At 45.6% G+C, this 70,625-nt stretch overlaps 2 protein-coding genes and 1 long non-coding RNA gene across 5 annotated transcripts; 1 reads left to right on the forward strand and 2 right to left on the reverse strand.

Moving 5' to 3' along the window:
- Window positions 1-14,989: 14,989 nt before the first annotated feature.
- Window positions 14,990-19,845, reverse strand: CCDC51 (coiled-coil domain containing 51). Of its 3 annotated transcripts, none has more exons than XM_035546695.2 (5): window positions 19,778-19,845; window positions 18,350-18,609; window positions 17,874-18,220; window positions 17,399-17,563; window positions 14,990-15,843 (listed from the first exon to the last, which is right to left on the reverse strand). In XM_035546695.2, exons 3-5 carry the CDS (start codon window positions 18,189-18,191, stop codon window positions 15,067-15,069), a joined length of 1,260 nt encoding a protein of 419 aa, XP_035402588.1. In that variant the 5' UTR covers window positions 18,192-18,220; window positions 18,350-18,609; window positions 19,778-19,845; the 3' UTR covers window positions 14,990-15,066. The 3 variants fall into 3 exon arrangements, with proteins under 3 accessions (XP_035402588.1, XP_035402589.1, XP_035402590.1); XM_035546696.2 differs by lacking the exon at window positions 19,778-19,845 and adding an exon at window positions 19,649-19,746; XM_035546697.2 differs by lacking the exon at window positions 17,874-18,220.
- Window positions 19,768-24,156, forward strand: LOC118248088 (uncharacterized). The gene is made up of 4 exons (XR_004778662.2): window positions 19,768-19,902; window positions 19,982-20,037; window positions 21,612-21,699; window positions 23,982-24,156. It is a non-coding gene; the product is annotated as an uncharacterized LOC118248088 (long non-coding RNA).
- A 6,400-nt stretch (window positions 24,157-30,556) lies between these two features.
- On the reverse strand, window positions 30,557-41,823 carry CCDC174 (coiled-coil domain containing 174). The gene is made up of 11 exons (XM_035546694.2): window positions 41,720-41,823; window positions 41,149-41,253; window positions 40,149-40,249; window positions 39,163-39,221; window positions 37,879-38,059; window positions 35,887-35,982; window positions 34,328-34,464; window positions 33,838-33,932; window positions 33,448-33,595; window positions 32,278-32,424; window positions 30,557-31,639 (listed from the first exon to the last, which is right to left on the reverse strand). The coding sequence occupies exons 1-11, from the start codon at window positions 41,759-41,761 to the stop codon at window positions 30,771-30,773; spliced, it is 1,980 nt and encodes a 659-aa protein (XP_035402587.1). The 5' UTR covers window positions 41,762-41,823; the 3' UTR covers window positions 30,557-30,770.
- Window positions 41,824-70,625: the final 28,802 nt, after the last annotated feature.

A 70,625-nucleotide genomic window follows, 5' to 3' on the forward strand; every position in this document is an offset into this window, starting at 1 on the left:
AGAAAATTCCCCTGCAATTTTGGTAAGGTTATTTGCAGTGATGCTTCTCATTGACTTTTCTAGCAGCTTTTTGGGACACCTTCACACATCAAAGCCCAAGCCACACCACGGTAGTCATTTTGACTAAAGCTACTTTAGAAATTGATTAGACTATTGATTTTCTCATAGTTTAGATAGAGACAAAGTGACCTTTACATCCCGCAAAAAAACAAAGGGAATTAACACATGTACACAATGAACCTTCATTTCAAACAAATTGTTTTGCTCCCTTAGAAGACAAGTTCTGTAACACTTTTTTCTTGCCTTGCAGGTCCCAAAAGAACAATTCTCCTTCCCCCACCTCAGCTTTCCAGCTTTCTGCCCCAAGCAGGCCAAAAGGACAACATGTTTCAAGCATATTCAGAAGACCAGCCTGAAGACAAACACCAGACAGATCTATAGGCCTACAGGTCACTAGGTGATAAGGAAATCAGTACTGAATTGTACATTATCAGTTCTACCTCAGTCTTACCCACAAGTAACGTGGTATCACAGAGGACAGTGCCTGCTGCAGAGAAACAGCTTCATAAGCACAGAAAGTTTAAGGCTTTCTCCACAGCAAAAAAAGTTTTTCAAAACGTATTCTTCATTACAGAGTGCAGTAACAAGGATGCTTTGTGTGTTTCTACTGGCTGAAATCATTTCCCTCGTGAATAACTGCACGCATGTGATTTCTACCTGCTTACAACAAAGCACGCTGCATTTTGGGCTGAGTTCCACTGTTAGGACTTGCACCTCCTGGCGCTTCCCGCACGGTGCCCTTGGGGCTGCCGGCTGCAGTCCCGGAGCTGGATGGCCAGGCGTCGGTTGTGTTTCGACGACCCAGCAGTCTCCAGAGAACACAGAGCGCTGTAATAATTACCGCAGCACCCATTAGGATTACACAGTGTTGACAGCACTAGGAGGGAGGTAATCAGATGCATGCCCAATGGCTTCCAAAACTTCAGGAGGCAACAGAGGCAAAGGAAGAGGATGCAACCTCAGAACCACAAGTGGGTAGTTCTCCTGCAACAGCTTTGCCCAGTGCAGCAGCATCCCGGGGCTCGCACGCTGCTGCTAACCACCCGCACCAGACAGCGATGCAAACCTTCGATCAGCGGCACAACACCAAACCACATTGCTACTTAACCAGAAACCTCCACGTTTCTTGGGGCCGCACGAGCAGAATGCCAGCGTACAAGATCCCCCCAGCAGGGAGCCCACCATCGTCATTATCTGGAAGGTAAATGCTATTTGGATGTTATTTGTCTGTAGCTAATGAGTTTGGCATTCATTAATCCAGTGCAAGAGCTGTTGCGATAGATGGTCTGTGGTGGTAGGATGCTGGGGATGGATTTGAATGGTTGACTCAAAGTAACATAAGCGTGCAATACAGCCATCAGCTCGCCTACATTTTCCACTCTTTACAACCTTTATTCAGAGACTTCAGCAAAGACAGCTCTCCACAGTGCAGGAAAGCCCAGTTATGGAACAAGAGTTACAGAACAGGGGTCTTTCCTGGGCCATTAAGGAAAGCTTCGCCATGCCACATCCCGACATTGGTACTGCAGTGAAACACAAGTCACCTGCAAGGCCTCTGCGTGCCATGGATAGACGGCACATTTACAAGGTTCAAGTATCCAGAACACAGCACTGTCACTGCAGCACACAGCAGCAGTTTAATGTACAGCGAGCAAGAAAGCGTGACTGTCAGCACCCCTCCAGGAGCCTGCCGAGCTCCTCGCTGCGGTTCCTGACACGGGCTTTCACCCCGCTGGCAGATGAGTTGTGCTGAGAAGGAAGGGGCCGCGGTGACTCGGGCGCTACGAGGACAGAGACTTGACTGTCCCAGGCCCAGAGGAAGCCCGACAGGCTAAAGCAGCTCTTTCATCTGCTCCAGGGCAGCTGCTGCCCCAGCCGCCCTGCCGGCACGCGCCGTCCCTGCTCCCCATCCCTGGGGCCGCGGGGAGCTGCCTTCATGGGGGTGCAGGGAAGGAGAAGCTTGCCCTGCTGCTCCTCATTCAGCAGCTCTGCACAGTCACAGTGTCACTGGAAGCAGAGCACAGCCAGGAGCTCTGGCACCGGGACCCTGGCTCCAAGAAGGAGCCCGGCACGCGGTGTCCCTGGGGGACCTGCCTGCCCTCTTGCCAACTCAAGTTTCACCCGCACTGCCGAGAGGACAAGCTGGTAGGAGGTACCCACGGCCGTTTTGTAATTGCAAACGCTCCTCTGTAGGCTGTCACAACAAGAACTTTTTCTGGTTAGGTATCCTCAAAAGAAAGAAAAAGTCTGTATCAAGAAACAAACAAACGGTTAGAGAGTTGGTGCCACTCGTTACAGTGAAAGCAGCCCCGCAGAAATCACAGACATGCAAGGAAAACGCACCTCACCTGTAGCCAGGAGAAAGCTGCGCTGACGTGCAGGACAAAAGCAAAAAGTCCTCGTGATCTTTGCCTTAAATCTCTCTTAACAGTGTCAGGCAGACATGAAGCCAAGATGCATCTCAGCTAAGCTAAGGATATAAATTCACAAACAGCTTAGTCTCCCTGGGTCCTTCAGCATTTCTGCAGTCTCATTTCAGCAACTTCTCTCAAAATGCTAAATTACCTAAAAAGAGCTGGTGAATAAACAGAGCCCCTGGTTACTGCTCCTCTGTTTCCCACAGCGGCACGCATCGCTCCCATACAATTAATTCCGCCACACGCCTGTTTTACCATTCTGTCGGGCAGAATCAATCAGTAATGGACTGCAATCTGTATGCAGGAAGTCGAACAGCATGCAAATGGGGATCAAAACATTGACTGTGGGATTCAGAAGCCCGGGAACTGCTTTTGCACTTCAGTTCTCCAGCACACACAATTTTTGGCTATGCTAAGAGGTAGGAGACAGCACAGGGTAAGTGAGAAAAGCTGACGGCTCTGGTGTGGGGAGGGCAGCAGGTGATACCAGAAGAGTTACTGAACCGTCCCCGTACGAAAATTCACTATTAGGTAATTCGCAAGCAGAACTGCTCTCTCCAGCACTTCCAGGGGGTAAGCCTGTTACAAAAAACGTGATTAAAGCTGAAAGCATTAAAGAGAGTTGTTTCAAGGCCATTAACCCCAAGCCACTCAAAACCCTACACCACCTTCAGCAAGAAGGTCATTTCTGACAAGGTGCGGCCTGGCAGGTACAGGAGCATCTCTAAGGCCCCCTTGCTCCTGCACCTCCAATTCCTGTCTGAAGGACTTGCAGCTGAGCACAGAGCCCCCACGGAGCTCTATCAGGAGCGTATTCTCCTGCATTTTCTTGGCCAGCTGTCCTCAGAGGCTGGCGCTTCTTTACAGAAATTAGAGCCCAGAAAATCCTCACACAGAGAATGGGGATGGCCACGGTAAGCAACAGAGGGATTTTGAGAGCACAAGTTCTCCAGGAGCCAGGGCCAGAGGGGGGGGATCTGGCTGCGTTCCGGTTTACGGTGACTCCACGCTGAGAGCAGGGAGGTCACAAAGTGCAAACCAGTGTGGGACAGGAGAGCTTTGGGAAGAGACTTTGAAACAAAAATCATTTTGGAATTGGCAGAAATCTTAAGCTGGAACTGCTACTTCTACATAGTAATTTTCAGAAAGATTACAGCAGGGTAAGATGTCAAATATACCCACCCTATTTATAGCATTACATGCAATTTAGCCAGGAAGCTAGTTCCATCAGCACAGACAAATGCCTGAACACAGCCAGCTTCCCCACCCGCACGGCGCCAGGCACGACTGCCCTCCTGCATGGCCGAGCTGTGGGGAAGGACGGGACCCAAGACAGACCATGATCTGCTCCTGACTGCTCCAGCAGCCATCTGAGTCCCGTCACTGCACCTCAGCTGTCAGGCACCGCTACGTTGCGCTGAGATAAGCCGACACACTTGTGCACCCAAACCCTACAGCTCCAAAGGCAGCACTGCCTTCGGATTCAGAATGAAGGAAAACTGCACGAGAATGAACAGCAATGACTTGAAATTCTCTGGACCTGCAGATACTCTCACTAGAGACAAATCCTTTTGGTTAATGATATTAATCCTCATGGCTTGCCCCAAACTTTAGGTGGGCACCTGGAGCGAGCGGTCGCACAGCTCCCAGCCCCTGGTCCCCAGCACCGAAACAGCTCAGCCAAGCCACTGCCGCCACAAAGTCACCACACCTATGGCCCCAGCCTTAAAAACACCCCGTGACACGGACAAAAGACCTTCCACATGAGATAGGACAGGAACAGATACAAGCTCCAAGATAAAATGGTAACACCCAGACACTTCAGGCGACGAACTATCATTTTCTAAATGAGAACAGCTATGGGGCTGAGAGGGTTTTGAAAGCAGAAGCCCTGGCGCAGAGCAGAGGCTGTGGAAGCTCAGCCCACAGCTCCGTGCTGTTCCACAGCTAAACTTCAAAGCCAAAAGCAACGCGAAAACTCACTCATTTGCCAGGCGCAGAAGAAGTGCTCTTTACAGTACTTGCAGTGTTTATACTTCAAGCAAATAACGAAAGTTCACATGCAATTAAAATCTGGCATCTGGGAATTTTCTTAGGATCCGTATCATTTGAAGATTCATCTCACATTTTTACTGACTTTTAAAATCTTCCTACCAGATCATGCTAACACAAAAGCTCTTTGTGCTTCATTTTCCAACCCCCTTTTCTTTTTTTTTCGGGGGTGGCAGACAGGATTTGAAAGTGAAATCCTAACCTTAAAAGCAGGCTATTAAAAAAAAAACAAAACAATTAAAGTGATTCAGTATTATAATGATTTTAATTTGTGCCAAATGGAAGAAGAAACAATCCACCTAAACTGATACGATTTGTTTTGTTTTGTTTTTTTTTGCCTTTTTTCCTTAAGCCTCGGGAGGCAGTGCTGACTTGTAGTTAACGAAAGGGAGACCTAAATTGCTTCCTGCAACCTCAAAAATAACTCAGATGTCTTAGTTAACACTTGGCTAAAAATATATATATATTAGCAGTGAAAACGAGTCCTCTGCGTTTATTACTTCAGCAGCCGGGGAGAAGCAGCGCGTTGAGGAGACGGCGCCAAGCCCCGCGGTCCTCCATCACCAGAGCGCGTGTCGGCACAGGCCGCAACGTCCTGCTCAGGGCTGCCGCTCCTCAGCGGCCGCACGTCCCGGGTATCACCGTGGCACACTCGGTCGTAGCACAAAAGCCAATCTCCTGTATGGTTCTGGAGAGAGAGAGCACCCTGAAATCCCCGCGGGTGGTGTTCGGGGGCTCCCCGGGTGTGGGATGTTGAGGGGAAGGCGGGATGGTGAGGGGAAGGCGGGCCGCTTGGCTCGCACCATGGCACCATCTCTGTAGCCCTCGAGATCGCGGCTTCCCAGCCCAACCCAGCTGCCTGACAGAACAACCCCGTCCCATCATGAGGCCTGCACATGTCTCAGATGCTTGCCCCTGAGAACAGTGTACAGGTGCTTCCTAAGAATTCCCCGCCAGCACCAAGACCAGAATGGCCAACGCTCAGAGAACACTCCTGTGGAGACATCACCACAACCATCAGACCAGCGCTGACTGAAACGACAGGACAAGGTAACGACACCGGCACAAGGAGAGACCAGCAGGCATGTTCCCACAAAGGCAAAAGCAGCAAAAGATGAATCCACCCAACAATCCCTGCAGTCAGACACTCGAGAGAGCCGCAGGTAAGCGAGCCCCAAACCCAGGGCTCCAACAGGGCACGGGGACGCTTTGCTGAAGATGCAGGTGAGCGAGAGGCACCTGTCCAAGCCCTGCTTCCCTGCTTAGCTCGTATCTAGAGGGCTAATTCCTCCCAGAAAGCAGGCAGGCTCATGTCTCCTCTGCCTGCTACCAGCCTGCAAGTTGGGATGGATCAAAGCCCTATCATCTTCCTCCAGGATGCCCTCAGACAAGGCTGGGAGGGTTCGGCTCAGAACTTGGCCGCCACAGCCAATTTGAAGTTTTTCTTGGGAAAAACCCGAGAGCTACAAACAAAACAAAACCAAAAAAATAACAGATGGATGGGCTGCCAGGGAGGAGGAGAAACTGAAGTCCTGAGGGGTTTGCTTTGAGAAGCAGGAAGGACTTGGATATAGGGGAAGATGACAGAATAAAAATAACGTGAATCTCACTGGTTCAGAGGTAGGGCTTTTACAATGGAAAATACCAAGCCTTTGTGGGAGGTGGCTGCTTCACCTCCCTCTGAACCTCCTCTCATCAAGTCACAGCGAAGCATAAAGCATTTCACCTCCTGGAGAGGACACCGTGCCTGCCCGCTGCTATCTGAGCCTCCCCAGGAAGCCAGCAGCAGTGCTGGCAGACTGCAAGCAGGACCACTTTCCTCCCGCAGCCGCAAAGAGCTGGATAGCACCCGCCACGCAGGAAACCCGCGTGGGTGCCGCTTTGTTCACAGCACACTGCTCCGGCCAGCAGCCTCTCCCAGGCACACGGGGCCACCATTGGCAGCAGCAGCAACTTCCTGGGCTCGCTCAGTCCTTGCGGTCCCTGCCGACGCTGCCAGGAAAGCCGAAGCGTGCCAGCAGCCACAGCACTTGCACGAACGACCCTGCCTAGCACAAAGACCAGCACCAAGCGAAGGCAGCAGCTCAGTGCACTCCTCTTCCCTCTGCTCTTATCTGAGACCAACCCACGGTCCTGCTGGGAACACCTCGCCGCCAGTGGGCACACACCTGAGCTGTCAGCAGATGAGGGCAGAAATGCTCTTTTCCGAAAAGCGAGCCGGGTCTAGGAGCCCGAACTCCTCGCAGCACTTAACGTGGGAGAAAGCAGCGATTAGAGCGTCAACTGCTGACAGTCTGCACCCACCTTGCTCAAGAGAGTTATGCCGGTAATTTTAATCTTATTAAATATTGTTAATCGCATTACTAACCTAACCCTTTTCACATGTCGGAAGAAATTTAAAGAAAAAAATTCCATATGTGACCACGCTATACGGTTTCTAGCCAAATCTCCGTTCCGGGCAAGTCCCCGGCGTGCAGACCCCAGAGGGGCTCCACGCAGGTGAGGAAGAGCGTGGAAGAAGCCTGCCCAGCACCGCGCCGCCCTGGTCGGGTTTCCTGCCGGGCTGCTCCTCTGGCCACAGCTTGCCTCGTTGCTTCTCCCGGGATTCTGCTGGAGGTCCCCAACCAAAGCAACCCCATTAACCCCATTGCTGCTGCAAACCGAGCACGGAATCGCACAGAACACCTCCGTCAGCGGAACGCCAGCTTCCCACGAGGCCGCACAGCGGCTCAGCACAACCCAGAGCAGCGGCTTCGGCCCGGATCGGTGCGAACGCCCCCACCCCCCCCGCCACCAACACGCACCGGGACACAACGCGGGCGCCGGGCTCGTTCCTTCTGCGTTTCAGCCCTCACACGGGGCTCCCGCAGCCTCCGTGCAAAAAGCGAGTGCAGAAACGAGCAAACCACGGCCGGCACCCGCCTCGCAGGGCGCACACACCGGGTCGGTGAAACACCGAGCCCGCCGGCTCGCAGCGCTCCGGACCGCAGCCCCTTTCTCTCGCAGGGGCGCTCGGAGCCGGCTGCCCCGACCCTCCCGACCCGGAGCAGCCCCGCGGCACGCTCCCACCGGCGGAGGCGGCTCCCGGCGGGGCCCCGTGCTCCCGGTGCTGCTCCCGGTTCACCGGGGGGGGGAAACCGGGGCGGGGGCGGCCACCCGTTACGGCGGTGTGTACGGCGGGAGGATGGCGGGGGGGCTCCGCGCCCCCACCCCCGGTACCCCCCGGTACCCCCCGGTACCCCCCGATACGCCCGGTGCCCCCCGGTGCCCCCCTCCCGGTTCCGCGCCCCCGCCCGGCCGCGCCCATCCCCCGCGCCGAGACAAAGCGCGGCCCCCGGGCCGCACCTGCCGCCGGCCGCTGACCCCCGCGGCTCTCCCTGGGCCTGGGCGCGGCGGCGGCGGCAGCAGCACCGGGAGCAATACCGGCGCCCCCCCCCCCCCCAACCCCGGCGCGGCCCCGCCGCCCCTCACCTGCCGCCCCGCGCCGCGCCGCTCCCCGCCGCCCGCCCCGAGCCGCGGAGCGCCGGCCCCGCCCCCTCCGCCTCGCCCCGCCTCCCCCGCCGCGCTCCTCCAATAGCAGCCGGCCGAGCGCGGGGGCCACGCCCCCCTCCCGTTCCCCCCCCCCCTTTCCCACCCCAGCCCCGCGCTCGCGGACGGCGGCGGGCTCCCATTGGCTGCCGGCGGCGCGGGGGGCGTGGCTTGGGGGGGGCCGCGGGCTCCCCTCAGCGGATCCCGGCGGTGCGGGGGGGGTGCCAGTGCCTCCTCCCTCGCTCCGGGTGCGCCTCACGGAGTGTCTGAGGGGGAAGGAGCAGGGAGTCCCACTCCTGGATAAATAAATGAATAAATAAACAAACAAATAAATACTCTTATAAATAAGTAAATAAATAGATCGTGTGTCTGAGAGCGTTGTCCAAATGCCTCTAGCGTCCGATCACCCCTCAGTGAAGAACCTTTTCCTCACGTCCAGCCTGCCCCTCACTGGGACATTTTGGAAGAAGGCTGCTGGTGCGAGGCCCAGGGACTGAGGGGTCACTAAATAATGTCTGCTCGCTTTGTTTTGCTCCACCAGCCTCTCTTGCTTCCACCCCCAAAATCCATTTTTTTGAGGTAAAAAAATACGTGTGAGGGGGTTAGAGGGTCCTGGTGCTTTGCTTGATCCTGTCCTGTGCTGAGGAACCCCATACCCTTATCGCAAACTACATCCCGTTTAGGTTAGAGCTCACTGAACTGAACACTATCACCATCTCACAAATCAGGCATTTCAACTGCACCCAAATCACTTCCAATGAAATCCAGCTTTGGTGACTAAGTGTAAAATAATACTTTTTTTTTTTTTCTCCTTTGCTCCAACTCATTCCTGACTCCAAACACTAATCCCCTTTGTACATTTCCTCCAGAGCCAGTCCCGACCTGCAGCCCCTTCAGCCTGGTAAACATCTGCAAGCTTTATTTAAAAAGCAGCTAAAACCACCACAAAAACCAAGAGAGCACACTGGAAAAGAGCAGCTTTTCCTCCCATCCCATGGCAGGGCTGGCTGAGGGAGCAGGGCAGAAAGCTGCCGTGTGCTGCAGGGCAGTTACAGCGCAGCCTTCCCACTCCTGTTCCTGCACTCACAGCCCTCAGAAGCCACCAGCACATCCTAAAACCACCACAGCACTACAATCTCCCTCTGCAGGGAGGAGTTTCGATTGCTCTGCATAAAAATCTTGTCCTGTTGTACGGACTGAACTAGAGAAGAGGCTAGTTCTCAAACGTTGCACAGCTGAAAACAGTATGACACAACAAACATTACATTATGGGAAAAATTAAACAGTTTATTTCCATTTGTTCAGAAGCATTTTTATATATTTAAATCCACAAAGGATTCTCCTCTGTAAAAGCCCTTGTTCATGTCTGCTTCTAAGCAGGTTAGCTAAGTTTCTTACGTAACTATTATGGTAATCACAAGACTAGCAGCTGCTTATACTCCTTTTGATTTTCTTCTTACTCTTCCTCCCATCCAAGCAGGGGATGAGACTGATTAAGAAAGTCATGAGGGATATCTGAGTACTGTCTGTAGCTTCTGGCCATAAACCGCATCGAGAACAGTGACTTAGGGACCGTCAGAAGGTTGACCACATCTGCCCTACTTTAAAGCTGCCCTGACAAACTGAAAACTGGAAAGGAACAGAGTCATTTTGGAAAGAACATTAAGGTCTTCGTTACCCTCATTTGGGCACCCATGGTTTTGCGAGCAGCAGCCTGCTGATGTTTAAAGGTCTGCTTCTGAACACACCTTGCATAGCATGCAGCTCAAGAAGTGCCCAGCAGCCCAGAACCTGCAGGAACCCAGGGAGAGACTCTCATAGCACCACCTGTTTGCACTGCCTTTTTTTTTTTCCTCCCCTCTGCAGAACACAGCAAAAGAACCTGGGAATGCTTGTGGCAATCCCTTTATCTCATAGATCTGTGGCCAAAACATTTACACGTGACATGCCCAGTGTCACCATGAAGATTTCCAACACCACAGGTGAGGGCTTCAGTCACACAGGCTATCACACTCACCTCCATGAAGAGCAAGAACTAGGAGGTGTTTGCTGAAGCAGATCAGTGTTGGGTGACCAGCTCACTGAATCAACACACATCTACATAGGTATATTTATGAATATATATATACACGTGTGTGTGTATATATATATATAACAAGTTTTGATGCAGAGGGCAGTTCCTGAGAGCTTATGATATGCCAATATTTAAATAGAATAATCTTTTTAATGGGTTAGCTTGCCTCAGGCAAACTCACAGAAAAGCCAGTGTAGGCTGCAGCCATTTAAAACTAAAGGCTTATGGCAGAAGCATGCAAAGTTCTATTAAAAACAGCTTTTTAAAAAATCCTTGTATAGTATTTCAAAATTGGTTGAGTAAGGCACCTTGCAAATTTGATTCTGAAAAATAGTTACTAATGTGATACTTGTAGGGTCAGACTTCATGCATGTAGGTACAGCTGCAATACACATTTTCCCTCTTTCCTGGTGCCTAACACCACGCAACCCACAGGAAATGGACGATTATTTTCTTAGCTGAATGCTTTCTCATTCTGTTATAACTTGTGCTACAGGATAACCTGCACTAGGATGCCTGTGACGTCAAGCTGTCCATAGACTCTCCCACTCCCTCCCATTTACTGAAAAATAATAAATAATAATAAAAGCAGTGGGCCTTGGAACAAAGAAAGTTGAAAACACTTGACTGAATCCATACTGTCCCAGGGCAGGATCCATTTATATCTATATCAAACCTAGAAATGTTTATCTAAACTATCCTTAACTTGCCACGATGGAAACTCCAAACTCTTGCCACAACCAATTACCTGAATACTTAGCTCTCCATAAAAATAAAAACTGTGGCCCAGATGTCTTTTGCTGTATTTAAGCCCACACCTTCTTATGCTACCCACCAAATGTCAAACACCAGAGACTGCACTCCTCCATGTTTTGCGAGGCAGGTCATGAATATTAAACTTGCTAGCAAAAATCTGGCAATAAAACACAGTTCTAAATACACTATGGACAAACCCAGCATTGTTTCTCCTTCAGTAGCTCACAAACCTCCCTCCTACTGCAAATATCAATCCCATTCCTGAAGTAAACAGGACATTTCTAACTCGTTTCTAACTCCTCAGCTCCACAGCGAGGGAAGAATTTCTTGAAAAATTCTGTAGAAGAACCTGTCTTTGCTAAACATAGTTACAATTATATTAACAGGAGCACCTGCAATTTCCAGCCAGGATCTTAGGCTGTCGGGACGTTCAAAACTGAAGTATTAATAAATATATATACACGTACTGATTGTGATACCACAGATAGTCTCTTTTGTTTTGTACTCATAAGCAACATTTGATATTTCTTTCCTGACTGGAAGGAATGGCAAGTTTTCTCTTCAGAATGCACTTACTGTTAGAAGTCTGTACTGACCTCACTGAATGCCTTTTTTTTTTTTATTTTTATTTTCCCATAGCCATTAGGCTGTTTGCTTTTGAGTTAACAGTGGTTTCTCATAGAGCAACAAGAACTCGAAAGAGCTTGGCAGGAGCCAAGCTCAGACCACTGCCGCTCATTTTTCTATAGTTATTGTCCACCAGCAGGCTTCCTGTCGCTGTTACTACGTTCCTGCTTAACTCAGCTTCTGTGTTTGGTTAACAGTGGAAATAACCTCAAACAGCACTGGCTTTCTCTGACCTACAACACATAATGCATCGGTCAATCCCTGGCCTCATTAGCACCTGCAAAAAGTATTGCAATATTATACATCATATTGCAATGTTGTAAGCACCATCCTCTTAGCTGATGAACATTTGGGAAACACAGCTGGCTGAGCCATCCTACCCAGAGATGATTTTGCTTACAGAGAGAGCAAGAATGTGTCTGAAGTGCTTAATAAGCAGAATTCTCCCGCATGAGGAAAGCTTCAGCTCAAAGACCTCATTCCAAAAGCAAAACTCAACTACCCATTGTAAACTTTGTGAATAAATCTACACAGCGCTTTTTTTTTTTTTTTTAACTAGTGTAGCCTAAGAAGAGGACAACAATGAACCATTCACTTGGCCTTGCATGAATCATCAAGAGATGTCACTCTGTCTATAGAGCAAGTCTCTGTCAGTACTGCAAATGTACCTGAACTAATGGGAGCACTCAGATAAAACACTGAAGCGTACAGCTGTGCTGGCTTTGTTCAAACTTGTGTATTTACCACCTGTGTTGCCATGACAGAGATTTAGCATAAAGTAGCGAACAGATTATGAGTACAGCCCATGTCGCAGTGTCTTCCTGGATATTGCCTTCAGCTAGCTCAAGGTACAGCTGTTACTGCTGCAGCCACACCTTCTGGCTCTGGGGTACGCATATGGTGGAGTACCAAACTGCATGCCATTGCCACAACAAAGTGATGATTAATGCAGGATTGAGGGAACATACACATCTGTCCTCCTAATTGTTATTACAAGTTGTTTTTTTCCTAATTGAAATGATTCTGCTGTCACTTCGCATGAGGATTTAGCAAGGAAGAGCACAACCACAGTAATCGAATGTAACAATGAATTCTGCCAGCTGTACGACACCGCACACAGAGAACCTATTCCTGAATCTTCCAAACCCCCCTTGGAGGATGAAATCCAGTTATTTTCATCTTGGTGTATATCACACCATCCAGCTCTTCTCAAATTTCAGGCTTTGTATTTTAAGCTTTCACTCATCACAGATCCATTTGCTACTGATCTCATTGACAGACTTTTCCTTCCTGTAACTCCAGGTTATTTTAAAGCTACCTACTATCATACCTTCTTTAAATGGAAAAAAGCAGATTGCTTTAAAACAATACGCAACCCTTGGTTTTCCTGTTCTTTATTTATCATATATAAGTTTAACCTCAGACCCCTACTCATTTTCTGATGTTAGTCAAAAATACATATGTTTCAGTGAGTAGTGTTGCCTTTACTTTCACGTTTTGCCACCTAACATTCAGCATTTTAAAATCATGCTCACATATATAATCCATGTTTTTCAGTGATGATGAATATTGAAAATTCAGCCATTTACCTAGTAAGGGGGCCTGACATTAGGTGGTTAAACCGGAAAAAAAAATGCAGTTCAGCAACTACTGTTGGCAAACTACAAATAGAACCATTGTACTATCCCTTCCCCTTTAATTACATACTTCTCTGATTTTTACCACTCTCCTGCAAAAAGTAGAACCCATAGAAACATTCATGAAATAACAAATTGAAATAGTAGATTAATTTGAAAAATTGCATCAATCTGTATGAGTTTCTCGATGCAGCTAAATGGATGGGAATTTTTATCCCAGGTCTCAAACCACCAGATCAAACAGCTTCCCTAACAAATGCTTGTTCACTTTACACACAAAATAATCAATATATAAATCAGCAGCAGTCCTTCCCAAAACCACCTTTTGCATATTTCATCTCTTACAAGGAGTGAATCATCACAGGTCTTTCCTAACGCTGTTTATTCAGTCGTATTATAATAGCACTAACGATACCAAATGAAGTAGGTGCCTCATCGAGCAAATGTCCCTGTCCCAAAGATCTTACAATCTTAGAAGCTTGCAGTAAAAACCTCAAACTCTTTTTATATGGTTACTGGGCAAAAGAAAGGACTGACAGAAAAAAAAAACCAACAACAAAACAGAGTGTATACTAAACAACTTCGTCATTGTGAAATGCTTACACAAAGGCATTGGAGCATGAAGTGAGGTTGGCAGCCCCTTGCCAAGGTTTCACAGAAGTGCCCAGTAGAGCAGGAGTTCCAAGTTTGGTTTGCTCATCTGCTACCATCATAGGGAGAAAACTATTTCTTATCACAGTGAAACTAACAACTTTATGTTTGGCCATAGAGATGCTGATTTTACCTTTTAAGATAGCATTTTTCTTCTTTCTGCCATTCTTCATCCCTTCCAAGAAAATGAGGCAGCTGGACTTTTCACTTCTTCCCAAATACCATTTTGGAGTAGTTTGCATAGCACTATTACCATTAAAGTACCATCTTACAAACACCTGCTGTAGAAGAGCATTTTAATTTCCAGACAGGACAAAACTGAAAGAATAAAAACTGAAGACAGTTCCAATAAAAGATACTAGTAGGGATAAGAAAGTGATTGCTCCATAGATGATTACTACAACCACAAAATGGCTAGTGAATGATGGGTTAAGGAGGCAGTAGGGAAAGGACAATTGGCTTGCACCTGCAGAATAAACATCACCATACTTAATATATCTCTGTATCTGAATCCTTTTTCTCTTTCCCCGCCTATTAGCCTTCAATGGCATGGAGCTGTAACTAACATGGCTGAAGCTCCAGAAATGTTTTTGGACACTTCGTTATAAACAGCTCTAGGAGAAAGCTACCACATGTAATTTAATCACCTTTTAAATATACCATCTGGCTGTACAGACTCATGAAGCTATACTTTGTACCATGATAACTTCAATCTTTTTTGGTTTACATTGCCCCTGCTGTTTGTTATATACCAAACTATTGGATTGTATCTAGAATAAATAAAAAAAAACAAACAGGTAAGGGCATACATATTTATCTGATTAGTAAAATGACTCCTAATGTTGTGTGTAGACAAACTGAAAAATTATGAATAAATCAGGAGTTAAATTATAAAGGATTACACATAAAGCACTTTGATCAATGCTAGATTAAAAATCATTTGAACTGAAAATCACAAATACAGCTCCAGAAGGTCACTGATTGGCATGATATGCAGTACCAGACTGCAGAAGAACGAAACCGTGAATGAAGTCAAGAGATGAAGCAATACAATTTCCTTCACTTGAGGAATTGAAGGACACACTGCAAGTGAAAGGCTTAGCACGGAGCCTGCAGCGGCAGAGGGACAGCCTTTACAAGTTTTCCAACTGTACAGTAGAAAGCATAATGAGAAACACTAGCACAAATTTATGCGGACTTGTACTCTAGGTACTTAGAGCGCAAGTTCACTTTTATTAATGTAGTAAATTACAGCAATTAGAGATCAGTTTCCTTTAAGTATAATATAGAGTACTGGTAGAGTAATAGCAAACACAGTACATGTGATTGCAGTGCTGTAAATAGAATTTCTCTTGATTTGTGATTCCAGTCTCCGCTCTGTGTCACACAATTCTAAGATCACATCTCTCACAGCAGAAGCCTGTCCCTTACCCTCTGCTGAAGGCCTTGGCATTGCTCTTTCCATAGGTCTGGAATGAACTGCAAGTTTAACGCTCTGCATGTCAGAAATTATTTGCGCTATACTTTCCTGCAGACTGTTAAACTGCTGTTGTAAACTCCCAAGACATGAAGTGACTTGTTTAGTGTAGTTTAGCTGTTCCTTTAAAGGAATTAAAAGAGAATCTAGTTTTATGGAGTCATTCCTGTCTCCTCTTGCTAACAAAGCACCTTCTTTTATTTCCTGTGATGTCCTTGCTTGCAGCATGTTTTTCAGGTCTGCTATGACGTCACTGAGATCCTTCTGCTGCAAGTAATGGCTGGAGGCCTGTTCTTTGATGGCTTCTTGCAGGTTTATTGGGCCCTTCTGTGCTTCAAGCACCAAGACTTTTAGTTCTTGCAGCCTTACTCGATTAACATAAGTGGAACCAAGAACACCTATAATGGCTCCCAGTACAGAGCCAATAATAGACCAGTTCTTTGTTTTTTCAGCTCTTGTTCGCTCTTTCTCGTGGCTTTCCCTTACAGCTGCAGAGAAGAGAGAGAATTTTTCTCGCTCAGATTCTTCTGCGTTTAAGTAGGCAGCTCGGTATCTCTTCTCTTCCTGCAAGAAACACATTTTGATTTGAAGAAGCTATAACATGAAGCTAAAAAAAGAGTGAAAAATGAAAATGATGGAAAAAAAGCGAAACGAAGCATTAGTTCTATTCAATAATTTTCCCTTTTAATTTTCTTTATTAATCCTACTTCAGTCAGCAAGACATAATTTCAGCTCAAACCTAAGAAACAGAAAAGGTCATCAAGAATTACAACTGAAGATCATCTACACAAGAATCTGTCACATCCTGATGACAGAAAAGTGGTATGCACAGGCAAAGCTTTTCTCTCCTCATCAGGTACACTTTTTTGGCTCTGCCTACTTCTCCAAACACTACCTTTACCACACTTCTCTCTTTCAGTTCTAAGCCCCCTAAAACGGGAACTGAAAATAGGACTAAAAAGGATGTCCTGGATAGGTTAATTTTGTGAACATACACACTTCTCATTCTTTTGCCTCCTCTTTCTTTCCCTGCTCACACGTACGTCTTCCTTTTGTGCCTTTGCCAGCTTCAGCGTGGCAATTCCTTTTGTAAGCCACTGGATTTCAGCAAAACACCGGAAAGTTTTATGGTTAATTTTTCTGAAGTAAAATTCTGCTGTTTTTTATAGTAGCGAACTTGTCTGTCAGCTAACTGCACTCCCCAAATTACCTCATTCTTCTAAGCACACGTTCCTCTTGTAAGACAGCGGTACCACCTTACAGACAGCGGTAATTTTAGCTCTACCTTCCTTCATAGTCACGCACAGCTCTATTCTTCTTGAGATTTCATCTGCTCTTTGGAGCAGATCTTTTATTTGGACAGCTCTCTTTAGTTCTTTTCTGACGCTCTGTGCATTGATCCAGGAGCTCCATTTAAGCTCAGGTTTGCGTACCCACTCCTTGCCTGAGCTTAGCCACAGCTGTGCCTTTTTCCTGCTGTCCTTGCAGTTTCATTTGGATTTCTGGGCTGACTTTGGCTGCTGCCTTGCCTTTATCTGTGACTGATAGACTGTTGATGAACGTGTTCCTATCGCCATGGTTCATCCAGGTGAGGTGCTGTAGGACTGCACCCTGTGGGTGCAGGATAACAACCCTGCCTGTGCTGTGGTCAACCTCAACTTCTTGCTCATCCTCCCTTGTGGAGCAGCCTGGCTCCTTTGCTCTCTGACAAAAGCCTTAGAAAATTGACTGGGTGTTGCAGCCAGATGGAAGGCAGATGAGAGTTTTGATGGGTTAACAGCCAGAAGTGAACCTTCCTCATCACAACGAATTAACCTTCCATGAATCCCAGCTTTTTGTTGACACGCACCTGTCACCACTCAAACAATTAGTTTTCTAGGTTCACTGTCTTCAGCTTTTGTCTCCAAATTTACTACCCTGTTTTAACATTAGCATATGATTTCCATTGCATGTCAAATCATCTACAATAATTACTTTAATTAAAACAAGTATAATGAAGATTAGCTCAGACCACTGCTCTTCAACAGTAAGATGCATCTACAAAACCAGTCTCTACCAATAAAAGCAATGCACACAAATTTTCATTATATTTGCCATCACTCAAATACCAACAAGTTACCTGCAGCAACCTGTGTTCCAGAGTAGCCAGTTCTAAGTATTGGGTGTCATCCCGAGAGACCCTGTCCAAGCGGTCCCGAATTTCCTTCAGTTTAGTCTGTTGGGCTTCTACATTTTCACGAGCCTCTCGTACTATGCCTCGAGCTATCATAAAGACATTTTCAGCCTAAGAAGAGAGATCATTTATTTTAGAGACTTATTACCAGACAGATCTAAATTGCTAGTTATATGAATTTCACGGAGAAAACAAATAAAAGTGCACTCCATTACAATTCAGGGGATACGCTACATTTACTAAGATGACTAGACTAGAACACAATCATAATATCTGCACAGCCAGTTAAAGCAGAAAAATCACAGTTCTCTTTGGAGGCTCTTTCTTGCCTCATAGACAGTGTTCATACTTCATATTAATTAACTCATCATTTTTTAACTTTTTTTTTTAATTTTATTTTTAATGTTTTGTCCACGTTTACCTCTGTCACTTTTCCCTGAGCGTCTCGAACTTCATTAATGCCAACAAACTCTTCATATTTGTCCCACCAACTCTTGCCCGTTGCAGATATTTTTTGAAGGGAGTTTTTCCCCATAGCAGTCCCCGTTTCTGTCAGCCGACTGAGAAGACCCCTGGCTGTTTCTATCGCTGACTTGGCTTCAGGCTGCTTAGGTCCCGAGGAACAGTAAGTTCGCACTACGTGTAAATTCATTTTTTGACAGCACTTTATCATAAAATGGTGATATTGCACGCCACAGGACACTGAGAATACACTTGATTTATATTTTATTGGCCCCATGTCTTGAATATGCTCACTGAGAAAAAGTGCTACAAGGATGAAGAAAAAAGTTATTAAAATAAGGCTGGTAAACACCTCTTAAAACTACACATATGTATCAGAATATGAATAAAATTCTAGAATGGCCAAACCATCACTAGTTTTACATTATTACTTACCTAGGACATTTTCCACAGTTTTCAAAGGACAGTTCTGCCACAGATTCCTGCTTTTCTGCTGTTATTAAGTAGTTCCACCATGCTTCTTGATTGCTGATTTACTCATTGCACAAATAGCAATCACATGTTACATATCCAGTACCAGCAGGAGTAGCTTCACAGTAATTTAATGCTTCAGCGCAGAAGTGACTGCCATAGGAAATTTTGTTCTGTGTTTTCACATTTGAACTCTGTGTACTGTGTCACATGTGCTAACAGTTCTGGAAAAGAACAGAAAAAAATGAGAGAGAGGGGTAAAAAAAAAAAAAAAAAAAAACAAGCTCAAAGAGGTAAAGAAGTGGGGCTCGATCATTCCCTGTGTTTTAGGCTCCACAGATATACGAAGCTTTGAAGAGTGGAAAGACAAACACACAAAGGGCAGAGAGAAAACACAGAAGTACTAAAGTGTACGTAAGTTTTTTCTAACTGACTACCTACAAAACTAAAATATAAGGAAGAGCCAAAAGATCGTATGAGCATCAGGTAATGACTTCAGAGTTATGCAGACATTTTAAATAGCCTTAAAATTCCTGCTTACCCTGCAAAAACAGACTGCTTATTCCTGTTTAATGCCTGCATTGATGTGTAAAGAAGATTTTAATTTGCTACTTAGTCCATTCCTCTAAAAGTTATAAACAAGCAAATTTTCATCTGAGGCTTTTTATGGAGTTTGGGTATGGCTATACAAGGTTTTGACCAAAACAATAATAGTAATAATAATAATAATAAAAACAACACATGGAGAGAGCCTGATACTTGGTACATGCTTTTTGTTAATTAGAAAAGTTTTACATATGAATTTTCTTTTCTTTTTCACTCGAGGGTGGTGAGGCACAGGCAGCCCAGAGGAGCTGTGGCTGCCCCATCCCTGGAGGCGTTCAAGGCCCGGTCAGATGAGGCTCTGAGCAACCTGACCTAGTGGGTGGTGTCCCCGCCCGTGGCAGGGGGTTGGAACCAGATGATCTTTAGGGTCCCTTCCAACCCGAGCCGTTCTGATTCCGTGACTTCAGGTGGCGACGACACCACAGGCGTGTCCCCAGGAGGGGATTCTCCCGGAGGAAGACATTTGGGGTCAGCTTTTGACTGCTCACGCCCCGTTACACAACCCCACCACACAGCAGCGACGCCGAGCAGCCCTGGGGCCGCGTTCCCCGTAATAACGCGGCGCACCACAACCCCGGGGGCCCCCAAGCCACCCAGCGGGGGCCCCCCGCACCCCCTCCCCGTCACACCGCTTACTGCCCCGCGCTCCCTCCTCACCTCAGGCGGCCGGGAGCCGCCCTGGGCGGCGCTGCCGCATCTCGCGGCGGTCCCCTCCGCCACCCCGCTGTCCCCGCTCCCCCCCCCCCCCCCACCCCACCGCCGGGCCTGCCCCGGGCCCTGCCCTACCTGCACCGGGCCCGGCCCGGAAGCGGAAGCCACCGAGCTACGGCGGCGGCGCGGGGCCGGGCGGAAGCGGGCGGCGAGGCGCGGAGCGGCGCGGAGCGGAGCGGGCACCATGTCGGGCCGGGAGGGTAAGGGGAAGGGCCGGGGCCGCCGGCGCCGCGCCGCGCCTCGCCTCGCCTCGCCTCACGGAGCTCTCTGTCTTTGCAGGCGGCAAGAAGAAGCCGCTGAAACAGCCGAAGAAGCAGTCCAAGGACCTGGATGAGGTAGGGCGGCGGGGGGGGGGCATCCCCTTCCCCATCCCCTTCCCCATCCCCTTCCCCATCCCCTTCCCCATCCCCTTCCCCATCCCCTTCCCCATCCCCTTCCCCATCCCCTTCCCTTCTCGTCTTTTCCCCTTCCCCTTCTTCTCCTTCCCTTCTCGCCCCACAAACTCGTTCCCAAGGACCTAGGGTAGGAACTGACACCGTGGGTTGTCAGCTGGTGAAGTAGCTAGAGGTACTGGTGAATCTCGTGTTAACGGCACGTAAACGGAAGGGCAGAGGTAAGCTGTTGCTGCTTCTGAGGATTGTGGAGGGTGGGTGAGGCAGCAGTGGCTGGAAAAAGATAGATGTGATGCCTCTTTGAAAGATGAATTGGTAACTTTATAAATAAGCGTTGTTGCCAGAGAAGCATTAGACCCAATTAAGGGCTTAGAAGCTTCCAAGTTACAACAACGTAAAAGCTGATAGCCAGCATGGATTGTAGTAAAGCTACCAGACAAAGGCAACTGTGATCTGCAGCAGGGCAGAGCTCTGTGTATGGGGGGAAGGACAGTAAATATCAAGTTCTTGATAACTGCCAAAACCTGGGTAGAAACAGGACCTAGGGAAGTGATGGAGGTGAACAGGCAGGTAGCTGCTCAGTCACACTCTAAAAGCAGTTGCTAACCCTTCAGTGTCCGACCGCAAGGATATATTGACTGGGGGATGGCAAGATTTTGTCTTACATCGGAGTCTAACGTCTTGATTACTTCCGTGGTTGGCCAGCTGACTAACTTACTGACAGTTCTGCTGTTGTCTTTGTAGAAAAAATTTGGAGGGGCCACAGACTGTCAAAAGGACAAGACTAGTGATCAAAGTAATCTTAAATTGGAGAAAGCTTGAAGGAAAGCAAAGGGATTTGTTTAACTAAGCGTGTATGCTATGGCCCTTTCTTTGGAAAGAACAATTAACTTGTAAAATACAAGGAGAAGGAGTGGCTAAACTTCAGGTGCACCTGAAAGGCTTTGAGACAGACCATACACTGAACGTGTACCAAGAAAATCAGGTGTTGCAAAACAAAACAAATCAAAAGAAAAATCACACAGGCCATATAAAGAAAATATCATGTGGCAAATGTGATATAATAACATTTCCTTTCCTCTCAGCAGAGCGGTAGCATGTGTGGGCATTGCATTGATCCACTTTTTTTTTGTCTTTTTATAGCATGGTAGAGAGTGATTTACTAGTAAAGACACAGTTTACAGAAAAAAAATCCTGGAAAACCTGAAGAGAGAAACAGTATTTTGTTCTCTTGGGGGGGGGGAAAGGGAAGTAAAAAGCTCACATTGTAGCAAGGGAAGTTTCAGCATGAAGAAGAGGAAAATTTTCCAGTTTTAAGGAAGCTGAGCCATGGACTGGACTGGTGAGGAATCTCAAAATCCTGAGTGTCAAGGAAAAACCCTGCAGTCCCTTTCAGCCTTGTTGTCTATGAAGACTGTGTATGTTAGAACATTACATTTCTTTCTCATTGCTTGTCAGTTGTTTTAAAAGTTTTTTGGGGAGGAGATGCTAACACACTCTGTTGTTCTTTTCTTTAGACAGATCTGGCGTTTAAACAAAAGCAGAAGGAGGAGCAAAAGAAACTTGAGGAGATGAAAGCAAAGGCTGCTGGAAAAGGGCCCCTCGGTAAGTGAGGTGCCATACTGATAGGAAAAAAAGAGGGGCTTGCTGGCTTCAAAAGTCTAATGGTTTTGCTTGTACCTCTGAGTTATTCAACATGACTAGTAGGTTGATGGCAGTTGCAGATGATAAATAACAAAGAGACGCTAATTCTATTTATTTATTTATTTATTTATTTATTTTACTGTGCAATTTCACCATGCAGTTTCTGGTTTAGCAGGTATAACTGTACAGGGCATGCTAAGCTGTTCTAGTGGGACGGCGGAGAGAGATTTGGGCTCTTATTTTAGCATACCACCCTTTTCTTTCCAGGTACATTAAGAAACACGTAGGCTTTGCCACAGTTCTGAAAGTTTAACAAATGCAGTAATTGTTTTCTTAAAGAATTAATTTCAAGAGCACGAGATTCCTGGCAGGAAAAAAACAACAAAAACCCAACACGCTGACTGGAAATAAGTCTGGCTTCAATGCTTTTGCTTAAGTGACCGTGCAGTATGCTATGCTGTGGGAGAAGTTTTGCAGACTGTGTTTTGATGGTGTGTCCAGGCCAGTCTTTATTTCAGACAGTGGTACTAGGAGGTTCTGTTGGTGTGAGGCTGTCCAGTCACCTTGTACTCCTCCAGCATCTGTAGTGATCGCATTAGGGATGTTGAGGGGTACGTCCTGCCTATTCCCTGCAGGTGCTTTTGGCCTGTGGTCCGTTAACATGGCTAATCCCTTCTCCATTCTATAAAGACCATTAAACTTTACCCTTTGCTTCTTATTCTTTAGAAAAAAATAAATATTGAGAGGCGCTAAAAGGACATTTACAGCAATCCCACAGCAAGTTCAGTTTCACTAACTATGCTTGCTTGCATGGAATCTTGTCAGATGCTGTTTGGAAATATGAAATCCCTTGGATTCGCTTTATCTGCGCGCTAAATGATAGCCTTAGAGAGTTCCAGCAGGACAGCGAGTAAGGATTTACCATTTACAGAAGTCCTGTTAACTTTCACGAGGCTGTTTATCCGTTTGCTCTATTACAGACTTTATTATCTTGCCAGAGACCAAGGTCAGACTTGCTGGTCCTTAGTTCTCTAGTTTCTTCCCAGAACCCTTCCTGTATCTGGGAGCTGTGCTGGCAGCGTAGCTGGCAGATCACAAGCACAGAAGAGTAACACGAAAACAGTCCTCTGACATGGTGGCTGTAATGATAAGTTACAAATCCTAGCCAGCAGTTCTGCAATTTCATATTTGAGTTGGTGTTCTTGGAGTGGAATGCAATCCAGTTCCACTAACATGGGATATTTCTTGTCTGTTTATCTCAAATTAATCTAGCTCCTCTGATTTATCTGCTTACAAAAAATGTGCTGGGTGTGGGACTTACAGAATGTCTTTGGCATTGCATGCTGATGCAAAAAAATTCCCTGAACCTCCCTTCTGTGTCCTTACCATCCTAAACTTGTTCTGTGTAGCGCGCTTCAGCTGCGAGTACTTCTGTATTTCTTGATCGTTCTTACTTGTCATTATTACTCTGTCTTTTTCTAGATGAATTTCAGTCATTTGGTCCTTGGCCAATGAGAGCGAAATCAGACAGTGATTATTATGTTGTGTGTAGATTGTGCCCAAGAGCTCAGCAAGGCAACACTGTTGGAACACAGTGCAAAGTCTGCTGTTGACTGTCAGCCCTTGCAGCCATGAATGCTGTAGTCCTCCTATGCTTTTCTCCTTTCCACTGGTCATAGATGACACATGCTGTAAAAAACAGCATTTGACAAAAAAAGTGCTGCATTTGTTGCTGTGTTAATGTTGTGTTCTTTGACCCTGCTTTATGCTCTTCAGTAATGGGGAACGCAAAGGCTCTTGTAATTCCAGTACCTGCTACAGTAGAGCTTCAATCCCAACTGGGGCCTCTGTTGTTTTTGTTTTTTTCTTTCAGAAATACTGATGCTTTTATCCCCTTAGCCTTAAATTTGGTTTGACCAGGCTGTACTCCTGTTGTGTTAGAAATAAAAATAAGGGTGTGCATGGAGGAGCACAGGAATGGTTGAAATAATTAGTTCTGTTGTAGGTTTAGGAGGCATATTTGGTTCCAGGGGAGACTTGGTTTCTAATGTTAAGTTACTCATTTAGAGTAAAGTCTGTAAGATCACAAACAGAGGAGAGTAACACATGCAAAGGCAAAACCAACTCTGGTGGGGATCTGAGTTGTACAGGCAGTCTAGCGGGGATTTGATTTTATAAAGAACTAAACTTGTAGCTGAGATCTCTGTCAGTTGTCTAACCAGTTGTGTTGTTTCTTTTGGCAGCCAGTGGTGGAATAAAGAAGTCTGGCAAAAAGTAGCTTGATCGAGCTACAATGTAAGATGTGATCGAGTTGTTCAATGGACCTGCAACATTCAGAACATCAAGAAAACTCGCTAGCGCTTAGGTAACATTGTACATTTTGTTTAGTCAGAATAAAACTTTTTTGTTAAGAGGTGATATTTTCTCTTTACCTGTGGGCTTTGTTTTAAAATTGGCTTTGCTGGATTATACTGGAAATGAAACTTCTTGAAGATTACTTGTGACCTTCTGTAGGTTGAGTGCATCTGCTGGTTTGGTAGTCATTTAGGAGATCAAGTTTAAAGTTCTGCACCTTTTTTTTTTTTTTGACAATGAGAGCTAGGGCCTGAGTATTAAACTTCTACAGATTTTAACCTGGAGGCTCAGGTTTACTTGCAACTGTGCAAGGTGTGGCTAGATCAGCATATGCTCTCATAAGAGCTGGTAGTTCTCTCTAAATGAAACGGTGGGCTATACTGCCATCACCAGAGAAGCGGTTAACTTGGGGACAACCACTATCCAAAATAAACCATTTTTGCAGTTGCTGCTTAGGTATACTGCAGTGCCGTGCCCCTTGCTGTTGTCCTACAAATAGTCGCCTGCACCTTTTCCTTGAATCCCTGCAAGAGCTCCTTTATGCTCACAGCAATGCCCTTGGGGGAGGGCGTAGGAGGAGGGGGCGCGGTGCTTATGTGACTAGAAGTGAATAGCAGCGATGATACGCTGGGTATGGAAACTTTGGGGAAGGGATGTCACCTTGTTGAGACAGGGGCGAAGGGGGAAAGAATTAATGCAGGCTGCTCCCTTCCTGAGTGAAGGGCGATGGCAGGACAGAAGCTCCCTGTGCGGGGTGGGCAGGTGGTGGGGGGCGCTGGTGTGGGCTGGCTGGGCTCCTAGGGAAGAGCCCTGAGCCCTGTGGCCACACACAAGGTGCTGCTGGAGGTTCCCTGGCTGGGTGGGCGCCCCTCAGGACATGGTGCCCCCCATCCTAGGCCGCAGCCACCATGATCTGCCTGGCCCAGTGCATGCGCCCCAGGCCCAGCCTGGCTGGCTGTCACCCGGCGGGCCCCCCTCACAGTGGGTCTCCTGCTTGGTGGGCCAGGCTTTTGTCTGGGGGCCCTCAGCCCGAACCACTGGGCAGGCTGCCTGGAGCAGCAAGAAGCCGTGCCTCCCCCCCGAGAAACCTTCGGACGCCTTTCCCCTCCCCGGCTGGGCTCATCTGTGCGAGCGGAGTGCTCTCCAGCGCGTGGATGAGGTCTTGGAAGAGGACTGAAGGATGCTGGGCATGGTTTTTCACATGATTTTCAAAGAAGCAGGCACTTCGACTTCAGGAAGCTCAAAGAACTAATTCACACGTCAGCAAAACGCTGCCAGCTACGCCATGGAAGTACATTGTGTGCCGTTTCAGGCTGGGAAGCACAGATGAATGAAACTGCGAATTCCAAGTGCTCGGGGAGGCTGAGCAAGCAAAGAACAAAGCTGAGTTATCAGGGATAATAAACTTGCTTCAGATCTTGCTTGAAGGTGGAAATGTGCAACATTGAAGATTTCCAACCATGCGTGAAGAAAATATGACTGCAAACCCCCTCTGTAATCATGAGAGGGTATCAATATTTACATAGCTCAGTTCATACCTAGTTTGAGGCATCTTCAACACTACCCAGAATTTCCATTGATAGAAAATTATTTCATGAGAACTCTTGTAGTATCGTAGCTTGGATTTGTGGTGTTGTGTACGCTCCCCGTAAAGTGAAAGTGGCTCTGAACTAGACATTGCAATGAGTCATTGTAAGCAACCTTGAAAGATTTTCACCCAAAATGCAGATATTTTTTTCTACAAAAAATGCCCATTTTCTGTCTCTGTACGTATTTTTGCTTTAAAAAAAGGAAAAATACTCTGACAAAGGCTGGTGCCTCTGTCTCAAAAAAGATACACGAACACATTCTTGTTGAAGAGCAACATTCCTTCTCTCCTTTCTTGGTATTTTCTATGGCTAGGATAAATGACTGGGTAATTCTTTCTGTGCAGAAAAAAACACCGTTTTCTTCTTCAAACACTAACAATCATATGCAGTATTCTGCTTGCCTCCCAGGTATTCCTATTTTAGTGGAGCTTTGCAAGACAGCAAGTACCAGATCACAGCTTTAAGTATTTCTGGAAACCTCTGACCTCTGTAATGAGATGTGGAGCGTACGAAACTACTACCAAGGTGACTATGTTAAAAGGACTGGAATAAAAACTCTGACTGAGCACCAGCTCTGTCTCTGTCTGCACAAGCCAGTGGTAGAAGAGTGTAATTCACAGCTATCTTCATACCTAGTGCTGCAGCAACTGCTTCCATTAACCCAGCGAAGAGCAACAAATGATAAGAAAGGGAATGAAAAGGTTTCCAAATGAGCCCTTTGTGTTTAACATGCTTTATTAAAAAGCTTCAGCAAGGATAAAACATGCTGAATGGCTCACTTAAACTAGAGAAATTATGTGAAATCTAGGAGTGGGAGTTTAAAATTCTTAATACCTGTTCCAGTCAAAAGGCGAGCTGAACGCAAACTATTGTGAAGCAACCAGACGTTGGTCTGTGACCAAGATGCTTTTAAGAAAGGTATCGGGCAGGAACGCCCTGCAATAGACAGCAAAAGATACAGGCTAAGCACTGAATGGTGTTTGTTAGCACCGCTGCATACAGCCTGGAAGCCTCTGAGTGATACAAGCAGAAGGACCATTCTCTGAATTCTGGTCACAGCTGCAATCTGAGCTGGAAGGCCAGGGAACAGCACCATTTATTGTAGCCATACAAGACTTCTATCAGCAAAAGCCCACGTTACCATAAATATATATCAGGTTTCAGGCACTTTGCACTTAAAGGTCAAAGCACCACAATCACTGAGTGTGGGGGGTGATGGCTGACCATGATCTGGCACCTCTGTCTATCAGTTGAAATCATGACAGGAGATAGTGCTGGGCTGGCAGCACAGCGCCAGAGCAACCTCCTCCATCTCCTAGATCCCTCTCCTTAAATGGGGCTAAACGTATTTTAAACTTTCTAGAAGTATAGGAGTTGTTTTTCTTTTAGATACTTACTGAGAATAGCGTTTACTTTATAACTGTGAAAAAGGGATTTTAATTTGTTTAATTAGAGAAAGCAAGCAAAGCACTTTCTTAATTACAAAGTAAACTTCCAGCTAGAACCGTTAAATTTCAATGGAATCTTTATGAAAGTTCAAGTTTCAATGGCCCACTTGAGGCCGTATCTTTGACAGAGGGGAAAATAAATGTAATCATTCATATGCTCTTAGTATTTTTACATTTGTTCTTGCCTGTTTTTAACATCTTTAACTGCTTTTAAGATGCAAAGTCAGTATCTTGGGTCTTACAGGACAAGGTAGGATGTAAGTTTTAGACATTTCAACAGACCAAAAAAGGGAGAAGGGGGAAGATCTTGGCCCAATTTTACTACAAGTTGTGAAACATTAGGATCTAACAGCACTGGAACTTAACAATTTTAGAACTATTGATACAACTGGTATCAGTACAAGGCCTTGGCCACTGAAGGATTTGGAGAGCCGTTTGTATCAAAAACAGCCAAGGGCAATTTGATGCATGTAGTTTCTGCCTCTAACATTACAGAATTGCAGCCAGTTACTTTCTACCCCTTCTAGGAGCCTTAGCTGACATGCTCATAGTTCACTGCCAGATCCAGATCCCTCCCTCCAAGGGGAGGAAATTCAGTCTTTGGTGACACAGAGAAAATTGTCTGCTCTAAAGGGGATTCTCTGGAGATCAGATTGAGTCCTGCCAGCCAGACAGGGCAGGTGAAGGTTGAAATTCAAGCATGCCTGAACATCTTTTGCATTTTGGACAAAGATAACTTGCATATCAAAACAATACTTACATAAAGACGTGGGACAAAGATGCCTTAGATACGTTGCCCAAGAGCCAGGCCCTGTCCCTGGCTCTGTGGAGTGCACCGAAGGCAACATGAGCCACCACTGGTACCTCCTGGGGAAGTCTACATTAAAAATGTAGACACTGAACTGCCTTCCTGGCAAGAGTCCTCCTGTTTAATATTAGGCCATGGAAATAAAGCTGACAAAGGAACACTTTGATCATGAGTTTTTACATAGTACTGTTAAAAATGGCATTCATGCCTTAGTGCAGCTCCAGCTCGGTGTTAAACTAATGCAAAGACAGTACAGCTCTTACATCACACACATACATAAAACTACCCCTAGTCTCAAGGGCACGGAAAAAACAAAGCCCAGAGCGCAGCAGGAAATGAATACAGACGATTAAAGTAGTAGCAGGACAGATACAAACTTTGTTTATAGGGAAAGCCATCAAAGGGATATGATTGCCATAACGAGTTCCAGTCATGCTCTAAAGTTTTAAATGCTTTGCCCACTCTTTGGGGTTAGTTCAGCTCCAAGAAAATCATACCTTACTCTGAATCATACTCACAGATTCATGTGAGGTCTTAAACACGAAACATCTCTAGCATAAGTCAGCCAGACTGGAGAACTGGGTTTTGGAGAACTGGGTTTGAACTTTTGCGGTGCCACAGACTTGCTTTGTGACCTTGCCTCTGCATTTTTTTTAAATTATTTTTTTCCTGCAAAACAGGGTCAATGTTACAATCTGACTTCAGAATACCATTCTGAGGCTTAATTTATAAATAATTGCAACGTATTGTGATTCTAGACAGAGTGGCTAAGAAGGCATTAAGTACACAACCCAAAACATCCTTAAAATGCTTCACTTCTATTCAACTGGGGTTAATTCTGACATGCAATCCTACAATTATGTACACATCTAACAGGATTGCACAAACTCAATGACTTAAAATTACACCTTTTCCTTCCACTTCTTGCTTCTATTATTGCCTTCAATCAATGTGCAAAAAACCGAGGCAATTTGCTTCTTGAAACTGTGTTCTGACAGCTTCTTATCTTTATGGAAGAAAGCTGCTGAAGCACAGTGCAACTGTTTTAAACTCAGAATTAAATGTGGGGTGACAAGGTTTGAAAAATTTCTCCTGGGATCAGGGTCATCACGGAGTATTTCAACATTACTATGAAATAAATAGCAGTAAACGGGTTTATACTGGTAGTTTCCTATGGCAAATTTGTAAGATTAGAGTGCCACCTCGTGGATATTGACTAACCTGATGTTGTACCAAAGTTGGCAGGAAAAAAAACTGTGCTTTGATGCTGTCACATTCGGTAAAAACAGACTGATTTATAACCTCTTCCTCTTAGTCATCAGTATAAAATCATTATTTATGTTCAGATTCTTTATTCATACTGAAGAGATTCAAGGAAAGGAGGAAATGTAAACCCCTAATGCTAAGCTCACCAGCTGAATTCAGGTCAGCAGCAGCAAAAAAGTAGTACTGTGGATGTTGCCATTAATAGTCATACTATCCTGAAATTCTAGGTCTGTTCAGAGAAACAGAAACCCAAAGTCATCGTAAAGCTCCAGTCTCTTAACCATTTGGTAGCAATAAAAAGACTGTACTATTTTCTGCCTTTAAAATGGTACCACCGGTGCTCTTGCAGGGTGTTATTTCTGCTGTAAGCAATATAGGAAGAAGAGAGATGGAAGTGTGTTTAATAGCGGAGGTTAAAACATAGTCTGGGGACAGTGAATGTGTTCTGCATGCTGACAAGTTTGCTCAGTGACCCTGAGCACTGCTTTTTGCTGTGGTAGGGACATTGCTGTTCACCAGGCTTTGCAGAACAGCCTGAGATCCCACTGACACACCTAAGAGTAGCACCTTATCTGTGTCTCTGCCCGCTTTGGTATTTGGTTCAAATGTCCATTACTTTGAGAACATCACTGCCATTTAAATTTACACAATCTATGGAATTGCCCATTCTAGCACACTTTTCTAGCTTTTATGAGCTTTTAAAATACAAATAGGAGGTATTTGAATTGCCTTCAGAAATCAAAATTTTCTAAATGGTAAGTACGTATTACTGTCATTTCCTGAGATTCTGAAATAAAAAAGCTTGTTTGGTAGAGGTCAGGCTGCTTTTATATATAAATCACCACAATTAACAGCTTTTAGGAAAGAAAAAGTATTAAATAAAATAAAGCCGCATATACAATGCAAGAAGAATGTACTCGAACAATTCTAAGAGCATTTTCTAAACCAGTAAGACAGCAATTTCAGGTGTCAAGGCTTCTACTTCACTGAAGCTTTTATTCTTAGTCTTACCATCATTATTTATTGATTTCTGCAGTGCCTCTTTCCAACTCTGATCTGCTTCACAGAATTACAAGTTATATACAGACCTCAGGAATGCAGAAGGCATTATGACCATGCGGAGTACTCGCCACAACTATCGCTAGATAACATTCTGTACTTCCCGTCTCTGAAGTCAGGAGATTATGTAGGTAACATTCCTTAAAACGTTTGTATTTAGCAGCAGAAAGCCTGCCCTTTCCATACTGTTTCTACAGATATTACTGAACTTGTAGTACCTCCAAACCAGAAGCTATACCCCAAAGTTCAGGCATTAGTGGAAAAGAATAAAAACATATACTAAACTAGATAAGCAATGCTAAAGAATTTTAATAGAGGGGAAAAACAAAAAAAGAGAACCAACAGGGAAAAAGTACAGCTGTGATGTAACATTGCTTAGGTCTCCAGGAGATTTATTTCAGTCTACTTACAGATATCTATTTTTTCCAGATGTAGGAAAATATTCTTGCCGACAGAATTTGATTTTAGTTCTTTAAATTACAATTCTTATTTATTATTTTGCTCAGTTCAAGTCACTTGTCTGTAATAAGACAGCATATCATCTAAACTTTGGTAAAGTGGTGCTTGATTTTGAGTGTCACCACTGTATGACTGCCCAGGCGGTGGCACATCTTGAGTGCTGCAGTCACAGGTGTGCCCTGGCGGCTGCAAATTTTGGGTGCTGCAGTCGCAGGTGTGCCCTGGCGGCTGCAAATTTTGGGTGCTGCAGTCGCAGGTGTGCCCCGGCGGGGGCACGTCTTGAGCACTGCAGTCACAGCTGTGCCCCGGCGGCAGCACATCCTGCGTGCCATAGCCATAGGCCTGCATTGAAAATGGCACATCTGGAGCGCTGTAACCATAACCCTGCATTGGTGGCAGCATGTGCTGAGCGCCGTAGCCGTAAGTCTGCATTGGAAATGGCATATCATGAATGCCGTAGCCGTACGGCTGCACTGGTGGCAGCACATGTTGAGCACCATAGCCGTAAGCGTGCATTGGTGGCGGCATGTTTTGAGCACCGCAGGTGTAAGCGTGCGCTGACGACAGCCCCTCCTGATCATCGCTGCTGTCAGTCTCTGATGTTGACCCGTCTTCACTGTCGCTGCCAGAGGCCTCCGCTGATGCTGATTTATCTTGAACATCATTGCTGTAAGCTTGCACTGACGGTGGCACAACTGCAGTGCTGCTGGTGTCAGCCTGCACTGATGGTTTCTGCTGGTTCTGTGAAGCTTCTGGTTCCGGCTTTTCAAAGGTGGTTTTAGGACTGTTCAAGTTCTGGCTTTTGTAATCATCATCTTTCTTTTGTCCCACAAAATAATCAGAAGGTGGTGCAAATTCTGGATCTCGTTCATCTCTGAGTTCTTCCTGCTTCTTTGACCATTGTCCAAACATCAGTTCTGTTAGAAACAGGGAAAATAGTTTAAATACAGATTCCAGTGTCTGAAGATCAGTCAGAAAGGAGGGAACACAGAAGATGCAGCTACTTAAAGCCATTTAAGTTCCTTTTCACCTAGTACTATATTGCTGGCTAAGCTCATAGTCTACCTTTTCTACAGAAAAGAAACTAAACTATTGAGCAGTAAAGATAACCACTACCCTCTGTGTGACTCATCCTAGTCACTTTCAGATCCTTTAACAACATGGTCATAGGTTATGAAAAACTGCTGATTAGTTAGGGCTGAATCAAAATACAAACCAATCAGAGCACTAAGATCTTAATTACTAGAAAATGGAGATTATTGTAATATCTTTAGGGTGCATGAGGAAAAACCAGTAACTTCTTTATTTCACCAGAAGTGGTAGATATTCTAATTATTCTAACAGCTGCTGACTTCTGATTAAGAATAGCTCTGAAGCATTGCAACAGAAAGATGATTCAAGATCCCCCAAACCTACTCTATAAAAACAGTAAAAATCTGTTCAGTTTTCATTTCTATTGCTTCTCAGATTTACCATACTTTGTCTCAAAGCAGAAATGAAGTCAGCAGTATGTACACCGCTTCCAAACAGTGTTTCTGAATCCGTATTTCCTTACCTTTGCCTTTATCCCACTCACGGACATAAGGCACGCCAGGCTTTGTATCTCTTCTCTCCTGGATGACAACCTCTACCTTTCTACTTGCTGAGGTAGCTCTCGGAGCCTCCTGTTCAGCTTGTACTGGACCAGTAGCATCTTTCACCTCTACTTTGCAGAAAGAGAGAATAGTTTTTGTTAGTAACGGGATAAAAATCTCCTAAATGAATTTCACAGGAAGAATAAGAAGCAACAGTTAATTGCATTTATAGAGCTTATAGTAGTTATCTAGTTTCATTCAACAATGAAATGCATCTGAATAAGGATTTTTTTTTTTAAAATTAATTCATATTAATTCAGAAAAGATAATGGATAATCCAGATAATCAGGAGACCCATCTACCAAGAGACACTTCATTAGTTTTCTAGTTGTATCAAAGAAACTGCTGCAAAATATGTTGCCTAAGAACCCAAAAATGAATGTGCTGAGTATTATACTTAAACTAGAAAACTGTTAAAAATAAGAACATTAGCACGCATCTCCACTTTGGTAATCCTGGAGAAAACAATTTACATTCTTCTTCGGAACAATAGTAACAGTTAGCAGTGGCACACTGCTCTTCGTCATTTCCAGAACACTTCACAGTTAAATCGCTTGCTTAGGATTCTGACAAGTTAAATATCAGCTACGATTTACAGTGGGAGATAGACAATACAAGTATCTAGTAGTGTCAGACAGGAGACAGCAGAGAACTCAAATTCATCATCCCAAATCCTAAAAGCCAGCTGTATGTCCAATTTACAGACTGCACTAAAATTGTAAGAGCGTATGTTATACGGTATCAGAATCAGCTTGCTAATATTTTTATCTTGCTCATCTTAAAAAACAGCCAGTACAATTTCAACAGCTCAACTCGCACAATTCCTGCTGTCAGACATGAATCCAAGAAGGACTACATCTACGCATGACATTTCTTCCAGCACTATTAAGCTCTCTCTGGCATGATTTTATATCTACACACAGTTATATGAACTCTCGCTATTTTAATTTATACTATTTGTATATATAAAATACATAATACCAATATATTAAATGCCCAAACTTACATCAATTAGAGGATGCCTGCCCACTCACTGATCAGGTACAAGATGAAACAGCAAGTACTTAACTTAAAAAGGCAACTAATCATACCTCCGTTCTCCAGTTTTGCTGCCTCTTCCTCTAACCCATCTTCCCTTAATTTCTTAACCTTCCGTGCTCGAAGTTTAGACAGCCTGGCTTCTAGAGCTGCCTTCCTTTTTTCTTTTATCTGTTCACGTTTAGTTCTTTGATCAAGTGTCTAAACAGTACAGAAAAAACATGAATTAATCTTCCTGTGTTACTATAATCAACTACACGTCTTCCTTCACTAAACAATAAAAGCAATCCTCAGGTACCATGATTCAAAAGGGAAAAAGAGGGCAATTTTTTTTGGAGTTAAATGCAGGCATCACTGAGTGTAAGACTTCTACAACAAACCAAAGATGGTGACTACTGAAACTAGGATGCTCTTACACTGCAATTTGCTCTTTAAACTCATACCTGCTCTCTCAGCATATCCAGTGTTGCCCGTTGTTTATGTCTAAGCTCTTGGTCACGAGAAAAGGCAAAGTAACCAACACCAAGCTGCCTGGCCTCTGAAAAGAAAAAGTTAATGAAGTTCAAGTTACACTCCGTTTACAATCGACAGTAACTACAAGCACCATGTGCCCTGCTTTCAGGCACTGAATTACAACATACGCCACACTATTTTTTATGGCTGTAACAGGCTTGTTTAGATGATGCATGAAGTGAGGCTTCCTGAAGGAGAAAACTGGGGGATGTAATCAAATTTGAAAAATACATTTGAGAAAAGTACAATTTGATGAAAGATAAATCTAGATGAATGTCCTGGTAGTTTGAACAGTTATTACAAATGTAATTTAACACATACCTAAAGTTGGCCATACAGGCAATAAAAAACAACTTTCCCTTGCTTCCTCTAAAACCAGTATCTACATGAAGATAAATGATATAAACTATGGAAGTATACCATTTTCTCTGATGTCCTCATAATGTATGGGTCCCATGGGTTTTCTGAGGGCTTCTTCTTCTTCTTTTTCCCACTGCTGTCTCTGAAGTTCTCTCTTCATATCTTCAGATAGCAGAGTATTCCCATCAGGGTCTAGTCTAATTAAAAAAAAAAAAGAGTTAGGGATTATTATAGAGCAGAAGTTACTGGTTCTACAGCATCAAACGATTAAATTATGATTGTGTCTAATCCTCTATTGCAGTTTTTACAAAACAGATCACTGTAGGCATCACCTAGAGATGCAACATTGATGAGTATGGTACAAGGTAAAGACAAATATAAAACCACTTCTAAAAGACGGTACTAGTAGAACATGTTAGTAAGATACTTAAACAAATTGTATCCTTTCTTGGAGGCATTATGAAATCTTTACCAAAGCACAGAACGAGAAATGACGTTCACTTTTTTTTTTTTGCATCTGTTGGGATGCTAGCAACCACATATAACAATATTTCAGATTTAACATAAGAAAATGAAAGGTATTTGAAAGAGCAAAAAGCTAGCCATTTACCCCAGAAGTCCATGACGTTTGGTACACAATGTAGGAAATATTTTTGTTTTCTCAAGGGAAGCAGCAGGATTATTTTTTTAACTAAAGAAGGTTTTGCTGACAGACTGTCATCGATATAAATCCAGAGACTGCAATTTCAAAGCACCCATATTCTCCATCTTACATTTAAAATAGAGAGAAAACACTAATAAGTTGCCAGCGTGAAAGAATTTTCACTTTAGCAGCAGTAAAGGCTCCATTAAGGTACCTTTAGATTATTTTCTGAAAACAATTCTCAGTGCTGCCATCATAATTTTAACAGAAAAGCTGTTAAACACCTAAGTAACAGAAGAGAAAAACCAAACAAATGGAGATATAACAAATTCACTTCGAACGTCATGATGCCATTGGTTTTGCTAAAAGATTATCAAGTTTCCAGATTAAAGAGAACCAGGAATCACTTCTCTGGTATTTTCTGGAAGGTATAAAATACACTTTGCATAAAAAGACCACAGTTTTAAGAGATGCATCAGATATCCAAGAGATTGCTAAATCAGTTTATTAAAACTCCTCTCTACAAGCTGTAGTCTATAAGTGAGGTCTTAGACTTCGTCAGCATTTCCATCAAATATTGTGCCTTGGTAGTTTATTAAAAATTTCATTTATGCTTTTATTTCATATCCGTAGCCTCTGTTCTCTTGCAATTTAAAAACAGTACACCAGCCACATATTCCAATTGCCAGCTGCCAAAGTGAAACAAACAGAAGCCTTGGAATACTGTATAAATTTATAATAGAAAATTTGATAAAGCCACTGTCATGCACAGTTTCACTGTAACTACTCTGGCTATTTTTTAAGGCACAATGTAGTAATCAGCAGAAGCTGGCCTACAGTAAACAGAGAGAAAGAAGTAGCTTCAACGATTCTGGATTGGGAATGCGATAACAAAACATAACCTCTATTCCTTCTCATTAAAAATAACTATGTTAAATACTGCAAGGAACATGTAATTCCATGAAAGAAACCAAACCTTTTCCCTTGAAGTTCCTGATCCATTTTAAGCAGACTTGGTAAATCCTTCTTCATACAGCGTCTAGATCGGCCTAAGGAATCGACATAATCAACCCTGTAACGAAAGCAAAGGAAATTTCACACACAACTTTTATTTTCAGAATTACAGAACTCTTAACCAGAAGACAGAAGCAGTGACACTTTCCAAAAAGTATTCATCGTCTCTCCATGTATGACAGTTCCTTCTACTGTTCAATGATCAGACTTCTGAGGCTACACTCTGAACAGGGCCTATGACAGTTTTATCACAGGTATTTACTCAACCCCACTTTGAGCCAGCTGTTTGCCTTGATATTAAGGTGGTGTAAAGAAACATTCAAAAGTTACAATATCAATTTTCACACCAAAATAAAACCGATTCTAGTACTTGCTTCCCAGGGTGAAAATAATGATGAAGCATTGGCTTCTTGCAGATATGAAATTGCTACAATATACTTCAATTATCAGTCCAAAGCTCATTTAGAATAGGCTGATAGCGTTCATTCAGCTTGCACAACAAAAGCTGACTAAAATTCAAAGCGTTCCTTTGAAGCACATATTGGGCTTCTTATACAGCTCTTTATAGTCTTGAACACTTAATTTACAGTTGTCAAAAAAGCTGATAGAGAGCTGTACTTACTGTCCAATAATTCTAGGAAGTTCTCTGGCATCAGGTGGCCTCTATTATCCCAATTTAAAGAATTAACATTACAGCTGAAAATGTATGATTGGCAATCTAATTCCCAAACAAGCTTTTAAAGATCTGTGCTTTTAGTAAGTTAGCATTTTTACATAATTTCTACGGATATCCAGAGCTTAGTATAATAAGAAAGGGCACGGAGTATATAATGTAACATCAGAAAAAAAAAGAACAACACGCACGCAAAAATTACTTGCATTCTCTATAGTAAAGATATAGCTGCAGACTAATTTGCATTAATTATGCCAGCACCCTCATTAGGAAATGGCCTCACCGAGATGGATGATGCATTAATAATGTATGTCATTTAAGTGAGGTATAGGCAATGACAGAAAAGCACAATATGATCAGTAAAATTTATTGGTTTAAGATTCTGAAACTTACTGTGATGAGAACACAAAGTAGTTTGAGCCCATCATCGGATCACTGATAGTTTCATCTTGAATTTCAGTACGATACCAGTAATAGGTATATCTGCCTTTCCAGCCTAGCAATCTTCTGGTCCCTTGCCTGGATTCATTCTCCCAATTTATTCTGAAAAATTACATTGCTAATCTTATCGTGGCCTAATAAACTGGAAAACTGGTGTGCTCTTTTTCATTTTGCTAATTGCTGTTTTAAACTGATTACCAGAATTAAAATCTCCGTTCCATAAGCATTCTTCACAATTTGGCTAAGAAAATGTTTAGTCAGACTGGTTTCATAATTAATCCTAATATCTTGGTTGAAAAACTAGTTATTGAAATGTCACAGAAAATTGCCGCAGGCTATTTGCAATTTTGTAGTTAAACAGTAGAAGAAATGCTGGAAAATCACGTTTTTTTTTTCCCCAGAGTTTCCCTCTTATGAGGAGGTCATACAACAAAAATGCTCATTTTGTAAATCCCACACAACTCAAGAAGACAGATGTAAGAAAAAAACGTTTTGCTAAAGTAGACTTCAGTGCAAGACACCAAAGTGTATAAAATCCTATCAATACTGCAATCAGAACTCCCATAAACTTTGCAAGAAAATGAGAGGATATTGCACCATGTCTCATTTACAGTACATTTCCCTGACTGATATTTCACAAAATCCTGTAGGAGGACTCTATTGCAGTGTTACCTATATGGAAAATTAACACTAAGGATTGTCTTTTAACAAGACATGAAATAAGAGAATATTACCACCTCTTCTCAATGTGTAACATTAATCAAAAAAAGAAGTGTCACTCCACATATTCTGGGGAACAGAGTTATTTTCCCATGCATCACCCCACTCAGTAGTACCAACCATTCTTCGTCTGGGTCCTCTGGTGGTGGTATTTCCATTTCTGGTTCAGCTTCCTCATCATCCATCTCTTTTTCTAAAGTCTTTTTAGCAGCTTCGTTCTGATACAGTTCCTGTACTTCTCGCTGTTTGTCTATGATCTTCTGAGTGAAATCCACTAGGTACAAATCTTCAGTTTCTTCATCTAAGGCAGAAAATCGATTCTTAGAGAACAGCCATGAAAAGAACAGAACTGAACACAAAATCAATACGTAATAGTCGCAATCAACTTTACAGCTGCCAGCAATGCCCCTGACCGTACTTCTGGGGAATACTTAAATCTCATTTGGGACCAAACAAACTTGGAGCTATAAATTGGCTCCTCTATTTCTGAATACAGCCTTCGAGCTTTTTCTAAAGCAATTAATTGTTCCTGTAGACTACAAAAAAGGTTGCAGTCTTTGCACTAAAATATTCTCTGCTTATTAGTTATTTCAGAAGTCCAGGGTTTGTTACACAACAGTTCAAATACTGATTTGATGCTCAGAATTTGGTATGCTGGCAGCAAGCAGTCACTAGCGTACTTTTAAAAAGTGGAGAAAAGTGGTGAGATCACGTTTGGCAAAGATGGACACTAGTAAAGACAACGTGAGAGATTAATAGCAAGGAGATTTTGATTCTATTTTAATAATTACTTCTTGCAAGGGATTGCATGTGTGAAAAAGAAAGGGACAGATTATAATTCTCTAACCCTATTAGCTGCATGACTAACGTTCATACAAGAACCAGCCAGACTCCCCTACCACTCCTCTGCACTTCATAAAGCCCAACAATTAGAATGAAGGATAGAAAATCAGCAACAAAATGCAAAGACTGCATAATGGAGAATAAATTAATTTTGTTTTTCTAAGATTCTGTATTGAAAAAACAGAATATATTCTACCTGTTTAATGACTGGCAGACTGAAACAAGCTCATGGTGATTTACTAGGACAGACTGCCCTTCAAAAAGCAATTTTATATTCTCTAGTACCTATATTTTTTCCCTCTTTCATAGCAAAATAACCTTTGTTAATCACTCTGTATAACAGATCCAAAAAGTTTCCCATGTAAGCAGTGAATTCAGTGTAGCTGCTGTAAATCACTAGATAGTCAGAAAGGCCAACCAGTACTTTTGAAACAAATTTGTATCTGTATCTCTATTACGTATATTATTTATTTTTTATAAAATAAGTTTAGTAATTTAAATTTTAAAATGAGTATTTATGTTATGTCACATAAATAATTATTTCAGATTAGTTTTGTTCACCTGGGAAGTCGCCTTTTGTCATCTTCTCGTACAGCTTGGCTTTCTCTTCTAGTTTCTTCCTGAGAAAGAAAAAAAAAAAAACACCCTAAATGTTTGTATTCCCATCAACTCCAAACGCAGCTCAAAATGACCAATTCATCCTTAGGTGAACGGGACACAGAAGTACCAGGAGCGCTAGAAATATTTACTAGAAGCTGAGCTATGCCTGTTTTTTATTTTGAACCTTAACTGAAGCTTCTGAAGATACACAGATACCCAGTTCCAGAGTTTATACTGAAAATAATCTTAATAAAATTACAGAGGTAACCTTTAGTGTAATTTATCAAGTAGACAGGAATATGAAGCCACTAGTATTCCACCTCTATGAAGCTACGACAGCCTGTCAGATAAATACTGGAAATGAGACCACTATTTGCAGGAATGAGACACTGAAAAACTGTTTTGGAAGGATGGAAGGAAGGAAAAAGGAAGGAATAACATGGAGATACACTTATTTTTAGAAACTGAGGAGAAAACCGTAACTAATTTCTGGAATGGTAGAGGACAATTTTGAAGAGCCAGGAGATGCTTACAGAAAAACAGCAAATGGGTTACACTGTATATTTTATTGTATAACTAACCCATTTAGACTATCAGTCAAATCTTGCAAAAAGAGTGAGCCATTTTCTGTCAAGTCCAAGACACACTTCGTAACGTGAATTCTGGCGCATCACTGTCCTGGATTTCACCTCTAAAGAGGGCGCTCAAAAGCGGTAACCTGACGTAGACAGTTACGATACAGGAAGGGCAGGTATCCCTAGAGCACCAGACTGCTGCCGTGCAGTTTGTACATTCCTGGTAAAGAGCATGGAATTGATACTGGTCTTCCCTGTTGGTCTAATGAGAACTGCTGGTCTAATATCCGTGTAACTTCTTCATTGTGCTTTTCTAAACATTGAAAAACAAATTCTACAAAGCATTCCTTTCTTACAGAGCCTAAGAGTTACCTTGATTTATCTAACGTTTGATCCTCTTCTGCCTTCTGCTCAACATCTTTCTCAGCTCGATTTGCAACTCCTGTGTTTTGTTTGTTCCAGATACTTGGTTTCTGGGGAATACAATTTTGTAATAACAAATAAAACACCAAAGTAAGATTGAAAAAGATTTCAACTCCATAATGCAAACTGTGCAAATCAATCATGAAGGTCTGGTAAATAACCTTTTTTGCGATTGAGTTGTGTTGAGATTACACCTGCTGTGCTGTACAAGACAGCAAGCCTGTCCTAAATTACACAGACTGCCATACAACATGATAGGCAAGAACAGGCTGAGAAGCACAAGAAGGCACTCAGAAATCAGACAAAATCTATTCTAGCAAAGCGGTTACAGAAAAATAATTAACACAAACAATCTTTCTGATTATTTAACTAGTAAGAAAACAATGTACGGTTTCTATTCTCTATTACCTTCATTCTAGATATAAAACACAATCAGATTGCTTGCTCACAGTGTAACACTGAATGCTTCACGTCCTTCACGTATGACAACTTTACTACTAGAAAGCCACAGAAAGAATAGAAAACGTGCCGTAAAGAGTAAAATGAGAGAACTGTGCGTTCGTTGTTATACACTGCGATACAGAGGAGCACGCAGCAGAGCATTTATCAAGAAAGTTCAGTGATTCTGGAAGAGTCTCTCACCTTCCATCCTTCAGGGAAGCATACAAATTACCAGAGTGAAAAAAACAAACATCTGTTGCTGTAATTACAAAAGCTCCCTAAGGACTGAAGATTAAGAGATGATTTAGATAGGCATGAGTTTTCTGCTGTGCACAAGAATATAATCTTTAAATGAGCTGATAGAAATTTAAACATTCTTGTGTTAAAGATCTAACATTTGAATAGTAACACAGCTCTGAATGCTTATGTATTTAGACTTCAACACATGTGAACTGCCTTAGTTAAAGGAGAAAGAATGACAAAAACAGCAATGGAAATATATTTCTACCTTATTAAGGGGTTTGGGCTTTGCAAAGATGCCAGCATCTTTCAACAGCTTTTCTTTCTTGAATTCTTCTTGCTTTCGGAAGAGTTCTGCTTTGAGGTCTACCAGCTACATCAGCGGCAGAAAAGACAAGTAAGTAAACAACGCAGACACAGCAATTACCATACGAAGCAGCAAGTGCATTTCCAGTGAAAAAAAAAAACGGTCCTACTATACCCAACTAATTGTTTTACATGGAACTTCAGCGCAGCGGCCTCACCAGGCGGGGCGTCCCCAGGTCCCCAGCGCCCAGCACCTCGCCTCCCCCCGGCTCCTGAGCGAACCTTCCCCGGCGGGGACCTCAGAGCAGGCCGGGGAAGGAGCCCACGTCCCCCCCGCCCACGTTATCGCCCCGCCGGGCTGTGAGGCGCCTCCAGGGCCTGCGAGGCCCTCGGTGCCCGGTGCAGGGGGGACCGGGGCCGGCACCAAACAGCGGGCACCCGGCCGCCCTCACGCAGCTTATAAACCCAGCGACAGGCTCCTCGGGAGGCTGGAGGTTCCCCCGTCCGTTTCCCGGCCGCCCCCGCCCGCTCACCGAGGAGGCGGCCACGTCCAGCGGCTTCTTCCTCCGGTCCATGGCGGCCCCGCTCCGCCGCCCGCGGCGCCTTACGGCACTGCCGCCAAGCGCGGCGCCGTTACGACAGCGCGGTGAGGGCGGGCGGCGCCTCCCCGCCGCCATGTCGGGGAGGTCGGGGCCGTGCAGAGGCTGGGCGTGGGGTTCAGAGGGGTAGAATTTGGTCGCGGCTTGGTGACAACAGCAAGACCGCCTCTGTCCTGCGTTGGCTGCTGCCAAGATGAGACATGAGGCTCTGCTTGGAGCCGCAGACAGCCGTGCCCTTCCACATGCGGCTGCATTTAGCCCTGTGCCCGCTGCCTTGTTGAAGCCATTTGCTTGGGATGAGGCGCTGGGGCTGTCCGTGGCCCTCTGCTAGTGTGGGTCCCCCGAGTACAAACCCACCTGCGAGTGCTGCAGCCAGCTCCGTGTCCTCAGAGACGAGCCTGGGGAGAGGTATGATATGACCCTCAGTGTTTTACTTATACTGCGTAGCTCACAGATCACAGAATCATTAAGGTTGGGAAAGCCCTCCAAGATCATCTGGTCCAACCATCCCCCTACTACCAATGTCACCCACTAAACCATGTCCCTAAGCGCCACGTCCAACCTTTCCTCAAACACCCCCAGGGACGGGGATGCCACCACCTCCCCGGGCAACCCATCCCAATGCCTGACTGCTCTTTCTGAGAAGAAATGTATCCTCGTTTCCAACCTAAACCTCCCCTGGTGCAACGTGAGGCCATTCCCTCTACTCCTATTGAACGTTTTCTCCTCTCCATGAGGGCAAAAGGGTTGGCTGGTAGGTTTTAATTCACAGCCATTCAGAATATCATAATTATCCGGAGTTACAAGAGGAAGCTGCCTTTCAGTTGTCTTTAATAAAGTAGAAAAATACAAGGTGCTCTGATGTTGTTACTTCACAGTGTAACAACTGATAGAAGTGTCAGATGCGGTTCTTTTGATTTTTTTGGGATGTGTTGCTTTTGTCTTTAGGAAGCTGGAGCAGGCCCATGTTTGAATAGTTTATGGACACAGAATTGCAAATTACTGACGTAGGTGCTCAGTAGCTAAATAAGTTACACCCGTATGGGGAGCATTAAGGGTGCAGTTGGAAAAAAAACAATTTGTGGCCTTGGTGAAGCTGACTTCCTTCTGGCTTTTTCAAAGAGGAAACGATGGGAGACAGCAGATACGAAAAAGTGTAGGTCATGATCGAGCCATAAGGTTTGTTGTTTTAATTTCCAGTGGAAGAAGAGACGTGAGCATTACTGAAAAGTAGGACAAAGGAATGAAAACATCTGTGCTGTTCTAATTAAATCTCACTTCAACAAATCATATGTTAAATGGCCTGTTCAAACATCACCTAGTGACAAAACAAAAAACGTCCCAAGCCCAACACAGGGCTGATTCTGCCCTAACAATTCCCAACTTTTATCTGGGAGGGGAGGTGGCGGTGTATGTGTGAGGGCACATTTCCCCCCTGAAGCACATTGCTTCTTCTCCATGTTGCTCATACTCAATTGTAGTGGTAGGACTCACTTGCTCACCTCTCTGGGTTGCTGATGTTGTAGGTGTAGAGCACTTCAAGGAGCAATTCAAGAGTATTTTTATCTTGATTCTCATAACATGAAGTGTTCCTGAAGAGCTGATAGTCAGACTAGGTCCTGTATCACTCCTTATAACTGCAGGTGTAAAAACATGTCAAGAAATCTTGATCTCTTGCAAACTTGGCTTGTTGAGTGTAATGACTACTTCCTAAGCTTAATATTGGAGGCTGTAGGATGGGAACCCTAAACGACCAGTTTTAGAAATGTAATACTAAGTAGCTGTGTAGGTACTTCAGTGCTTCTTTATATTTTCTGACTGAAAGGGAAAATGATTCAAATGCTGCATCTATCCAAGCCACTACACTGGAAGCAAGAACCTGTAGCTCTCATTCTTTCTCAATTAACGTCCTCAAGACCAGGGGGCAGGAAGAAATGCACAGCCGCTGTGTGCGCTGCCCTGCTCCCCCAGGAGCACAGCTTGGCACTCCAGTGCACGTCCCGATGGGTGGCTTTTGGAGCTCTTTGTCAACGTCAGTCCAGCAGTCATGTATTTGCTAAGAACTGACAAGTTTTCACACATACTACTCTAACCTGTGGAAGGCTGTTCTGGGGATATTTTCTTTAATCCAGCCCATAGGCATTAATAAAATGCAAATGAGAGAGGAGGAGCTGGAATAGAAACACTTCCAAGTTGTGAAGCAAAATCAGCTTAACTTAAAGAAATGAGGTGAGGAAGGCGGGGATGAGGAATGTATTTTTGGGTGTATAATACAGATTCAGAGTAGCTGCATGATGCTTTTTTCTTGTTGTGAGTCTGTGAAAGCTATAAAAAAAATGCCATGTCTGATCTAAGACTGCTGATAGCCTTGAATTCCTGGGGAATAATTGATTCAGCGCTTCTCATTAGTATGCTGCTCATTTTAGCATGAGGCCTAATTGTGCTTACTTCCACAAAGCTGCATCAACAGAAAAAGCTTGTTTATTACTTTTGAGAAAGACGGGGGATGACAGTAGACTGTTCTAAGGAGATTTTGTATGAAACAGTGGCATTTCAGCAGCTTGTAAGATTAGTGAGAGATGTTGCACGAACTCTAAATGAATCAGTTGGATGTGGACTTTCCCTACATCTCCCTCAGTCCAAAACTGGGCAAAATAGGAGTCCAAAACCAAATTATATTGATGTTTGGTGGATTTGCTGTTCTGAGACTTTCTCTTATCATAGATACTAAGAACATCAAAGCTCCAGGGTAGGATGAAACCCATCTTACTTAAGATGAAATAAAATTGCGGACAAATAACAGCTGGATATTTGCGAGATAAGCCTTGCTGCTAGGGCACTGCGTCCTCACACACTTTCATAGCCACTTGACATAAGGCACTTAACCATGTTTCTCTGAGATGGAGAAATCCTGTTTCTTTTTTTTTTTTTTTCCCTCCAGGCTCTTCATCTCAGAAGTTATCGTATGAAGGAATGTGCACTATGTCAACAAACACCTTCTTAAAATAGGGCAAGATTTTTTTTTAAATTTCCATATTTAAATTCTCTAGCCAACCAAGAATATGCATTTTGAATTTGTTAAAGACTTAGTTTGAGACCACAAGTGACTGTGGAATAAGCAAAGCTATTTGTAAACTAATTCCTGTAACATAAGGGATCCCAAGTGCTTCTTTCCTTCGCAGCAAAGATTGCATCTCTTCCCAAGATGAAGTCGCAGCACATCTTATTTTCTTTTACTGAGTTCTGTCTAAAGAGAGCTGAAGTACAACCTAGGTTTTTGTATTCGTTTTTGTATTCTAGCATTGTATTTACAAAAATGTTGAATTAGTGCAGCAAAACAGGGGGAGGGAGGGAACCACAAAAAAATACCACAAACCACAAAAAAACTACCTTTACTGGCGAAAGTCTAGATGGGCACTATGTTTTTTTTTTTTTTTTGAGATCATTATTAATATTCAAATAATTTGTGTAAGTCATTAGCTGTGCGGGTTAGGAGAAGAATTTTAGTTCTTTGATTAAATAGTTGATTTTTATTTTTTGTGTGTGTATGTGTATGTGATCCTGGGTAGAAAGTCAAAGCCAGAAATGGTGCATAACAGCGTCTCTAACATCTTCCTGATAAGCATGTGGCTCTCCAGTTCGTTGCCTCTTGGGTCACAAGCTGCAATGCCAGACCATTTTTGTGCTAGCTTATTTTTACTTGCAAGCTACAAAATGGGCACAGAAGACAAATCTGACTTGTTAATGCTAAACTGAAATGAGATCTAAAGTAGCATTTTCCTATTCTAAGGGAACTGTTATTTTATGTAGAGTTTTATAATGCACTCAATCACGTCTAACATCAACAGCATCTTCCTTCCTTCTCTTTTTAAGTGTTATGAGAAGGGGAGTGTCTGTTTTGCTCTACTTGGGTATAAATTATAATTTTTCTCAAATATAGACAGAAAGTAGGGATTCCCTAAGAGCATGCAACAATTTAGATTAGAAATAGGCATAATGCCATTTTACCGCAGAATCTGTAGGAGGGACATAGTTATAGAAACTGAAATTAATTTAGAAAACTGTTACTGATGACCACAATTTTTATATGCATCTTAGCAAGTGTTGAAAATGGGTGTAAATAATACCTCAGGGAGTGTGTGTGAATGCTCTTAAGTCTGGACAACAAGAAAAATTTGAGTACTAGCTCCAAAGGTAAACATGTTTCTCAGTATTTCCTGTACTAAGAGATATAAATGCTTACATTTTCTGAACTGGAAATGAAAACTGTTTGGATCATCAGTTGCACTGGGAGTTGGCAGGGTGGATACCTCCATCCCCTGGAAAGGAACCCATACCTATAGGAATACACTGCGTTATGAATATTTTGTTGTCTGTAGTTTCTGTGCAGCTGGCATAAAAGACAAACTTGCCCTTTAAGCAATTGCTCAGCTCCTTGAGATGTACCCATTCATCTGTCCGCTCCTTTCTCACCATCTGTTTCTTCTGCCGTGGACATGTGAAGTGGCTCCATCCCTGCAGCAAGATGCAGCCTGGATGGTTCCCAATCAGGCTTTCGCATGAAGTCAAGTTTTCCTCTCTTTGCAAGCACGGACGAACTTGCCTCTGTGTGAAGGTGTAGCCCTATAAAGAAGCTGGGTTTTCCATTGCAGCTGCACGTCCGCGAGCCCTTTGGAGAGGCTGCGGGCTTGTTTTTTTCTCTCTGGGTCTGGGATGCCGGGCTGGAGGAAAAGCCTTGCTCTTTGTCTGCAGAGAATGCAGGATGGAGGTAAGGCAAGAGGGGAATGTGAAAGTGAAGGGGAGACTGTGATTTGGGAATGGATGCTCATGGGAAGGGATCGGGCTCAATGTTCCTTTTTCTACCTAGCCTTGGGATCTATCTAAAAACATTTGACTAGTTATTTAAAACAACAAAACCACATTGTATTTTTTTTTCCCTGAAAGCGTGTTTTCTCCTTGAAATCTGCCCTGTGAAAGCACCGTTCCCGATCTGCTGGTGGCGAATTCATGCTTGCTCTGCGTACAGCCGTGCCTTTACTCTGAACCTGGCCTAGCAAATCCATCTTTTTATGGTGGTAAAGTTACGTGTCTATTAAAAGGCAGCTACCAGAGCGTAATAGTTGGAAACCTTGAAGCTTATGTACCCACTTCATGCTTTGTTTTTCTGCTTTTAAAGAAATCACTGGGCTATTGATTGTGCCAGGTAAATGGGCAGATGCTCATTGCAGCTGTGACTTTCTGAAGTGACTGCTTTCTAGCTCTGAGCTGAAACCTTGTTATTTATGTTCATTTAGTGTCAGGGTGATGATGTGAGCCATGTTTATATCACCCTCAGTGCCTGTGAAATGATTCTGTTTATAGCCACGGTTTGAGTTGAGTTATTTTAAACCAGCAGGCTCATGGCAGCAAATTCAGGTTTCCTGACGTGGTGGCAGGAACCTGGGTCCTGTAGCACATTGTTAGACTACTTTGGAGGAGGGGCGAATAACTGATATTTACTAGTCCTAGCACAATGTCACTGAATTGCTGTTGGTGCTTTTTAAACACATACTGAATGGTGACATTGAAGTGTGTACCGAGTGAGATTTCAGCTCAGAGCAAAGCAGCATGGTTTTTTCCTTAGAACCACAGAAAACTTGCCTGAGGTTTCTCATTTGTCTTCTCAGGCTAGAAAAGCCAAAGCGTGTGCCTGTTTTAAAATGAACATAAAGCAAATCTTTGTCCTGTTGGTTATTTATGATCCTTGAACTGTAATTTGAGTTGCAGACATGGAGACTCCCCTTCTGCCTCCTTTGTGGGTATGGAGGGTCTAGCTCTTGACACTGAGCTGGAGATGGGCTGGCAAAACTGAGCAGACTGTCTGCGTGTGATTTCCTCATGCACAGGAATGATTAAATCAACATATTTTGAACCTATGATCATATACTTCTCTGGCATATGATCACTCTTACCTTGATGCATTGGAGAGAGTTAAATCAGCATAATTGGGTATGGAGTTTCCCTAGCATATGTGCGTTGGTTACCTAGCAGTCATTCACCATATGTCTGCCTAGATGGCTAAGTGACAGCTGTGATTTTTTTATTTATACAAACAAAGCATTTTTTTTCTTTTTAAGTATTCCTTCTCTGATATCCTCATGGTGAAAAGCTGCTGTTAGATATCCTAAAACTGTAGGACTTTTTTTCTACTGTGGCTAAAAACTTCGATCCATTCTCATTCGGATTCTTTTTTATTGCAGATAAATCTGTTGAAAATAAAGTGTGTTTCCACCATCAGTCATCCCCCGAGTTAGCCCCAAATCATGAGGTGGAAGAGGCATGTTGTCTGTCTGCTCAAGGTAGCCGAGCATCACACAAGTTTCAGGAGATGCTCAAAGGGCTGGATAGCAGAATCTTCCCCAGGAAAAGAGGTCTAAGGCAGAAAGGGACAGCTGTGGATGGCTCGTTCCCAGCCTCCCTCCACAGCAGTGTCACAGAGGTGAGTCCCTTGTGCTGCTAACTGGATGTCTCAAGACAGTAGATGGCAGTAGGAGACTGTCGTTACAGCCACGTAGCTCATATCTCCGCGGTGCTGTCAGCACTTAGCAGAGGTTACCTTACATAAATAATCATCTCCCCCCTGCGGTTCCCTGTCATCTCTCCAGTACATGAGGGATAAATTGGCTTCCTCTCTCCATCCTTCCAGTCTCATACATGAAGAATAGTGTGAGGAACAGGACAAGGGGAGAACCCAGACCTGCAAGAGGAGCTGACCTTGGATTTCAGGTTGTCAGTTCCAATTCCCCGTGAGTTAGCGGGACTCAAGTTTTGGCTTCTGCTTTAGCCAGCTCTGAAATAAAAGTTGGACAAGTGCTTGTGTGGTAAGTAGCCTGAGCAGAGGAGCTACCACCTTGTCAAATGCAGAGCTGGCAGTGGCCTTGCTGGGGATAAAACCATGTAGGTAAGGAATTCTCCAAAAGGGCTGTTCCCTTTGGAGGGGCACTGAGGTTTGCGCACACACATACACACCCCTGCTGATACAAAGGTTACCTAAAATAGAAGCCCAGAAGGCACTGAAGTGTTGCTATATGTGTCACAAAAGAGAGCTCAGTGATTAGAGATGTTATTTTAGAAATAATTGAGAAAAGAAATACTGAGTTTCTGTACGTAGAGGGCATGGAGATGTGTGTGGCACTGCTGCCATTAGTCAAATATAGACAAGTGGAATGAGAAGGAGAATAATATTTCAAAATGAATAACTACATCAGGCATAAGTCCAATGATTGCTCTATTAAAGCCTTGACAAGTGCCAAGCAACTCCTCAGCTATACCAGGGAGCCGTACAAAGCGTAAATTTCAGTGTTTCATAAAACACCAGAGGAGGGAGCCTATGCTGCCTGGAGGTGAAGGGGGCCTACGCTGCCTGGAGGTGAAGGGGGCTTTGCTTTTTCTCATGCCCAAAGTACCTGTTTCCTTGCTAGGTAGCGTAGGAGAGATCATAGAATCGCGGAGTCATGTAGGTTGGAAAAGACCTTCGAGATCATCAAATCCAGCTTTCAGCCTGACCTAAACCTGATGTGATCAGCCAGAATAGTTAGTAGATACTTCGTTCTCTCTAAGTTTATGGCAAAACACAAAAAAGGCTATTATTGTCTTTTTTCCATCCCTTTTGAATGTACCCAGAAATACGGAATATTTCCATTAAGATTAACAGCCGGTCACAATGATTTATAACTGTCTTGCCTCCTTTCCTGCTCTGAAATGGATTGCATTCATTAATGTGTTCCTGATAGCCAGAGCTGGCTCACAACGAGGAGGAGGAGGAAGCAAGACAGTCGTATAAGGACTCTTAACATATATTAATGGAGCTGTAGCATTGCTTTCTGCATCCTCTTCACTTTTCTAACTATTTCTGTTCACTGACAAGAAAAAAAAAAGAAAAGGAAAACATTGAATTTAATATAGTGGCAGTATTGAAAGTAGTCTTTGTGAGATGCAAATGCGGATATTCCTTATTGACGGATGGATGGTGTTTCCTTGCTTAGTATCAACTGCGGTAGCTTGGAGTGGCTTCTGATGGAATAGGTGAGTGCTTAATGCCAGCTCTGATTTAAGGAAGGCTCAGGAAGAAGCATGAGATTGTAGGAGGAATGAAAGCTGGGGCCAAGTCTGTTCTCACGTCCAGAAACACCTGCCACCGATGCACAACTGCAGCTCACCTCAAACTCATTTAGCACAGCTCCTGGTTAGTGAGGTCTGGATGGTGCAGGACCAACAGGACCAAACAAGTTGAAGTCAAATCTGCCAGCTGCTGCCCTGAGTTTGGGTGTGCTGAGCAGTGGCCCAGTTGTTATTGTCCTCCCTTCACTTCCAGTGTAATTATAAATCGAGTTCCGGGCAAGTCCTGCTGTCACGTTAGTAGATGGCACAGAAGGACTTCTGTTACGTATTACTTCTGTGGGTGTTAAGACACTGAGCGTGTCCTAACTGAAAGCTTTCCCCAGCTGGGGTCCCTGGTACCTGGGGTGCTCAGTGGTGCAGGGCTGACTACCCCACGCTTGATAACTTTCACACCAAAGTGCTTTGTAAAACCTCCCTGAGGCACCCCTGCAGTGAGGAGCAGAGATGAAACTTTATGTAGCCAGAGGCAAATTGTGAACTTGCTTCTAAGCGAATGTTTGGAGTGAAAACCTTTATACAGTGGTGGGATGATATGGGGATTTCTGTGATGGTAAAAGGAGATAAGCACGGCTCTTGTGTGAGAGGATTATGTGACTCCATGAAGGTGAGCATCTGGATGTGGTGCAAATGGGTGATTTATTAGTGATGCCGCGTGTGGTGTGCTGCATTGAGTGTGTGTGTCTAGGGGGAAAGATGGTGTGTGCAAGGGAGAAACTAAAAGAAGCCAAAAAAGAGAAAGAGGAAAACCCGAAGGCAGTTTTGAAAGGGGAAAGAACATGTTTCCAGCAACACCATCTGCAGTCAAGTTAAAGAAGTGGCTCTTAGACTGCTGTGACTGAGTTCAGGCTTGTCTTTAACTCTCTGATCTTCCTCAATAGCAGTCCGGATCACACAATGTCTTCACTGTAACCCAGACAAAGCTGTCAGCTGGCCATCCCAGGGAGGCTTTCACACAGGATAGGACCAAGTGGCTGTTGTCTCTTACGCTGTCCAGCTGTGAGCAAATATTAATAGTGTTAAGCAACTGTATCAGCTGCTAGCACTTCAGGCCCTGTGCCAAACTGCTTGGAGTCGGAAGGTACAGAGAATAACACGTAACATACACGGTTACCTTGGCATATTGGGTTTTTGAAACCTGCCTCAGCAGCCGGGAAACCAACGTGCAGCAGCTGCAGGGGAGCTCTGTGTGCTGCATGGCCCTCACACCCCTCCCTGGTTTCATGTCTCTGGGTCTTTGGGAGGTAAACATGGAGAACCTCCACGCGGGGCCTCAGCAGCAACATTAGATTGGGAACACGATGTGGGCATCCAGTCCTAGTGTTCTTGGCACAAAAGGTGTCTGGTGTTTGCGATTTGCTCTAAACAGCATCTAAAAAACCCTCAGAGGGAGGCAAGGCCCGAAGGTTTGGTGTCAGCATCAGGTCAGCGAAGACAGGCCTCGGCCCCAGAGGGAGGGCCCTGCTGTTGCCACAGGAGGAGCAAAGCCAGGCAGAGGCACCTTACACCGCTGGGGGTGCTGCTGGCAGTCAGCCCCACCGCTTCTGAGCCCCTTGAACGCTTGCTGTGCAGGGCTTTTGTCAAACAGAGGTGCCTATGGAAGGAGGTGAGGGACTGGTCTGAGCCCCTTTGTGCTTGTGCTGTAACTTCCAAGGAAAGAGGTGAGGATCCAGCTTCAGAGCTGATCTCCGAGCACACCTCTGGGACAGAAGCCAGGAGCACTTCTGAGTTCCCTTCCAGCAGGAACACGAGGATACAGTCACTGCTGTGCTCTGGTGCTCATAAAAGGGATCAATTCTCGTGTCAATGAAATCCAAAGATGTTCTCTGCTTCTCTAAAAGATATTTAGCCTCTCAGAGGGATGAGTATTGCCCAGAAAAGTTGAAATGACAGATTACTTCCAGACTTCAACCTAGTTGGACATGAGCACTTCTGCAGCAGGCTGTAGCATGAAGGTGTACCTCCCTAACAAGAAGCAGACTTCAAGCTGAATAAACTGCTTGCACTGCCTGTGTTGAAGGCATAACAGAACCAAGTGGGATTAATAGGTGAATTTGATATTGATCAGCCTCTGGTGGTGATAGCAAAATGAAGATAATCCATTTTAAAACTGCCTTTAACCTTCTAGCATGACTGGATTATTTCTAAATTCCATGATCTTGATACTGTTTGCTGCTGCCTCTGGGTTACAGAACACTGCTGCATGCAGGTGAGAGTTGTAGCAGTCATCAGGGGAACGAACTCCTCCCAATGCTGTGTTGTTACAGATGTTTATGCCTTGTGTTCCCCGTCCCATTCCGTGTGCCTAGGAGGTGAAAATAGAGACTGTGCTACTTACTTGTCACGGTGGGATGGAAATAGGCTGTCTGTGGTCCTCTGCCTGTCCCACCCCCAGCTGCAAGGATACAGGGCTGCATTGGCATTCGAAGCCTGACCTTGGTAGAGAAAGAAAATATATCTTAATAAATTAAGTGCAGAAGAGGGGGAGAGAAAGGAGAAGATTAGTTTAGATACCTAAATAGATTTCCTCTGTGCTGGATTACAGAGGTCAAAGTAATTTCTAGCTTGATCTTAATATTGAATGCTGCCAGGCAATAACAGTAGGTCAATACAGGAGGCAAAGCCACCAGCTTGCACAGGTGGGCTTGCAACAGCTGATCCCAGGGCTGCATCAGGTGTCCTTTCTACTCCCCCAGAGGGCTTTGTGATGCCTCTGGGTCAGTGGTGAAACAGGGTGGTCCTGGAGTAAGCTCCTCACTAATGGCACATCTTCACCCAAGCACTTCTGGAAATGATGGAAGGACAGCAGCACCACTTCTAGTAGCTTCTAGGCCTCCCAAGTGCCAGCTCCTCCCTAACTGGGAAATGGTAAAAGGGGACCCTGTAAATCACTTGTGTTGGGTCTTGTAGTGAAAGCTGACTTATTTTACTCATTTTCCTGGTTGCAGGCAGTCAGCTTATTCTCCTTGTGGGCTGATGGAGTGGCCTCCAAGGTGAGGGACCACATGATGGGAGAATTTGCTGGAGAAATCTGGAGATGTACAGATTAAGGACAAGATGGATGCAAAAAAACCTTGAAGGAAATTGGGATTTGTCTTGTGCTTGGGAGCCTCCTCTCACCCAATGTGTGATACCGCTGGCTGCTCACCACCCTGTGCATACAGTGTGCGACATAGCGGTGGTAGATAGAGCTGGTTTGAAAAGCCTGGTTTGCGTGTTTGGTGATAGACCTGAGCTTTTGCTCAGGCACTTCTGAGGTTTCCTATGGATTTTCTGCAGCTTGAAATATCCCTGCATGACTCCCCTCCAAATATGTATCGTAGCACGTCTGATATTGGCTCTGCTTATGAACGCACCACCAATATTTTTAGCTATGTCTTTGTTTCTCCAGCACAATTTCCCATTTGGGTACTGAAGTTAGGCTAATGTGGAGTGCTTTAGAGAATCTCACCATACCAACTTTGGGTCTTTCTACAATAATGTATGTGACAAATTCAATTGTTAAAAGCCCTGGGCTATCTTTTCAACTAGCACTGTGCTAGCTGTTTTTAGGCTTAATTATTTCTGTGGCACTAATGTTCTCTAAAAGTAGTACCGTTGTACCGTGATGGTCTAAAGAGATTAAGGGAGGGAGTTTTTATGAGACCAGCCAGTGTAAATGATAAAAACAGATGAGTTTTTAGGCACAAAAAGTATCAATTTGACCTTACATTTAAAAGCCCCTTCACATACCATGTTTTCCTCAGACTCTCATTACTTTTACTGAGAGCGATGTTAGATCAATAACGTTCACTTTTCCGGGAATGCTTTTCTAATACACAGAATCTGAATATCATCAAGCGATTACAACTTACGGCTGAGGAAACTCAGGCCCAGAAGGGGCAGGTGGTGGGCATGTGGGGGCTGAGTCAGTCAGACATCTCAGCAGCATTTGTGCTGGGTTTTAGCTTTGAGCAACCGTTGCCTCCTCCCTTTTCTCTAACAAACTTCTGACTTTTGTTGTCAGCTGGAATCTTTTGTGCATGTCACAGACTTCCTGTAAGTTCGAGTGATGTGCCCTGCTTGAATCCAGCCATGGAGCCATGAGTTGTTGCTAGTCCCAAAGGTACCAGGTACATTTGTGACCCACTTGCAGGGGGCTGTGTTCTCCCCCAAGGAGCAAGCTGCAGGAAAGTGTCATATTTAATCTAATGAAAGGAGCTTTTTAAGAAGTTCCAGCTGAATGGGAAGCCAATCCCTACTTAGTTTTCTACTCTAATGGCAACTGTGGGCAAAGATGTTTTTGTTTCTGTGAATTTTCATGTGATTTCTTGTTTCTGTGCTACTGGTAGGAGACAGGCAGGGCCTGAGCTATCGGTTCCTGCTGCTGATGTTCCTCAGGAAATCTCTCAGAAGTGATTGTGCCAGCTGGCAGGAATGAGCCTTCAGGTGCCATCACTCCAATCACCGTCCTTTAAACTGATGGGTAATGCCCTGGTTAGAAATATGGAAGGCAGGCAGCATGTACGCTTCTGCTCTGCTGTGATGGGCACCACTCGAGCAGTGCTCAGGCACTGTGCACTGCTGTCTGCAGCGCTGGGAACCCTTCTGCTTAAGGAAGAGGGCTGTTCTCATGGGGTTATGGTTATCTGAGCCTGACCCCGCAGGGAGAACAGTACTGACAGTAACTTCGAAACAGATCCTCTCCAGTCCAGCTCTTATATTGCTTCTCAAGCACCTGTGAGGGGAGGAATAAAAAATGCTCAGCTGGTCTAACTATAGGTATTTAACTCAAGTACCTCAGTTAGGATCCTCATCCCTTCAGAGCCCCCTGAAATCAGTGACTATGGGAGGTGTCTGCTTCCAGCCCCTTTCTGCTGAAGCTGGTTTGCTCGCAGGATAAACAGAGCTGTGGGAGCTCATTTTGAGCAGACTCTCCTGGCAGCACCTTTGGGGTGAGGCACTGGGGCTCTCTGCAGGCGCCGGAGGGGCCTCCAGCCTCATGCCACCCAGCTTGGTGTGCGCCCCATCCCTGGGCTATCCTGCGACAACAGCTTTTGCTTCAGGTAAGGACAGAAATGCTGCTCTGAAAATGAAGTCCATAGGGATGTATCTGGATGGACATATTCCTTTGGCATTGCAGCATCTGCGTCCGGTCCATGTCGGCAGCCTTCTGACACGGGCATTAGCTCATGCTGTCCCAGGGAGAACTTGGTCCCTAATATTTTGGGTTATAGCAGACGCTGCACATAATGTTATCACAAAGGGAGGCAGAGATGTGGAGGGAGACCTACCAGCCAGATAACAAAAGGCCTGACAAAGAACAAAAAAAAGCCGCTAGTCATTGCGGAGATACGTTGCCCCCAGGAAATTAAAGCCCCGGCTCCCGTGGCACATGCAATAAACATCTCCTTTGTGCTCGCCTACCGGCACCGAAACCTCTGGAACATTACGAAATGCCAGAGACGCTTCTCACTGCCCCCCCCCTCGGGCTCGCAAGCGGCCGTGACGAAGACGAGGGGCGGCAGCCCGGCCGCTGTGCAACTTCGCTTGCAGGAGCTCCAAGTTCGGCGCAAACCTGGGGGGCCCCCCCGGGGCGCACCTGTACCGGGGCAGCTGCAGCAGGCGGAGGCGCCCCCCCGAGCATCCCCCCCCGGGACCCCCTCCCGATCCCTAAGGGAGGGGTGTAAAGGCGATAAGAAAGGGGTGGGGGGGCTAAAGGGGGGGGGGTACCTCCCCGCCCCCAGCCTTGGGGCGGGCACAGGGGAGGCGGACCCGAGCCCCGCCGCACGCCCCGCCCGGCCATAAAGCGCCGGGACCCGGCGGCGCTCGGCAGCGCCGCTCCCGTTGCCCCCCCCCCCGGGCTTATCAGCCCCCCCCCAGCCGTGCCCGGTGCCCCCGGGGGGTGGCAGCGCTGCCCCGGCGCCATGCCGGGCTGGAGGAAGAGCCTCGCCCTGTGCCTGCAGCGGATGCAAGAGGACGGTGAGAGGGGCCGGGGGGGGGAGGAGGGATGGGGATGCTCTCGTCTGCTTCTTCCCGTTATCCTTTTTTATTTTGGAGGGGGAGCGTGGGGCCCCGCGGCGGAGGGGGTGTTTATATCGCCGTTAAACTTCGCTGCAGCCAAGGTGTGGTGTCCTTCCAGCCCCGGGAGGGGGGTGAGACCTTGGGCTTGCTCCCACCACCTGCAGGATGGGGACCCGGCTGCCCCGTCCCCGGTGGGTGCTCGGAGGGCTGGAAGCTCCAACTTCCTAAAGCTGCGGGTGCTCCTGCCTGCAGCCGGCACCTCTCCCCAGATGGGGCTGGAAGGGCTCGCCGGTCGCACCGAGGATGCGATGCGGGAGCAGCTGCTATTGTGCTGCTTGCTGTTGGTCGCAGGGACCGGCGATGATTTTGTTTACGTGCTCAGGAGTGTGATGTTAAATTAACGCTGCACCCGAGCTCGTGGAAGTCGGGAGAAGGCATCCACGAGGTGGCACAGCGTTGGGGAGCCTGGCGCACCGGCTCTGGGATTTGGAGGGGGGCAGGGTGGTAGCGGTGGGGAAAGTTTATCCTGGGCAATGAAGTGCTCCTCTGGTGTGCTCTCATAAGGCTCAGGTGCAGGAGCTGAGCTGGCATGAGCAGAAGCAAGGGGGGATTTATTAATCTCAGGTTTTTTGACCTCAGCTGCTTTGCCGCAAGTGGTTAACAGCGAGTTGAGTTTTTTCCTTCGCGTCCCTTCCCTGGCTGCCAGCTGTGGCAAGCAGGCTTACCAAATATCAGAAGCAGCAGCCCGTTGCACCGTTTGGTGTGAGTAATGCACAAATCAGGAATGCTCTGGTCCTGTTGGTTAGTAAGTAAGGAGAAAAATTGTGCTGCTAGGTGCCTTGTGAGGCGCCAGGACTCAATCGTTCAGCTGCCCCGTATTTCTGGTGCCGCTGCTTGGGAGGACACCATTTATTTCTGATGTTTGGCCCTTCTGGGACTACGGCTTCCACCCACCAAAAGACAGCGCTGCCAAAAATTGGAGGTCTTGTCTTATGTAAGGGAAAATCAATCCCGTTCCCCACGCCGAGACCTGCCTGTGTGAGTGCTGCCCTGGCGTGGTGCAGTGCTTTGTAACGCTGCCCTGCTGCAGCTGAGGGGGATGCTCCTGCACTGCTGGACCAGGGATGGCTTTGGGGGCCCTAAAGAACACTTAGAGCAGAGAGCCCAGGCTGCCCAGCCAGGTGGGGTTTGCTGTGTTACTTTCTCTGAGACTTCGTGAGTATATTCTGGGTTTATGTAAAGTATTTCCTCCTCATCCTCCCTGGCTCTGACCTCATCCCAGCACTGCAGCAAGTCTCTGCCTGGTGTACTGGTCTCCACCTCACATCCCTTCAGGGATGGTGGGCACTTTTCAACGGTGGCGTTGCATTTATTCCTCTGGGTGGCTTGAGTAGTTTGTCTCTGCAACTTACTGCTTAGTTAAGCACAGTTTTTTTTTTTTTCTGGAGGAGTAAATCTTGTGTAGCGGAGGAGGTATGCGTCTGCTAAAGGATGTACTGAGTTTTCAGGGGTCTTCTTTCCTCTTTCCCCAAGGCAACTGGTCCCATGCTCGTATTGCAGAATGAGGCTCAGCTGGGGTAATGGAGAAGTTACTTGGTAATGCTCTTGTAGCACCGCGGTGTTAGCAGGCATGGGATGGGCTTTAACTGGGCTCCAGAGACAGTTTCTCATCGTGTTGTATTTAACAACGCCAGGACATCTCTACAGGGTTCCATCTGGGCTTAGATTTCCCAAACCAACCTCCAAACAGTCTCTGACAAACTGGAAGGCAGAATTTCTCCTTATTCAAAACAATTTACATCTGCCTTATCGGCATCTCGGTGCCTATGCAGATGTGGTTAATTTTGTTTCACACATCTAAGCTGGGAGCTTGCTTCTCCCCACGTGTGTTCTCTGGCCCATCGACGTGTCCGTTCTCTGAGGGCTGCGGTACGTAAATGCCCAGAGCAAACGTCCCGGTGTTCAGTGGGGGCACATCTGTGATGAGAAGAGTGGTACGTTTTGGGTACTGAATGTTAATGTGATGAGCATCTCTTGCAATTTGCAGCCATTCAGTGCCGGGTTGGAAGCTTCATTAATCACAGTTGGTATCCAAAAGGTCAGCCATGGTAAGTCACATAGGAAAATGCAAGATGTACGTGAGCTGTGCTGGAGGATGATTGCCATTTAAAAACACCACCCACGGTGATTTTCTTATGCATGTTTTGCCTTAAAACTTCCTTTCCATGGGGAAAAAGGGGTGACTCCTGAGCAGAGCGCAGAAATGCTGCGTTCTTTAACACGTCTGTGTTCCTCATCAGACGAGGGTTGTGCATGGGATGTGCTACTATTCTGATTAATGTTGGGGAAGGAAGAAAAAATCAATGTTAATGGCTTGGAAATTCTTGATGGAAAATGTGTTCCCTCCGGCCTGTCTCAGTCGTGGCACTATTACTCGCAGCTCAGGGGGCTGACTCTGTCGGACTCTGTACCCATGGGGCTGTTGGTGGGCCTGGGGCCTGGGAGCAGAGGTTAGGGCACAGCCACGCAGCTCTGCTTATGCAGAGCTCTGCAGCCAGACTTGGTGCTGATTTTTGCTCCTTGATGGCTGTCTCCTCTTTTTGAGGTGACTTGCTGGCCATGCCAGGGCCTTCCCCATCCTGGCTTTTCCCCTCTTGCTGCTCTCCTCTTCGTGAGGACTGCGAGATGCGGACCGTATCCTTGTTCCTCCCAGGCTTTCACTAGCAAAGGCTAACTGCTGCTTTGGGAGAGTGCGCAAATGTGGGCAGGTGGGAAAATCTGTGGGGATTTTGGCATATCTGAGTGGGTGAGGAAACTCTGCAGAGAGATGGCCCTCCTAGCTGTGGGATGTGGGCGCTACCTAGGTGCATAGCCTCGTGTAACACGGGGCTCGGTGGTGGGCAGGCACCCTCTGCTAAACCTGAGGCACTTTTCTTCTTTGACCGGGAGGGAATACAGGATTTGGGTGTAAATTTAGGTTGTTGGTATAATTTCCTGGCCTCCCCCAGATGGTTTTCTGCAGTAGAACCGGAAAATTTGACTCGCACCTTTAAAAACCCCAATATGATGCCTTATCCTTTTAAATTACGTATATCCTTAAGAAAGGCTGATGTACTGGGATTACAAAACCTGAAGCGAGTTACTCACCCCCTGCCTGAATCATGTAGGGCAGCTGGGAGGGAGGGAGGGAGGGAAAGCGGCAACTCCGACCTGCTCCGAAAAGTGGGAATATCGCAGGGCTGCGTGGCTGCTGTTTTCTCCTTTCCCTTGTATATGGCTCTGTGCTGGTTACCTTGGAAACAGCTGTAGGAGCATATAGGGGCACGGTGCTGCTGTGCAGCCGTGGCACCACGGGCAGAGGTGTCCCGCGGTGCGTGGGGAAGGGGCGATCCTTCGCGGTGCGGGCTGGTTTGTGGGGTGAAGGCGACGAAGCGAAAAGGGTTGGGAAATCTCTCTCTTTCACCTGCCTCAGCTCGCTGCGGGTGCAGTTTGGCAGGAGGGGGACCCTGGGGAAAATTTAGGAGGGGGGGTGATATTTCATGGTTTTGGCAGAGCCGTTTAATTTTTTATAACGGGAAGGTAAAAATATCACAGCAGTCTGTCTCGAGGAGGTTTATAACAGCTGGGCTCTAAACATCAGCGTTAGGCTCTGTCCTCGGAGCAGTGTACTGGGGTGTTTAGCTCCGTAGCTGTGAAACTGGTTATCACTGGAGAGGGGGTTCTTTTTTTAAGATTTTTACTTAATCACAGACATAAGGAGAAACATCCCAAAAAGATGAAGATAGAAATTGTGCGTTTCTGCACAATTAGCAGAAAATGAGGTGATCTTTCACACAGCTCTGTGGTGTTCGAGATGCACATGTAATGTGTAGAATAACTAAAGCAGACTATCAGTAAAAATCATGTGAATCGTCTTTTGTTCACTTATCCATGAACGTTTTGATCTTGCAGACTGTGGTGTGTGTAATTTGAAATCAGTCGGAATACTCCGCTGCTTAAAATGAGGTGTTTGCTCTTGTGCTTGCCACATCAGAAGTAACTCAGTCATTCAGAAAGGAGTTTGTGTATTTATCAAGTTGTCTTAGAACCATCTTTCAGTGCCAGGTGGAGTCTGTTCAGCTTTAATACCTTGCCCTGCAGAGTCCTTTTGTCCAAACCTACAATAACATGATCTATTGTACAGGCACTTAATTTTCGGTGAAGAAATTCAGCTCCGTGGCTGTCACTTAGCGTGCAATTTGACTGTGCAGCTGAAGGGCTGTTAGGTCTGCGCTGGATGCGGTGTATGAACGTATTCCTGCGTGTGATGCTTTTACCGTGCATCCAAGCTCTGTCAGAAACGAGGACCTGCACACACACTGCTCAGGAATTTATGGGCTGCTGTTTTTTGGTAATACTAATTATCCAGGCTACTGCTTTTAAATAAAATGTAAGAAGAGAGGTTCTGACCCTCAAGTGAAGTATGGTGGGGAATTAGGATTGCTTGAAGGCTGCGGTGGTAATGCTTAAGGGATAACGTTCATTCATCAAACTGATGGGACAGCCAGAGCAAATCCTGCTAGACTTTGATGGGGTCTTTCTCGTTCATTAATATGTTGATGTGGATTTGGTGCCTGTCAAGTGAGGGAGTAACACACCCGAGCGCTGTGCTTGCCTGCTCCCTCCTCGCTGGCTGTCGCACCGTCGCGCTGCGCTGAATTCGCGCTGCTGCTTTTGATCCTGCACTTCAGCAGTTGTAAAATCCAGCTCTGATCGAAAAGTCCTGCTCAACTGAGTAGGGATGGAGCCGCTAGGGTTTTACAGAATAATTTCAAAGCTCCGTTGGAATTTGGTTAAAGACAGATTATTTTTTTGCTTGTTTTGTTTTTAAGTGGCCTGCCAGACCTTACAACCCGAATGCGAACCTGTTTGCAGAGTTCAGCTGTATGAAGCTGTAGGGGCATCGTGCAGTTCTGCTCTCTGTCTCTGAAGCCATTACGCTCCATCGGGCTCCTTGCAAAGGGGTCGCCTTATTAGCAGCGAGTGGTGATGCTCAGTGCTGAGCAAGTGCATCAGCTGCAGAGGTTTGGCACCTTCTCCCTTTGGAAGGGGAGGTGTGGGGGAACCTTTCAGGAAACTGAAGCCCTTGATGGAAGCTGTGACTCGGGGGAGCCAGGAGCATCGCAGACTGAGAAGAGCTGCCAGGTCTGTCTGGACTCAGGCCATGCCTGTTGTTCTTCAGGCCTGTTGGTGTTGCTGTGGGCTCATGCCAAGCTTAGTGGAAAAGCACATGGGCCTTTCCCAGGAAGCAGCCCTGGTGTTCCAAACAGTTCCCGGCTTGAGCTGCTTGCAGCTGCTGGCCCAGAGGTTTCCTGATGCTCTTGAGTTGTGCTGAGATGAAGATAACTTAACTTGCTCAAGTTAAAAGGAGATGTATGGCACATCAAGAGGCAGGTGGCTTGCTTTGCTTTTTTTTCCGGTTTCCATTCAAGGGAAAGACTTACCTTTCCCCTTTTCTCCCACATATTATTTGTATTTGGAAGATGCAGAAATTCAAATAAAATAACACAAACGAATTATAGAATTATGGTGATTTCCCTGCTACCAACTTTCCCCCCTCATTAATGTTAGATGAACTTGGCACCTAGTAATTACTGGCTTCTACTTTTGAGGCAGGATTGTTTTTTTGGGCTCCGGCAAAATTTGCTGATTCCATTGAGTGCTGGCAGTGCTGCCTTCCTCTGGGAAATTAACTCATTCAAACATGCTTTCCTCTGACAGCTTCAGGTATTTTGCCTGGAGACCACTCTGGATTTAAGGAGAAGGGGCTACCGCTTGCTGTCTGAGATCAAGGAAACGCTGTGCATCAGGATGTGGTTAGGTCCATGTCTAATCTGTGTGTTTAAGGAGGGGTGTCAGTGACCCTGCCAGTTAAACAGCTCCCATCTGACATGTAGAAACCTCTTGCTGAAGCTGCAAAATAAATCCGGTTCTAAACTGTTAAAGTTGTTGAATGTTGGTCTGTGAAGTAATGCGTGTTCTGTGTTGAACAACTTTATTTCCACTGCGAACAAGTCATTATGGAGCTTTCGTTTTGGCAGTTGTATTAACCTTGGCTGCTGCGTTGTTGCCAGAGTTGGAGGCTATTGTGAATATTTATTTGGACTACAGGTGCAGATGTGACGGTGCTAGTTATCTTGGTGACAACTTCTGTTCTTCTGTGCAGAGAAATAAAGCTCCGGGCCGGCACCCGAGTGTGGCCTCACAGCCCCAAAGGGGAGCTGCTGCAAGATGTGAGGGTGGCGTCAAGCTTGGGACTGGGCCCTGTGGGATGAGGCTGATGCTGGCCTTGGAATTTTTTGACTCCTGTCTTCCATTTAAAAAATAAAAATAATCTGTTGGTGGAGCAAATTTTAGGTGATCATACAGAGTGCAGCACCGGGTGCCTGCATCTTGCCTTTGGCCCCACTTTGACAGGAGCAGTCACCACAGGATCAGGGCGTAGACTTGGGGGATGCTCATCATTTCCATCCCCCTGTAGCAGAGGCCTTGAAGCTTTAGCAACAAACAAAATAGGAAGAAATAAACAGAAAAATAAGATAAAGCAAACATCAGGCAGCGAGACAGTTTTACAGAAATTAGTGGTGCTGAGTTGCTCTATTCTCTCTTGGTACCAATGTGCTTTAACGCTGCAGATTCAGACCCTTCTGTGCCTTTTCCAGGTGTGGGGGCTGACTTATGAAAACAGCTTGCCCAGATCAACTGCTTTTGGCTACTAGGGATTCAAGGAAATTTGGGGCCGTCACAGTGGGACAAACTTAGCTAAATGTGCGTAGCAGCTTGCCTCGGTGTGTGTTAATCCTGAACAGAGGGTGCTAATGGAAATATTTTTTTCATATCTAGATTAAATGTTCTTCTGCTTATTTTCACCTGAGGTCAGGAGCCATGGTCATATCCCAAGAAAAGAAAATACCAGAACTTGTGAACCTCCCTTCCTTGTAATGAGAGGGCAGGTAGATCTGCGTGAAGCTGGGAGCAGCACTGCAGTGCTCTCAGTCCCCTTCTCCCTTGGGAAGTGCATGAGGTGTTTTCCTTTTTAAAAAAAAAAAAAAGGAAGTTTTTCGCATTTGATTAGAGGAAAGGGGGAGTGGAGAGGAACAAATCTTAATGCTCAGTTCCAGGAAAAATGAGCAGAAGACCAGTGGCAGAGCTGTTTAGCAGCAAGACGAGCAGCTTTAACTCTGCAATGCAGAAATCAGTACCAGTTGCTGAACAGTGAATGAGAATAAGAGGCTAGAACACCAAGTTATTTATTTTTAAATAGCACTTGCAAATGGCTTTTGGCTAATGAGAAGGCTTAAACTGTTCATTTATGCAGAAGCCACAGGTTTTGGAGACTTCTTTTTGGTGGTTTGGGAGGTGCTGGCAAGTAACCTCTTTGGGCTGCGTCCCTGTACGGGGCCGGAGGCTGGTGTGCTGCATCTCGGTGGCTTCCAAGGAAAGCGAAGTCCAGGCAGGCTGCCAGTCTCGTGGCATGAAGTGTCAATGCTGTGGCCATGCCCTTACTTACTGTGTCCTTTACATCCCATCTGGACTTCTTGTTGCATTAAATAGCTGCTGTGGTCCTCAACAGATTTGGCTGGGGACCGGGCTGCAGGACTCTGGTCCCAAGGCTAGCTTTGCTTTCTGCAGAGCACATGGCCTGGAACAGAGTTACTGCTTGATTTCTCAGGTCGGGGGGATTTTTCTGCCAGCTGAAATTAATGGGACAGGGGAGCTCTGTGCAGCTTGGAAAGGCAGCCTGGTCTGCTGAGCTCGGTGTGTCCCTGTCTTCGTGTCCGTAAAGCATGGGTAATATAATGCCTGCCTTGAGAAAGGGTCTGTCTGGTGTTCAAAACAGATATCAAAGTGCAGTCACTGAGTGTAACTTCACGGCTGTGCTTCTCTGCTTAGTATCTTTATGGTTGGAGTTACAGCAGCTGTGCCAAATACTTGGAAAAATGACCAAAATGATGTAGAAAACATCACTTTGGCACAGTATTGCGAATCTATTGCAGAGCACAGCTGCAGTACTCAAATTCTGTTTGGGTGGGTGCAAAGTTCCCTGCACAGTAGCAGTTTGTGCTGCAAACATCCCAGGTATCTAACCTCCATCTGATGTAGGAGAGATGCTGCTTGGGCCATATAGGTCTGGCTGCACTCCCAGGCCAGCTGCCTCTGAGGAGCCTCAAGACTCATCCTGCCACTTGTGCTGCTTGCCCAGCCACTGGACACCATGCTTCAAACCTAGCACAAAACTGATCTGTCTTTCTTGCAGTATAAATTGTATTTATTTTGCTTCCCTCTTGCTGCCACCTGCCTAGGGTGTTTGGTTGTGCATGGAGATGGTTTCTGGGTTGTTTTATTTGGGATAGCCACTGTAATTGGCTTTTTTATCACGTTCTTTGTGTTCTTGTAGTCCTTTACTGTCACTGTACTCACAGGAGGGCTTCTTAATGAGTGGACTGGGGGCTGGAAAGCAAAACTCAGCAAACCAGGCTGTGACCGCTGGTCTCCAGGGCCTGGGGCCAGGTAAGGCTTGCTGGCTGCGATGTCCCCTTGCCTGGGGCCAGGCAGCACGGTGCCTGTGTGCCCACAGCTCTGCGAACCCTGTGCTGCTCTGACTGCTCTGTCCCTGTCAGCCCCTGCGCTTTGGGGCTGCCCAGGAGTAATTTGGTGACAGGCAATGCTGTGATGAATGCGATCCAGTTTCTGCAGCTAAATAATTAAGAGAAAAGGTGGCTCTGGGCCAGGGAGTGCTGTCCTCTGCTGCCCATCTGCTTCCCTGACCGCTGCCAGGGGCTTCCCAGCAGGGCGTCAGGGTGCGGATTCCTGACCACACTTCCTTGCCTTGCTGCTGGCTGCCCTAGTGAGAGTTCAGTCCTCCAGGTGCTGTTTTTCTGTGCCTCTCTTCCCTCCTGTGAAATCCCGCTGTGATGTTTAATTGCGGGCTGCAGCGCTGGTGCTGGGTGTCTGTGGGGTGCAGAGGTGGAGCGGGGGGGTTGTTTTGCCTCTTGTCACCCTGTGCTGTGAGCTTCCTGCAGGAATCCAGCTCGCAGGCAGCCAGCTTCAGGCTGGAAGTGCCTTCAGCAGCATGAAAGGACAGCTGTGTGAAATGACACTGTGGGGAGATCCCTTGTGCTCAGGTTTCCCCTTGACAGGCATGCCTCGACCCTGCCCCATGTAGAAGGGAGGATGTTTTCAGCAGGGTGTGAGGGAGAATTGCTGACAAAGCGCCCCTTGCATTCCAGGGGCAGGCGGTGGTGGCCTCGGCAGTATTTTGAAACAGCAGAGGAACTTTCTGCACATATGGACGCGTGCAGGTGTGTTGATGTGAATCCATATCTGAGGTGAAGTGGCTGCAGGGCAGCGTTGCTTCCCACAGGCCCGAAGTAGGCCCAAAGTCACCATTAGCTGTGCAAGAGGTACCGCGTACAGAGGGCTGGCCCAGCCTTGGACTCATCAAACCTCAGGCAAATTAAACCAACAGAAGAATGACCTGGGAATGAGCAGGGGGAGCAGGAGAACTCACTTATGCAGGTAAGTAAAAAAAAGAATGGAGGTGGTTGGTCAGACTGTATTATGGCCGGGCACATCTACTGGGCTGTGCAGCTCTTCTGGCCTACAGTGTTCCCATTTCTCCGCAGGCAGAGACAGACACAAAGATTTGCTCTATATCACAAGCTCTTTTGTGGAAAGATGTCCTCTTCCCAGGAGGTGGCTGCTTCCCACTAAGAGCATGTCTGTCCTCCAGGCCTGAGGTGGTGACCCAGCACTGGCAGGGACCCCTGGGGGCTGCTTTCCCTGCAAGAGAGATGTTAAAACCCCAATCACCTGGGATAATTCAATTTCAGGAGCCGATTGATTTTTAGTGGAGGGAAGTGAGTTAACATGATGAGTCACTGACCTATTGGAAAAGGAGCAGCCTCCTCTCAGCGTCACTAGGAGCTGGCGGTGGATCATCTTGGGGAAGAGCTGGGGAAAGGGCATGAAGGGGGCCCCTCACGCCTGCCATTGCTCTGCCCCCTGTGTGATCGCTGTTCTGCGCAGGATCATCTTTATGGGTGAAGAGGGAGTACATATCGTTAATACATTTTTGGCTTTTATATGCAGTGTAATTCAGATTGTCTGATCGTTATTAGTCCAGATATCTTTGTTACAATAAGAATAATAATGCAGCTGAAATTGTTGTACGTTCATGTTACTTGCTGGGAGGGATGCGATGTTCATACTGATTTCTTCCTCCGCACATTGGGATGCACTTGGGGTCGTTTCTGTTTGCTAACACACTTTTGCACCTTTGCTCTTTTCCCATGGGCCTGCAGCTCCAGGTTACGTTGCAGTTTATGTACGTTTGATGTGACTTATTCTCTTCGTTAGCCCTACAAGCAGCTTTGTCCAGCTCTGGGCTCTTGAACTGGCCGTGGGTGACTTTGACATGGCTGTGCCAAGCCTGTACCCCGCTGCTTGCTGTCCCATGCACGCTGCCCTCTGTCACATCCAGTACCTGCTTCTCAGGTGGATTTCTCTGCACGTGTTGCTGGCCTGCCAGTCTCAGATGCTGTGCTCTTGCTGAGGAGACCTGGCAGTGATGAATGGGGTGGCTGGTGCTGAGCAGTGGGGCTGCCATTAGGGAGCTTTTGTTGTAGTGAAGTCTGAATTATGCTGTAGGTGAATTCCCTGTAGCTTTTCTTCTCTGCAGGCTGGTGCCTGGCCTCTGCTCCTCCCTGCCCAGGCTGAGGAGCTGCTTGCAGGTGCTGGGCTTCAGGTGTCTGCAGGAGGTGTGGGAGGAACAGGCAACAGGTTGGGCTTCCTTATTAATTTGCAGAACGCTCCAGGACCCCTCTTAAGGAGAGGTGATGAACAAGGCAAAACTTGGATTTAAAACTGAAGGATAATGTAATGATTCTTTTGCTGCTTGTAGTGTGGATTAACACCAAGCCCATGCTTATTTACTCTCGCGCTATTAAGATTTCAGTCCTCACATCCTGATCGCTTTCCTGTCTTCGGTACCTGCACAAGGCTTTGGAAAATCAAGTGAAGGTTTGCTATCAAAGCATCTTGTATAGGTTTTATGCCAAGCCATGACTTCGGGAATTCGCTCGGTGTTGTGTGCAGATATGATCAATAAAGCTCCTAGTTACGTACTTCACCATTAAGTCTTAGTTCATTGATTTAAGGAGTTACCAGGAACTAGGGAAATAACATGGTTAATTAAGTTAATTGGATTGTAAGGTCTATAGGGATTGTGCCTTTCTGTCTGCTCTCTGAAGCACCTCAGACACCTCTGATCACTATGAAATAATGACTTTTTCTTTCTACACATCGGCAGGTTAAACTATTCCGCTGCTTTAAAACTATTTGCGTTTCAAGACAACGAATTTCTACATGAGCTAAGGAGTGATGGCTTTGGAGCCCTTGGCTTTTTAGAGATCCAGGTAGAGATGAGAAGGGGATTCCTAATAGGGTTCAGCTGAATGAGGCTGAGGAACCTGGATCCTTGCATTTGTTTGCCAGGAGCTGTTGTGAAGTGGCTATCCCTGCTCTTGGCAAAATGCCTGTGGTGCAGCTTCCAGTGCATTGGTATGTTGGTGCTTTATAGCTTGGCCTTGGAGTTAATTTTAATTACGTTCCCCTTGCCATCCTTGAAAGGCACATGAAGAAATAATATATCAGGCTTTAGATCGATCTATTCTGTGGCATATGTTATTCAGGAAAATAAGTAAACAGATCTGCCCCTGTCTAAAATGGAAATTTATTCTGGGTTTATAAAGTGAGATCTAGCGCAGAGGTTTTCTTCCGGAGCTTGTATTTCTTCTAATTTACAGCTTCTCTTCTTTTTCCAAGTGAATAGAAGACTTAAACCTCCCATTATGGGTCTGTAATTTATGTTTTCGAAATTTTACGATTGTTATCTTTTTTTATGTTTTTATGAAGCTCTGCTGTGGAGGTGCTCAGATAAGGTTATATATAAAATATTGGCAAATTCGCTAACAACAAAACTGAGATTATAAATTACCAGAAGCATTCTCCCCCAGCGTGAGCTCACTCTTGCTTTAATTTCTTTTACCTCCTTTGAAGAGTTAGGGAAGGCGAATTATGGAAATAAGGGATGGAGGAAACTTTTGTGGTGGCAGGAGAACTGGTCTTGGCCTTGCTTGAGAGTGACTTGTTGTTAGGCTCCAGGGTGCCTCTCACGGGTCTGCTATGGGTCAACCCCTTTGTTAATGGCCTGTTGAAGGGAAGGGGAATATGCTCACGGCACGTTCAAGGTGGCACCGTGCTGTAAGCTGTTACAGAAACATCAACGGGAAAGCACGGGCTTGAGGACCTCTTGAGACACCTTCAGAAAAATGTACCGATTCCCATGACTTTATGGGAAAAGCAACAAGTGGATGGGTCAAGGGTACAAGGACCAAACTCTATTCACGAGTGTGAATCAGGGCTTCCAGTGTTCTCCCTGGTATTCACTAGGGTTTGGAGTGGGAGGGTTGAAAGGAGAAAGTACTTCTGTGTTGCTTAGCCTCGCACCAATCAATGGAGACAAATCTTGGAACATTAATGACTTAAACTGAAACCCAAGCTGTCGATACCTCCCTGCCCTCCTCTTTGGGTGTCCTGGGACTCCCTTCCCCATGTTTCCAGTCCCGCGGGTTCAGGCCTGGAGGCTGATGTTTGTCAGTCAAAAGCTTACCTCTTAACTTAGGAGCACGATATCTGCTGCCTCAAATCAAGATGTGGGAGCAGTGTAGTGATTTTCTTATTGGCTTGGCTGTTGAGCTTTTTTCCTATTAATGTTTTTTTTTTTTAATGAAACAATTTGTTGTAGAAGATCTCACTATTTCTTTAGGGCTATTTGTAATGGTATAAATGATCTGTTTCCCATCTTACCCCACCAATGGTCTACTTAAGAACACATTTAATCCTAATTCCTGCTAGCCACACTCGTGCACTGTTCTGCTGTGTGTTGATACAAAAAAATGTGCTTTTAATATCAATTTCTATGGGAGAAACTTGGCTTTCGGTATGTTTTTTGAATTGCCAGATAGAGAGCAGAGACAGTTCTGCTTTTTGTTCTTTTTGAGAGGAAATACTTCTCAACAAAAATGCCTTCCTTGGAAAAAAGTCAACTCATTTGTTCCCAGGAGGATGCAGTAGCTGCTACGTGCGATTGGTACAAAATCGGAGCTATTGAAGAAACGCCTGCCCCAATGGTAACCGAGCTCCACGAGGACAGGTTTTCTGAAGCTGTCCAAGTACTGCATGGCTGGAAGTAAGAATCAGTAGTTTTTTTCCGTTGCATGTGGATGTGTCTGCTAAAATCCTTGCCCGCAGACGCCTGCGTTTACGGAAGATGGCTGTCACTTGAATGAAAGACTGTCTCCTTGTCTGCTGTGCCTGATGTATGGGCAATCTCGCTGCCATCAGTAGCAAATTTATTGGCTGCACTGTGATTAAATGGAGGGCAATGGCAACGTGCAAAGCGATGCTGGGTCCCTCTATCTCTATGCTCCTGTCCCTACGGACAGAAGGAGTGGTAGTGAAGATGCTGCCGGGGTGGTCTGTCCTTGGTTCCTTGTGGTTTTTGGCAGCGAGCGTCTGTTGCTGTTCACCAGTTCCCTGCAAGCCGCCGTGCTGCGTCTCCCAGAGGGGTGGGAGCTCGGTGTCCTGTTTGCTTCAGCCTGCCCCAGCCTGGCAGCCTCAGCAAGCAAGGGTTTGAGATGCACGACCGGGAATATGGCTTTTGGGCTTTTTTTTCCTTGGTGTTTAAAGCTTCCTGGGCATTTCTGCAAATGCTGCTCCAACTTCTCCCCCAGCTTGCCATGAAGTCCCCATGACGTGGAATTACTCCAGCAGCTGCAACGAGCCCCTCCTACTAGCCCGGACAGCCTGTCTGCTTTATCAGCTGTTTCCAGTGCTTTTCCCTTTCTCTAATGAATTTCCGCTGCCTTAGTGCTACAGAGTCTCAAATTCAGTTTTGAGAGCTTGTGGTTAGGGGTGAAGCTGAAGCGGGGCAGGGGAAGCAACGCTCCCGAAGGGCAGGGTGAGCATCCAGAAGCCTGTAGGCACCACTAGCTGAGTTCCCCCTTCCATAAAGCCCCTGGAATACGAGTGTCTGTGGCACAGAACAAGGGGCTTTTAGTTTTGTCTTCGGGCAGAAGTGTTTCAGATCTAAAAACCTGCGTTATTTGGGCTGCAGTCCTGCAAATTCCCTGCGGAGCTGAACACGTTCCTTCTTCCCAGGCCATCAAGTCATCTGGGAGCCTGTTGCTTTCCTTTCAGTACTGGATGGCGGGGTGCAAACCCTGACGTTTGCTCATGTTAAAGCACTTGTGTGAGCAGCATGGGTCTGCTGCCAGCTTTATTCCAAAGATGCGACGCTGGTGGGGGCCCTGCGTTACCTGTGTGGGCACAGGCAGCTCTCCAACAGTGATCCTGAAATCCTCTTTTCCAGCAGCGGTGACGGTTGTCACCGCAATTTCTAGCTCAAGAGGCAAAACTGTTTGATCCTGCTGCACGCACAGGAATGCCTTTGCTCCTGGATATCTCCCTGCATGCAAGCGCTGCTCACAAACTGCAGCTGCCCCTTGGGCTGTAGCGTTGAGGAGGAAATGCCCTGTGTTTCCCCAGCCTTTGGGAGGAGGGAATGGGAATGTAGCAA

This window comes from Cygnus atratus, chromosome 10 (genome assembly GCF_013377495.2).
Source record: "Cygnus atratus isolate AKBS03 ecotype Queensland, Australia chromosome 10, CAtr_DNAZoo_HiC_assembly, whole genome shotgun sequence".
Classification (NCBI taxonomy): Eukaryota; Metazoa; Chordata; class Aves; order Anseriformes; family Anatidae; genus Cygnus; species Cygnus atratus.

Coding starts and splice junctions, on each gene's coding strand:
- CCDC174 (XM_035546694.2), bottom strand. CDS start 41,761: ATGGACCGGAGGAAGAAGCCGCTGGACGTGGCCGCCTCCTCG. Junction 41,254..41,719: donor TGGACGTGGCCGCCTCCTCG/GTGAGCGGGCGG, acceptor CCGCTGATGTAG/CTGGTAGACCTCAAAGCAGA. Junction 33,933..34,327: donor TGAGGACATCAGAGAAAATG/GTATACTTCCAT, acceptor TTTTCTTTTCAG/AGGCCAGGCAGCTTGGTGTT.
- CCDC51 (XM_035546695.2), bottom strand. CDS start 18,191: ATGGGGCCAATAAAATATAAATCAAGTGTATTCTCAGTGTCCTGTGGC. Junction 17,564..17,873: donor CTCAGGGAAAAGTGACAGAG/GTAAACGTGGAC, acceptor CTCTCTTCTTAG/GCTGAAAATGTCTTTATGAT. Junction 15,844..17,398: donor TGGAACACAGGTTGCTGCAG/GTAACTTGTTGG, acceptor TGTTTCTTGCAG/GAAGAGAAGAGATACCGAGC.